Here is a 72,089-nt window from a genome sequence, read left to right on the forward strand (position 1 = left end):
CGGCTTTGTTTGATAGAAATGGCTCCCTTTCGAGCCCACCTTTGTTTCTCAAACCGAGCTCGAACTGGTCTGATAGACCCAGGCCATCGAGACCCTCGAGTCTCATAGAGATAATACTTTGAGACTTGATGTTCTTGATGGCGGTGTCTGAGTGAAGTTGGCTTAGGACGCCTGGAGATTTGCCTTGAACGTGTCGAAGATAACCCTTCTAAGACGCTGTAGATAGGTCCTAGATGATGGATTACCCGAATTTTGGCGGTGCCCTGAGACCGAGCCTCTTTGGGTGGAGCTCCGAATTTCCTGTTCCTCCCCTTGGGGGGTTCCTTCGAGTTCAGCTACTATCTCGGGCCCCCTAATGGTGTTGGAGGTTTTTATGGAGCCTAGCTTCATATTGACAGAGGTCCTCGAGGTCGAGATTGCCTCGGGATTGGAGATGGTGTTTGTTGGCTTCCTAAAGCCTAGCTTTACGTTGATGGAGGTCCTCGAGGTCGAATATTGCCTCAAGACTGGCATTCGAAGTCATTGACTTCCCGGGGCATATCTCGGGCAGGCGGACCGTTGCTGTTTCCGCATATATATGGGGTTACTTTCTCCTTTGGGAGATTCCCTCTTTAGATATTTCCTTCTGTTTCGGCGTCGAGCCCTTCGTTACCTTAGTCTAGAGTGTTTGTGTAGGTTTCTGCTTTGCCGCCTCTAGTCTTGCCATGACTACGACTGCTGCTTTGGGTTCCACTTGTCAGAAAAGGTAGAGCTCCGCTCCCAGTGCTCACGATCCGCGGGAGTTTAACTTGAAGACTACGTCTTTGATAAGGGAAGAGCACCTTGAGTTGGTGAGGAGAGACTGCGGATGGGGGGAGGAGGTAGCGCTACAGGTGCTTTCCTCGGACGAAGGTATTGTCGACCCTGCCGATGGGTTCCTGAATGTATATACGTATCCCTTCACACTGGGACCTCTCGACAGGGTCGTGCTCAATTTTTGTGCAAAGTATCGGGTTACCTTGGCGCAGGTACACCCGTCATTTTGGCGAATTGTGTTGATGATGAGGTTTTTCGCGGAGGAGGCGGGGCTTGAATTCACGCTTAGCCATCTCGTCAGGTTGTACCGACCTTTTCACCATCGAGGTCTGCTAACCTTACGGTGTCGTTCGTCCACGCCTTTTGTTGTTGATGACGATGAAGGCGGAGATCGGGAGTGGGCCAGTCGGTTCGTCTGGGTCCGGACGGCCGACGTTATCCTTGTGGAGCTCATGCTATTCCCTGAAGAATGGAACTATATGCGTGAGTGGAGCGTCTTGTGCTTTCCCAGATTCATTCATGTTGAAAGCTAATCTCGTAACCGCGTTTCCTTCCTTTTTGAAGCAATTTCATGGGCGCCAGGCGAAGTTCCTGATCTGCCTGGTTGGGTCCGGAAGCTGGCGACCCACTCAACTTGCGACGAGCGCAGGTGGCGAGCTGTATCTCGGGGCAGGTGGTAAGCAAAACTTCATGGTGCGTGTGTATATTGCTTTTCCCTTGTCCCTTGTTTATTTGAAGAGATATTCTCCCTTTTTTATGTACTAACCTTGCTGTTGTAGGTATCGGAGAGCCTGCAAAGGCGAGGCTGTGTCCCTCCAGAGAGGAGGAGGGGTTGCCGGCGTTCGGGCCAAAGTATGGTAGTGATAAGCTGGAAATGCACTTGTAGGGAGATGGCGCTTGTGACGAGGCGATACGGGGTCGGGCCATTGAGACGGGAATATCGCTCGAGCCTACCGAGGTTACTGGTTCTGGAAAGATGGCTCCTTCGAATGGTCATGTTTCGACCGGGGCCAACTCTACCGGGGCCGAGGAGGCTGGATCGACAGATATGAGCTCGGTCTTCGAGGAAGTATTCCGACTTCATTTTGAGGTGAACTTCATCGTAGGCCTCCTAAATACGCGTCTTCCTTTTCTTACCGAGTTTTTGATTTTGCAGGCCTTTGACAGGCTCAGGTCCGAGCTGCTCCATCATGGGGCTAGGCTCCGGAACGCTTTGGATGAGGGCACATCCCTTAGGCTCCTTTGCAAGGAGAAGGAAACTGAGTTGGTATATTGGCGATGTGAGGTGTATTGGAGCCTGAATTACGAGAGCTATTTGATGGAGCAGGTAACTTCCTGCCCTGGTTGAGTATGCATTTTGCTTTTTATCTTCTAAGGTTAATTATTAGTCTATCTTAGCTGCAGAAAAACATGGAGGCCTTGGAGCATCTTAGGGGTGAGGCCGAACAAATCAGAAATGACTGTACCGAGCTGAGAGCTCGGGCGCAGGTCCAAGCCTCAGAAGGGAAAGATGCATCGGCTAAACTTTCGGCCCTCGAGGTCCACCTCCATTTATCCCTTTGCAACGTTTCAGTTCAAGCAGATATGATCGCGAAGCTTGAACTCGAACTTTCGAAGGTTAGGGCTGAGATCGTTGATTCTTGGGCTGAAGCGGTTTTGAATCGTACTAGGGCCGATCAGGAGATGGCACTTCATTTGAAGGACGCTATCGATGCTCAATACGAGTTGAAGAGGGTCCTTGATCGTGGAGAGAGGATCGAAGAATATGCACGTTGTAAATCTCGGAGAAAGGTTCTCGAGGAAATCAGTGCTAGGGGTTTTGTTCTCTCGGAAGAGTTGGCGCGAGCGAGGGCGGACGAGCGCGATGCTCAGTTACTCCTGTCTGATGCCGAGGAGACCGAAGATGAGGCCGATAGGCCATAGCTCTCGGGGGCGGGGCGTAGACCTCGCCATCCCGTATGTAGTACCTTTTTTGAGTATGTTTGTAGATGGAGAATGTATTTTTCCACGTATGTACCTAAAAGAAAAAACCCTTTTGCAGCGTTTTTGTTCTTCTGTACCTTCTTTTGTTTCGTTTATGGCCAGGAGGACTGGTTTCAGAGTCAGTGAGAATTATCAGGTCCGTGGTTTGGCCCTAGGGTTCATCAGGCGGGCCCAGGGGCACTTACGCGCTCGGTCGATGCGACCTTTAGTGTAAGCAGGCATTTTGAGTACTTACGCTTTTGCTCAACAGTTTCGGGTAGAGTCTCCGAGTCGGGTTTCGACTCGAGCTCATAAATTCCTCATGCTTTTTATGCTTGCATGGGCCGGTGGCCCTTATGTTTTAACTCTCTTGGATCCAGTCTCCGAGTCGGGCTACGGCTCGAGCTCAGTCGACCCTCAAGTTTTACGTTAGTATTGGGCAGGCGACAATGGCTCTTAAGCTTCGCCCTTAGGTGTGTGTGTGTGGCCGTGAGGCTCGGTAGACTGGCGACAATGGCTCTTACGCTTTGCCCTTAGGCATATGTGCGGCCCTGAGGCTCGTTAGGCTGGCGACAATGGATCTTGCGCTTTGCCCTTAAGCATATGTGCGGCCTTGAGGCTCGTTAGGCTTGCGACAATGGCTCTTACGCTTTGCCCTTAGGCATATGTGCAGCCCTGAGGCTCGCTAGGCTTTATTTTCCTCTCGTTAAGGACTTTTGCAGTGATTTTGGCTGATCTGTCGTCGGTTCGGGAAGAACCTCGATTTCCAGTCATTAGCGGTGACATTCGAGCACCTCGTAAGGTTCGGCTCGTAGGCTGAGTAGCTCGAAGCCTTATAATTTGGAGCTGACATGGTCGAAGCTCTTTTGCCTATTGAGGGTGGCCTGTTTAACCGGTTCTTTTCGAAGTATATTCAAAGTAATGGCCTATGATTTTGTAGCGACGTTCGGGCATCCCTGAGTCGCGTTAGTTTGGCTGGTGCAGCCGTATGACCGTAGTTATTTATGTTTAGTCGGAGCCATTTTTTGATCCCGAGTATAGTAGTTTAGGCGTCTATATCGAGGGTATGCCTTTTTAGGGGTCTTACAAATTCGATATATATCCTGAACTTCGAGATTGATTTTATGCCTGTAATAAGGTCTTACAAAACCTTTCATGCCTTTTGAGGTCTTACAGCTTTTGCTGATACTTGATGCAAGTATGATTCATGCCTTGTTTGAAGGTCTTACAGTTCGTGTTGTTGCTTTGTGCAAGTGTTACAAGACTGAGTCTGCCTGCTCGGGGTCTTATGGCCTCGGGTTTATTGCTGATTGGCGATAGTCTTCGAGTCATCGAGTTCATTTTGGCTTGATAGTCGTTACTCGTGAGCTCGGTATTGCCTCATTGATGGCTTATGACTTTGGAGATTTCGACCCTAAGGTCGTGCGTATGCGGAGTTCTTCGGCGTCAGTCTCCGAGTATTCGGCACTCTTCCTTTTTGGAGATTGTTAATGATTTTCGTGCTGCCTTGCTGAGGGCTCATTAGTCTGGAGTTTTGACCCTAAGGTCATGCGGGTGCCGAATTATCGACGCCAGTCTCCGAGTATTCCCGACGTTTTCTGATGGAGAAATCGTTCTGGCGAAAAACGCTGGGTTTTCCTTGGAGCATGAATCGTGTTGGAAAAAAGCATTCTTTGATTATTTGACACTAGTACATGTGCCTCTACCATTGGGGTGCGGTTGTGCAGACACAGTTCATTCGACCGTTTGGTCCGGTACAGCATTTTCTCATCGGGATCCTACTTGGCATCTCTTGGCTTTTCTGAGCGGACGACCTTCCGAAAGGGCATTCATCGGCGCTCATGGTTGATAGCAGAAGAATCCTTGAGGACCTATTGGATTCCCCTCAGGTAGCATATAGGTGTTGCCTCGTTAAAAACCTTGCCGGCGAAACCCTCTTCGGGACAAAAAAGCTCGGTCGAAGGAAAAGAGTGCAACAGATGTCTTTAAAACCTAAGGGTCTTCGGGCTGAGCGTGCGTATTTGACCGCTTTGATCGAGTGCCTGTATAAAAGGATTAGTATGCAATATAAACTGAAAAGGGAGATGGTTATACCTTATCGCGGGATGCGTTTGGCGATGTTCCGAGGTTTGGTACGCCTCTGTTGTTCGCGGCGAGGACTCAGTACGGTCCTCCGCTGTGTTCAATCGGGCTTAGCCGAAGATGTAGTTTGATTGTCCTTAGGCTCTCTCGAGAGTGGAGATATTGGCACCGGTGCACCGTCGTGCACTGCGAACATTTCCCTTGCCGCATGTTGCTCCCTGTGGACGATTTTAATCCCGTCCTTTGTTGGGAATTTCATTATCTGGTGGAGGGTGGACGGTACCGCTCTCATGCAGTGTATCCACGGTCGCCCGAACAAGGCGTTGTACCTCATGTCTCCTTCGATGACATGGAATTTGACTTCTTGAGTCGCGCCGGCCACGCTGACCGGGAGAGTGATCTCTCCCTTTGTTGTCTCGCTTGCCATGTTAAATCCGTTGAGGACCTGAGTGGCGGGCACAATTTGGTCTAGCAGTCCGAGCTGCTCTACTACCTTCGACTTGATAATGTTGGCCGAGCTATCTGGGTCCACGAGTACACGTTTTATCTGAAATGTATATACGAGGAAAGAGATTACCAGTGCGTCGTTATGAGGTTGAGATAGGGTCTCGGAGTCCTCCTCGCTGAACGTGAGGGCATCTTCGGGTACGTATCCCCGGGTTTGCTTTTCTCTGGTGATGGAAATTTTTGTCCTTCTCATCACGGATTCTTGAGGAGTGTCGATCCCTCCTAATATCATGTGAATAACGTGTCGTGGCTCGTTTACTTCATTCTTCTTGGCTGCCTCCCTTCCTCGGAACTGATTCTTTGCTCGGTCACTCAAGAATTCTCTGAGATGACCGTTGTTGAGTAACCTGGCCACTTCTTCTCGCAGCTGGTATAATCCTCGGTCCTGTGGCCATGCATGTTATGAAATTCGCATATTAAGTTATGATTCCTTTGGGAAGGATCCGACTGTACAGGCCTAGACCATCTGGTATCCTTGATTTTGCCGATGGCGAACACGATGTTTGAAATGTCAACGTTGAAGTTGTACTCCGATAGGCTTGGTGCCCCTGTTGGCCCTATGTTTCTGTCGAATCAGGCTCTATTAATGAACCCTCGGGGGTTCTGGCCTCGGTTGACCGGTTCGGTCATTGCGAGGTGGGTTGCGTCTCGAGGCGTTTCTCCTATCTTCGGTGTATGGCTGATACCTTTCTTTGTTCGGCTTCAACTCTTTTGCTAAGACCCTGTTTAGGTATACTGAGCCCGAAGGGGCTCCCAATTGATCATCCTCGACCCTGATCTTTGACTAGTATCGGTTATGGACATCCAACCAGGTTACGGCAGGATACTCGATTAGATTTTCTTTTAGCTGTCGCGAGGCCATAGAACTCCGCTCGTTCAGGCCCTGAGTGAAGGCCTTTTGAGTTGTTTAGGACCACAAATTTCAAAAGTCTTCATTTTTTCTTAAACTTCGTGCCCAGTCAAACAAGTTCACATAAATTGGAACGGAGGGAGTAAAAGAAAAAAATTTTGTTACAAATTTCCTGTAATAACCTGCCAAACGGAGAAGCTACGAACCTTCATCGGTATCAGGGGTCTAGGTCAAGTCTTTACTGCCTCAATATTTTGTGTATCCACCCAGATGCTTTCACCCGAAACGATATGCCCAAGAAAAGCTATAGAGTTCAACCATAATTCACGTTTAGAGAATTTTGCATACAACTTCTCCTTTTGTATAACTCTGAGCACAGTACGCAAATGATCTGCATGCTCCATCTCTGAACAAGAATACACCAATATATCATCGATAAATACAATTACGAACAGATCTAAGAAGGGCCTGAACACACGGTTCATCAAATCCATGAATACTGCTGGGAATTGGTCAAATCGAACGACATAACACAAAATTCAGAGTTCTCATATCTGGTCCTGAATTCTATCTTTGGGATATCTTTCTCCTTAACCCTTACCTGATGGTATCCGGACCTCAAGTCTATCTTTAAAAAACACTTGGAACCTTCAACTGATCAAATAAATCATCAATCCTCGGGAGCGGGTACTTATTCTTGATCATCACCTTATTCAACTATCTATAATCAATTCATATCCGTATGGAACCATCTTTCCTCCTTACAAATAACACAGGCGCTCCCCACGGTGACGTAATAGGTATGATAAAGCCTTTTTCAAGTAAGTCTTTTAGTTGTTCCTTCAACTCGTTCAGCTCTGCGGGGGCCATTCTATAGGGAGGAATAGATATTGGTTGAGTAGCAGGTAGTAGGTTAATAGAAAACTTAATTTCTTGCTCTGGCGGAAGACCTGGAAGCTTATCGGGAAATTCATTAACCATAGGGATAGATTGAACGGTTGGCGACTCTACTTTCACAGTCTTTACCCGAACTAAGTGATAATCATAACCTTTTCTGATCATCCTCCTTGCCTTATGACAGGAAATAAATCTACTTCTCGGAGATGTCGTATTACCTTTCTACTCCAAAAACAGGCTTTCTTGGAAATTAGAATCGAACCACCTTTGTTCTTCAATCAACGTTAACATAACAAGAAGCCAACCAATCCATACCCATTATAACATCAATTCTACCCAACCAAGCGCCACGTACCTTATCCTTATTTATTATCAAACTTATCACGGGCCATTACAGGCACCTCTATATATATACGTAACGATATTAGGACTTAACTCGTAGAACTCATCCAAAAAAGAGGTTTATATGGATACATAAGGGCCGACAAGGCCGTAGACATGTCATACCAAAAACTATATACATGATATTGTCTGCAGAACCTTTAAAAAAGACATAACTATAATATATACAAGTCGGGACGGGGCTCCCTACGTCCTCATAAAACAACCTAACACATTCAGAATCCTAAGTTGGTAGTACTCCAAGAAGAGGTGGAACTTACCAACCAAAAGCTGACATCAGGAGGAAGTCTACAGTAGAGGGTCCTTGCCTCGTCCTATATGAGAACCTCGATCAGACACACTTCGAAGCGGAACCTTCATATCCTTATCAGTTACCTTCCTCCTCTTGGCCCAACTACTATCCTCTTCCTCTGCGTATCCCAAAATATACACAGATGAACCTTGATTGACAGATTCCCAAGACTGTGGACTATCTGGAACCTCAGAAGAGCTGGTGTCCGCAAATACCCTAACATAGTTTTGAGCCTGAGGGAAACCCGGCTGTGCCAATCCATACACTACTCCCCTCATACCCTGATCAATGGTCGAAACTCCTCTCACCCCATCTGCTGCCAGAGTGGTCGAAACAGGTCGAACGCATGACTCATATGGATCCTCGGATGGATCCTCCTCAATAGAACCCATGATCTCCGATGGGTCTGACCCCATAGTGTAACTTATATCTCTTTCTAACACTTACGTAGCCTTCTGACCTATGCTAGCGGCTTGCGCCTGTCCTCTAGTAGTAACAGGCATCAGTAAAAACATAAATAAGGTAAAGATTAGGAGTGGATACTTATGACTCAGATCTATCGCACAATATGGATTAGAAAGAAAGTAACCATCCTAAATATCCGGTAGCCTCTTGTCTATAAGTGTGGTGCACAACACACCCATAAACAAGACTCTACTACACACGGTCAATAGACAATCCTAGGACAGAACTGCTCTGATACCACTTTTGTCATGACCCAAACCGATGGGCCGCGACGAGTGCCTGAGTCCTACCTGTCAAACACCCCTAAGAATGCGTCTAAGATATAAACCTGAATAACATCTGCTGAATTACGAGAATAATATATGTTGACACCCAATTTTTCCCTATATATTTTCAATATGCAAAACAACTTCAAAAGGGCATATATATGCATATGTAAGCATATTCAAGTGTTTTATTATTTTTCCATAATTTTTAAGGCTTCAAATCAATTTATTTTTATGTTTTTATCCATAAAATCCCAATAATAATGTCCAAATTATTATTTTTGATGATTCATTTATTGGATCTTTATATTTATGCCAAAATATGGCTAAAGTAATTTTTGCATATTTTTACAATTTTATTTAGTATTTTTAAAGCTAATTGCACATAATTGCAATATTAGCCATTTTTAGGTTTAAATTTGTCTCATGTTTATAAAATGGGATCCTATATTTTTAAATTGTTAATAATACTATATAAATTATTTTAGTGCTTTCAATTTTGTTTTCACAAACTTATTTACTTTTTATAAATTAAATAGGGAAAATGGCTATTTAAAATTTAGCCCAATTGCATTTCAATTATAGCCTAAATCCTACCCCAATTAAACCCAATTCCCCCGGCCCAATCCCAATTAAACCCCGACCCAATCTCCAATTGAACCGACCCAAACCCAAACCCCTACCTACCCTCTTTAATCCAGGTTGTTGATCATTTAATCACCATTTGCCCTTTACCATAATTAAACCCCAAAAGACCCCTAAACCTAATTCATTTCCCACCTACCGCCGCCCTTGAATCCCTCTTCTCTCTCAACTCTCTCTGAAACCCACCTAAACCCTAGCCGCCGCCACCCTAATCCACCCTAATACCTACCAAATCCATGGCCTTCCGGGGTCATTTGAGATCTATACCGGCCTTCCGGGGTCATTTGTGTTTTTGGTTCTATGGTTTCATGACCAGACCTCAAAGGAGTATGGTCCATTCCTTGCTCGACTGTTGTTCATGGCCTTTCTCCGGCCATCCACGACCTTTCTCCGGCCATCCATGGCCTTTCAAGGCAGGTCCTTGACTTTCCTGGTTAGATCGGTATCTTTTGAGATCTTTCTCATTTCTTTTGGGTTTTCTGAAACCCTAATCTCTAAGACTTTTCGACTTCTTTCATATCTATCTTAGATCTGTGCTTACTATGAACTTTTAAGTGTTTTTCTCGAAGGTTCTTCAACTTTTCTTTCAAAAACGACTCTTCATTTTTCCAACGATTAGGGTTTTCCTTTAAAGTTTTCTTCTCTGATCTTAATGTTGTTTGATGATTTTGCTATTTGCTCATGGTGTTCTTCAATCTATTTCAGCATATTAAAAACCCTAGTTCTTTTAGTCTTATCCGAGTTCTAGAAATTGTTTCTTTAAATGTGTGCTTGCTTGATTAAGTTCTTCATTCTTGTTTGACTTGTTTGATTCTGAGTTTTACCGTCTTTTAAACTCGATTATTGTGAAAAACCCTAGGTCTTTTGGTCTGAGACTGTTTGTTTGAAAGTATACTGGACCCAATTAAAGGTTCCTTATTTCAGGCCCTCTTTTCTTTATATGACTTATCTGATTCTGAGTTTCACTATCTTTTTAACTCAACTTTTGTTGAAACCCTAACTTCTCAAAGGCTTCCTCACCTGCTACTGTGAGACATTTACATGCCTCTGATTTCTTTTACCTGATGCTATGTTTTCTTTACTGTTGATTCTATGTGACTTGACCTACTTGACTACTATGCCTCGAATGTTTGCTTTACTACTGAATCCTAGCTTATTTCTGCCACTACTGCATGTTTGTGATTATCTCTTTTGCCAATGTGTTTGGCCTCGCATGTTTGATGTTCCTGTTCACTCTATTTATATGCTGAAGCCTCTTCCTTGATTGGTCTTGGTCTTGTGACTGATTACAAAGCTTTTCTTTTATGAACCCTAATTTCACTCGCTTGTTTAAAATTAGTTGACTCTTTTCCTTTGCTGTGATATTCTACCTTACTGAATATTTTCCAAAAATAAGCATATTTTTTTGTACTTAGACTCGATGATTTACTTCATGCTTTTACTTCCCTTCATATGGCAATGATCAATCTGTCCTCAAACTGATTTTCTTTCCTTAATTAAAACCTGCTACTGCCCGTTAAACAGTGATTCCTTAATTAAAGGGAATCACTTGTGTTAATTGATTCTAATTTGTGATTGTTTCCATGTTTATGTTAAGACTTTACTGATTACCTTACTTACCACCTGTTTTTAAAACTATAAATACCCACCCTTCTTTTCTTTAACAGACATGAACGATCTAAGTTCAGAACACACACTTCACTAAAAACTCTCTCTTTTCTCTGTTACTATTTGTGCTACTGCTTTGTCTAGCCGGCTGAAAGCCAAGGCTAGGCTGTGGACATTTGCTTACTTTTTTTTCTGCACTTTGACTGGTATGTCCTAGTTAATTTTCAAGCATCAACAACAACATGTTTCTGTAATTGTTTCAACTTCTTTCATGCTTGTCCACTTCTGCTTATGTTTCTGCAATCAAGTTACATTACTAGCATGTTGAAATGTGTTCCCTTCCCCTTTTTCGAGTTAATGCTCTCCTATGTGTATGAATCCCAAACCCTGCATCCCCTCTTTGTGTTTGTATTCTCTGGCTGGTTTGTGAACATGCCAGCATCCTCTATTGTTGTGCATGTCTAAACCTGACCCCTCCTAGGGTCATATGCTTCATGCAATGTATTCCCAAAACCCCTGACCCCTTTGTGCAAATGCTAACTCTGTGTAGTTTAAATTTTACTACTACTGTTTTCAAATCATCCTTATCACTTACTATTTCCCAGCCCAGTTTTAAAATCTCTATGTTCTGCACTTTCACTATATTCCTAGAATCTAAGTTTTGTCCCTCTCGTGTGAGCCTTGCCTTGGGACCCTTGAGCTCCCTCTGAACTTGGACACATAAGAGTTGGCCCTTCCACTGCACTCATCTCTATCTGGTTATGCAAACCTGGGTGTAAGCACTGCCCGGGGTCCCTTGAGACCCTTAGGGAACTTTGACACACCCAGGTCTGAGAAAGGCTTTGAAACAAGTGGCATTTGAGGTGGTTTATTCCATAACTCAGAGAGGAAGTTAGAATCAGGCTTCCTATGGTTGTAACTTCTTATTTTTTTACATTTTTGATGTAATTCAGTATTTAGTCTGTAATAATTTGTAAACGAATATTGGGGTTGGTTAGTGATAAGGGGTGGGGTAATTGTGCATGTTTTAAGGGTAGATATCTTGCCTATAGGATCTGATTAATAAAGTTCTGTATGTTTACTTCCACACTTAGATATCCTGCCTATAGGATCTGATTAATAAAGTTATGCATGTTTACTTCCACACTTAGATGTCCTGCCTATAGGATCTGATTAGTAAAGTTCTGCATGTTTACTTTCACACTTAGATATCCTGCCTATAGGATCTATTTAATAAAGTCCTGCACGTGTTAATTCTACACTTAGATAACATGAATATAGGACCTATCTAATAAATTTCTGCATTATTTCACTTCCACAATTAGATATCATGCCTATAGGATATAATGGCTATAACCAGACGTCATATCTGCAAGGTTACAATCAGATTCAAAATTAGATGTCATGCCCATAAGGTTAATATCAATATTTTATAGAAATCATGTCTATAGGAATTTTGCTGTGATCAAATAATCCTGCCTACTCCACTTCATTAGATACCATGCCTATAGGACCAAATCAGCCTTTAATATTAGATACCATGTCTGTAGGGATCATAATCAGCAAAAATAGAGATTATGTCCATAAAATCTGAAACCAGTTTAGTTAAAATCAGTTTGACTCGTACTGTGTTGGATTAGTTTAAACAACTTACTCCTTTCATTAATGCGGTCTAGAAAGCATGCCTATAGGATCCAATTGCTCTTTTAAAACTATTATTGCTTTGCCATTTCGAATCAGTAATAGATATCATGCTTATAGAGTATCATCCATACACACCTAGGCAAGCCATAGGTAATAACGATAAAATTGAATCCGCCTTTGTTTAATTAGCAACTGCTACAACCAGCAGGCAGGCCTGATTCGGACTTCTTATCTGAGTTATGTAATAAATTGGTCTGCTTCAACAACTAAAACTCCCCTGTCTTAGTACTTTAAATTCTGGCCCTAAATGTGTTTCAAGTCATGCTATTTATGTGCTTTACTTGAGGAGGTATATATGAGCCTTTTAGTTGTTTACATGTTTCCCCTAATATGCAGTCCTATGTGTTTTGGATGTCGCCTTAGTCTTTTTACCTTTAAAACCCAAGAGTCAGCCTAAAATCCTCCCTCTTATAGGAATAAAAGTCCTAAATTCCTCCGGGACTGATAGGAATGGGACGGGTAATAGCATGCAATAGAGGTCGAGACCAATCAGCGCTTTAATACCTTTACGGGGCGGGAAGTGTAGATATGGATATGATGACCGATGCGCTAATACCACGTGTAGCCCCTCTTTTGAGGAGTGATTACCGGGTATTGCATTGATGTGATCCATATTATAAATAAACCTAGGACCCCCCCCCCTCCTTTATATTCGTTAGCATGCTTAGTTATAACTCTTTCAAAACTTTGTTTTATTTCATCATTTCCAAACGCTTGTGTATTTAAAATCCCCTCTTATTTGAGCCTTGTTTGTTTACTTGTTAATTGCACAAATTCACAAAGAACCATCTGGCCGGGAACTACACTAGTGGATCCTGAGGGGTGCCTAACACCTTCCCCTTGGGATAATTTCAAGCCCTTACCCTATATCTGGTTATCAAATAATATATAGTTGTAGTTGTAGGTGCCCTAACGCACCTCAAAATCGTTAGGTGGCGACTCTTCAAATTTGCAAAAAAACCCTTTCCCAAAAGGAAAGAGTTGTCCCAATCGAATGTCACAAACCCGATTTTCGTGAAGGAAAAAAGGGGGCGCGACAATATACATGAAGGAAACCTGCCCAAAAGGCATATGTACATATACATGCAACATATGTAGGGCGAGCCGACAAAGCTTCTATAGACAACTATATACCTCAAAACTGAAAGCCGGCAAGGCCACATACTATACAACTAGACATACTGTCTACAGACCTCTAATAGAAATACAACTGTACAAAGACGGGATTGAGCCACGTCATACCCGTATATATATACAAGCATATCGTACCAAAATCAAAAGTAGCTCCGGATCAAGTGGAGCACACCAACTCTCGCTTATCAAGGTTCCTAAGAAGGGGGACCGTCAGCTTGCCTACCTGCACCTGCGGGCGTGGAACGCAGGCCCCGTGAAATAGGGCGTCAGTACGAAAAATGTACTGAGTATGTAAGGCATGAAAATCAATACATAAAAGACATGGATGAAACATGGAATAAAGAAATCTATCTGTAAATCTGAATATCTTTGTAAATTCTGAAACATTTATAATGTCATACACGTGCATATAAATGTCGTGTCATGCATAGGTATAGGTGTACATAATATCATCAAGCCTCTGAGGGCATCCCATCATATCGTCTTGGCCAATGTGGGCAACATCATCAACATATACCAACTGATCAGGTGGTGGTGCGTATATAACGCCGTAACCTTTTTCCCGTATCCCATATAATATAATATACATATACACGCGTATATAACGTCATCTGGTCATGGGTCAATGTACATGTATAAATGCATGGAATGCATAAGAAATACGTTAATAAGATTTTCTCGGAATGCCATAAAACTCAATACGCTTTTCGGATAAACTTTATCAAATACGTATTTTTCTGAGACCCATGAACCGACGATAGAATAATAAGACTTACGGGAGAATAAGAATATACACATCTCTAGCATTTTTACGAATAGAGTAATTTATGAAAGTTGTGCATTTGCTCGTTTCTTTCGTATAATTGGGATCATGCCAAAAAAATAAAGAAGGGATGTTCTTAATGTTAGGGATATAGTAGATATGCCCTAGATCCAATCTCATATTTGATGATTTGGACATATTTTTGTGAACATTATTTGATATTAAAATGCATGGCATCTGATATTCTTTTATCATAGTTATTAGTAATTGTTTGATTAACTTGATAAGGTCCTTGATTAAATTTTGAGACTTGACATTGTGATGGATATCATGATAGTGAGAGTGAAGTCTCTTATAATTTAATCTAAATTTGTTCTTGATCATAGAATTATTAATTTGGACATTAGTAATCCGGTTAGATCAATATTTATGTGATCGTCTTTATTGGATAAAGATTAGTTGATCTCATTAACTAAATCACATAGATAGATGATGCATATAGCGATATAATTATTGAACCGACTCATTGGATAATTCCTACTGGTTAGAATTACCATAAAGTGTCAATAGGATATTCTCTTGAAGAATGTGATGTAAGAGTTTCCTTTGACCTGAGATCTTCATAGTAATTGACAAGTTATTTATTGTGCTTTGATACTAGACGCCTATGGCCGTAGGGCGATAGTTGAAAGGATATTGGGTACGATTAAATGCTTGTAGAATTAGTGATTGATCGAGATGGAATCTATCAACTCTTGGTAATGAGATTAAGCTCCATGTTGTCATGGATTATAAACGACCAAATTAAGACCTTGGCCAGGGCAATTGAATGAAAGAAGAAAAGAGTTTCTTAGGCCATTCAATGGTCGATTATACTTGACATGAGCACATAGTTAGTCGCCTATTAGGATTTGACAGTTGAACCATATCCTAGGATGACCCAGAGCTATAAGGACAGAAGGAATTACTACATTATTCTTCTACGGTTCTTGAGAGTAAATTGTATACTTCATGCTATCCGGACGTTAAGGAGTGTTGCTAGACGCCACCCTTAATTAGTATATTGATGTAATCAATTTGCTACCGGCTTAGTATTGAACCTATGGGGTCGCACACTAACGAGTGTTCTGATCTTTCTTAAAGGACTAATTACTTTACTATTTGATAATTAAATTATAGAATTTAATTAGTCAAATAATCTAGTTATTAGTCCAAATGAAATATTATTATATTCTTTGCCAAAGGATATAATTAATATTGTAAACAAATTGAAGTTTTCTATTTGGAATAGAAAATTGAATTATATCTCTCGATTGAAATATATATAAACGATATATATTCGATACTCATAATTAATATTTATTTATATATAAGATATATATAAATTATTTAAGACTTAACTGTGAAATCCAATCTAGAATTGGATTGTTAAATGACACGGCTAGCTGCCTGCTTACAGGATTTTGCAACTTTCAGTTAGAAAATTATTATTATAAAAGGTTTATAATAGGAATCCAATTTGGAATTGGACAGGCAAAATCTATAAGGTATTCTCGGCAGTCACGTTACCCAAGTGAATGGGAATTTCGATTTTTCCATAGAAAATTCCACAAAATTAGTTTTGGAATTAAACTTTTACCTTAAGTAAATCATTACCTCAACCAAATATGTAAAGGGTTTATAGGTGATGCTATATAAAGGTGATGGAGAAAATTTGCCGCATTAGGTCTTGAGAAGAAAATCCACTTTGTGAAAGTGAGAGTGCAATACAAAGTCAAGAGAGAAAATACAATTACAAGAAAAGTGTTTCTTGTTCTTCTACCTTTGAGTTGAGATTTTTGAGAAAAATTTCAACACAATATTCTTCGTTCAATTTGTTTGCGGGTTTCATTGATCAAAGAGTTGATAGCAAGGACCGGTCTCGGTGTGGATACGCATAGAGTCTTCGCACTATCGAAAAAATTATGAAATGAGACTCTTTTCACCAGGTACGTCTTAGATCCGATCTTGACATGTAAATAAATTTTAAACACGAAAAGATCTGCCTAGGATAGTTACTATCATCCACTGCGTGTTAAGAACACCTATACGCAATCCTTCACTTAACATACCTGGAGTAGGGAAAAATCCGTATAATATTCTTTGCAGGAGAATTTGGATGCAAGAATCTCGTTGTTAATATCTTGTAGGAGCTTGAATTGTCAATGTTTCTAACGTTCTGATTGTGACTTGTTTTCAAGATATGAGAAAGGAAGCTTTGTTGAAGGCTTTGAAATTGCTAACGTTTTTGGTTTGCAAAATGCTGATGTCTTTTGAATTGTAAAAGTTCCTAATGTTCTGATGGTAAGAATTGTATAATAATCATAAGAAATGATGTGTCCCTTTCTTTGCTAACTTAGTTGCCACCTATCAAAATGACTAAGGAGTCATTTGCCTTAGGTTGTGGCCAGTTGCCAGGTTTTTGGAGGGGTGGGATGGGAATTATTAATCTTTATCCACTTATTAGGTAATTAGGTAATATTCTGTTACTCGGTAATTAACTAATTACCCGCATAATTAAGAATTATCTCAAATTACCTGAAAATACTATTCATTTTTAATACACTTTATACATCATACTATTACGGTCATATGGTACCTTGTATGGTACTAGTCCATAACTATCGGGTTATCGCTCGACCCGTATTTTATCCTAAATCGGTCACCTTCAACGAAACTCGTTTTCTTTAATTCGTGTACCCTTTATCCTTCATGACACTTACTTATCGCTTGTTATAAATAGCATAAATACGTTAACCTCAAGATAATCCCATCCTCGAGTTTACGTCAATTAACTGAAGATAAAACTTTAACGTACGAAAACGCGAGATGTAACAGGTATTGCCTGAGGAGAGTGCATTTCAGAAGGTGCATTGTATTTTGACTTCGGATGCTTCATTGGTATTGTGGTACTCGCTTGGTTGATCGACTGCTGATATTCAGATTTTGCTATGTGGCACGAAAGATAATTATGGAAGTATACCTCGTGGGATCGTCACGTGTGAGAGATGTGTTAAACATTCGGGCGGTGGAGTTGGGATCCTTTGTGTTAGATTGGTGTATTTTGGTTCTAAGGTGTGTGATGGGTTCTTAGCATTGCATTGTGGTGCTAATTGTTGAGCTTGCGGGACAATTCTCTCATTGGAGTCATTTTCTATGTTTGAGTACATTTGAATTATTGCGTATTGGTGCACGGATTGCACGGTTTATGGCTCTGGGTAGTAATGGTGTGGCATATCAGTAGAGTAGCTTGTATTTGAAAAGAAGAGGTCACCGGACCTAGAATGGGTGCTATTGGATTTGATTGCGGTATATTTGAAGGGATAATGTTGCTGATCGGCTTAGAAATTGGCTATAGTTCTTGTCGAAGGAGAGGGAGCTCCATGACTTGTTGATATGATGAATGGTTATGAGTTTCTGCGAGTTTCTTTCATCATCTGCAGTACACAAAGGCTTTTGGAATAAGGTTTTGTTTGACATGAGGTTTGTTACCGGTATTGGGTTATTTTGAGCAGCTACTATGATCGGAAATTTTGCAATGAGTATGCGAGTCGTGTGGTATGTCGAGTGATTACATCTTGGGTTGTGGTTATGGCTTGATACAGCTTGTTCAGACTTATACAGTGTGTAAATGCGAAGTTCAAGTATTGTAGTAAATTTCGGATGTTGAAAATTGGATTCTGTGATTTATGGATTAAGGTTGAAGTAATGATCTTCAGTTATATTGTGTTGTCGGGCCTATATGGAATAGGGTGACGTGGGATCACCCCCGGGTATGTTCATGGTAAGGTTACACAGCGGTTTGACGGCTTAGGAACAACTCCTGGCATGTTCGAGGACGAACGTATGTTTAAGTGGGGGAGAATGTAACGACCCGATCGGTCGTTTTGAGAATTTGCACTTCTCTCGGTAGTTTGGGGGAACGAGTAGCTCTGTATCATGTATTAGGACTTGTGTGAAAGTTTTTAGGTCATTCCAAGTTGATTTGATATGTTTCGGCGCGAGTTTTTGAAAGTCAAAAGTTCGAAAGTTCATTGAGTTTGATTTGAGGTGTGTTTCATCGTTTCGAAGTTGTTATGCATCATTTGAGGCCTTGAGTATGTCTGTGTTATGTTATGGAACTTGTTGGTATGTTCGTACGGGGTCCCGAGGGGCTCGGGTGAGTTTCGAATAGGTTTGGATTGTGTTGTGCTCGTTTTTCTTATGTTTCGAAGTCGTTTCTTCAAGCATAAATGGTACCGCATTGAACAAATGAACTCTGATTTTTGTTTTGACTAAAGAATTAGATCCGTATCGTAATTAAGGAGCCATAGCAAAATGAATAGTCCAATTTGGACATCGTATAAGGATTTTATGATTATTTTACTAAGAATTGGGTTGCCAGATTTTTTAGATTAATTACAATATAAAAATCTTCACTATTTCCAAATATTGAAACCAACATATCTCCTTCATTATAAGGTCAAATGGAGTGATTCAAAAGCCTAACTTGAATGAAATTTTATGAGGAATCAATTGGAGGTATCAAAAGCGAGTTTTGGGATCATTTAGCACACATAACGAGGTAGAACAGCTGGGCAAAAATACTTAATATCGAAGGTTTGTTCATTTGGTCATATTTTGAGTTGGAGAACTTGGATTTGGACAATTATTGGAGGCAATTTTTACCATATGGATTGGGGTAAGTGTTTTATACTCGATTTTGGTTATATTTTATGAATCCATCTTCGTTTTTGGCATTTGATTGATGATTTCAAAGTGAAATTTGGGGATTTTGCCTAAAATTTCATAAAGTAAATTTTTGGGTTTTGAACATCGATATGGAGTCGGATTTGAGTGAAACTAGTATGGTTGGACTCGTAATTGAATGGGTTGTCGGGTTTTGTGAGTTTTGTTGGGTTCCAAGGCGCGGGCCCAGGTTTGACTTTTTGGTCACTTTTGGGATTTTGATTAAAGATTCGACCTTTATCGATTGGGTTTGTTTCCTTTGGTATTATTTGATGTATTTGAGTTGCTTTTGGCTAGTTTTGAGCCGTTTGGAGGTTGGTACGCCGAGATGGCATTTTTGGAGCATTGCTTAGCTTGCTTGGTATTGGAATCGGCTTGTTCGAGGTAAGTAACACTTCTAAACTTGGTGTTGAGGGTATGAAACCCCGAATTACCTGCTATGTGATTGGTGTTGAGGTGACGCACATGCTAGGTGACGGGCGTGTGGGCGTGCACCGTGTGAATTGTGACTCCGTTATTTCTGTGGTACTGTGTAGTTACCTGATCTTACCTGTAACCATGAAATTTCTACGTACTTGAACGATTGAGCTGTGATCCATGTTAGAAACCATGTCTAGGCTACATGTTTATCCTGTTGGGACCCACTGAGGTCATTTCTGCTGTTGAGTTATCTGCTTTCATTGCATTACATATTCAGTCATACGCATTCATATGCATATCATATCTCAGTCTCTGTTACCCTTTATTGACACATCATATCATCATTTTGGGCTAGTTTCATGGCATTGTGAGCCCGAGAGACTAGAGAGATTGATGACTGAGTGAGGTCGAGGTCCTGAGTGTGAGTGATATTATGGGATCGGGTTGCACGCCGCAGCATGTTATATTGATTATATTATGGGATCGGGCTACACGACGCAGCAGGTTATATTGATTTGTGCCATGATTGGCTTGAAAGGATTTTTGGAAAAAATTACTGTTTTCAAACTCACTCATATTTTGGACGATTTCGGCAAAAGGATTTGGGTTTTTCACTGATATACTTGAAAAGCGAAACTATTTTTCGGAAAACTATGAATAAGCTGAGCATTTCATCTTTGAATTACTTCTTTAATTACTTGCTTTACGTTGTTATGAACTATTGTTGGCTATTGGTGTTGGACCCGACCTTTGTTCCAGCTCGTCACTACTTTCAACCTTAAGGTTAGGTTTGTTACTAATTAAGTACATGGGGTCGATTGTACTCATACTACACTTCTGCACCTTGCGTGCAGATGTTGGCTGTTGACGTTGCTGAGATCGACGGGAGCTAGATTTGAAGATGTACCTGCGCTCCGGTCGTAGCCGCCTCTTGTTCATGGTAGACTTAGAATATAAAAATTTGTTTAAGTACTTTTCGAACAGATGATATATTTATTTCATACCAGCTTTGTAAATTGTAATCTTAGAAACTCATGATTTGTACTACCAGTCCTTGGGGAATGTATCAGATTTAGATATCTCTTTACTTAATTGCATTATTAAATTGTTATTGGAACTGGTTAGTTGTTGATTGGCTTACCTAGCGGGTTGGGTTAGGTGCCATCACGACTAGTTGGATTTTGGGTCGTGACACCCGAACCTAGGTTGGATAGTAGTTTTGCCCTAGATCGGACCCTTGGTTCGAACTCAATTGTGAATAAAGAACAAAACAGTTAAGTAAGAACTTTTGCAATAGCTAGAAAGCAAAAAAATAAATTTTTATTGCCTTGGTTCGCGTGTTATAATGTGTGTATCAAAAGAAAAAAAACTTTCCCTTTATATATTAGGAGAGTTTCATCCCTAGTGCAAGTCTAAAAAAGGTAAAGATCTTCCTTTCCCGTTAATAACTGATCTGTAATCGACATCGAGCGAGATCCGCGTCGTGATATCCGGTGAGGTACGAATATCACAGCCCTTTATCCTTCGTGTGTAACATTTTTCGAGGTTTTAGAACTCATTCTGGGTCCGGGTAGTGTTGCTTTATCATGCCCGGTGAGAACACATCGTTCTTCTTTCATGGGTCTCGATACGAAAGGTTTCCGGCCTCGATTTCAGTCTCGTGCGTCCATGCCCTTCTTCCGTTCTTCACCGAGAAATCAGGGCATGCTCTATCCCCAATTTTACCCATATATAGATAGTCCCCTCATTTTCTGGAGAGTAGGTTTGCCGAAACGATGGGAAATGATAGATGAACCCCGATTTCTTCCACAATATGTTATAACTGAGATGACGAGTAAATCAAAACGTCCCATCATTCGTGTCGTTCTGACTTCGTACACGTGTCAGTTATAGGCTGGCTGTCTTCAAATGTGAAACATCGCGCATTGATTGCTTTTTCCCCTATAAAAGCCTCAACCCCATTCACTTCTTCCACTTTCCGATTCTAGACTATACCTTCGAACATTCTAACACCTTTTAACTTCTCCGGATCTTCATACATTTTTCATTGAGCCTTCATATCTTCATCTTCATCTTCATACATTTCCAGACCTTCATACCTTAATACAATCTTCAAATCTTCATATTTTTCTTCAGACCTCTATTTTCCAGATTATAATGGCAAAATCTTCCAAGTCAATGCCTCAGCAAGCTGCCCCTTCATCTTCTGGTGGATTGTGATCCTTTTACGCCATTTTGTGAACAACACCAAAGCTCTTCGGTTCACCCTCGACCATCTACTCTGCCTGTACAGTCCCTAAATCTTCCGAGGGGGACTAATCAAGCTCATTCACAGAGCAAGCAAGGCTCCCTTCTCGAGCATCGATGAGGACCGAGACTAAGGCTGGCAGGGGAGGTTCGTTTGGGTGAAAATCGAACACGCCCCGAACCTGGGAACGAGACTGGCACCCAGTGCCTCACCTATCCTTGCGTACCAACTTGCGACTAAGGAACTCTGAACATGTGATGTCATACTTTGGCCATGGGCCACATTGCAAGACAACTGCGAATGCTGACTAAATATCAATATAAAGCTGGGCCGACAAGGCCGTCATAATTATTGCAGCTGACAAACCAACCAAATATACATACAAGGCTTACAAGCCCAACATATTGCACTAACTGACAAGATATGTCTATAAGCCTCTACTGATGGATATACTGTGATCGGAACAGCTTCTCGACCTACCCATAACATGTATACATATATATACAAGATATACATAAGGTTCTAGACCCGACAACTCCGAAAGGCATGGAGCTTACCAATAAAGCTGAACTCGAGCAACACTTAATGAGGAGGCCTACCCTTCTTTCTGTCTGAACCTGCACGCATGAAATGTAGCGCCCCCAGAAAAGGGACGTCAATACGAAATAATGTACCGAGTATGTAAGGCAATATACTGAAAGTTAAAACTGAACTGATAATATAGTAACTGCAAGTAGCTGGAAGTTAAAGATAATCTGAAGATATGCTTACCTGCTGATACTGACTCAACTCTCTCAATATAGTAAGTAAAATAGATGTCCGGCCCTATAAAGCTCGGTATATATATATATATATATATAAATAATTGCTCTGCCGTAGTACGCTCGCTCATAGGCGCTCGGCCATACTAGGCTCTGTATCTCGACCAACTGGGCTCGCTCATAGGCGCTCGACCACATTAGGATCGGTATATAACTTACCATCTGATCAGAGGTTGCCTAATTGGGGCCTGCCCATTGATTATAGCTTGATGGTAATGAAAATACTATAATACTATATATATAGACTCTCTGCTCTCTTGACCGGAAGAAGGAAATACTCAATTGAATACTATACTTACAAGGCTAGGAAAAATATACGTAAATTCCGGGATATGAATTTTTCTTTATGTTTTGTTATCAAACTCGTGTAATTACGAGATTATGCAAAATGAAGGAAGAGCTTAGACTTAACATACCTGGAGTAGGAAAAATTCTGTACGATATTCTTGGAAAAGGTTGCACCGTACTCCATTAGAATCGCAAAATTTTTACGTTGCTAAGACTTTAATAATTTTTGTTGGATTTTTTTAGGAATTGATTGCAAGGAAAATGGCCAATGTTTACTTCTGATTGTGAGGTCTTTGGTATTGAAAATATTAGGAATGAGGTTTAGGATTGATTGTAGTATGGTTTTGGTTTTGAAAGATCTTTGGAATTGAAGTGATTTGGGTAACACTTCACATTATTGAAGTGTTTTGGTCACACATCCTTTTGCCATCTATCAAGAGTGACTAAGAGTCATCTCTTTATGAAGTGGCATGCTGCCACGTGGGGATGGGGGTGGGAAATTTAATCTTTATCCACTTATTAATTAATTAGGTAATGTCCCGTAACCCGATAATTAACCAATTACTCGCATAATTAAAAATTATCTCAATTTACTTAAAATACTACTCATTTCTCACATATCTTATACACCTTACTATCATGGTCATGTGGTACCTTGTATGCCACTAATCTATAAATATCAGGTATTATTGCTCCGCCCGTATTTTATCCCAACATGCCAAACTTGGACGAAAATTAATTTTCCTTGACTTGCTTCCCCTCTCACCTTCACGAATTTACTCATCACTTGTTTGAAATAACATAATCCTTATAATCTCCAAATAATCTTTACCTTGGACTGATGTCAATTACCTTACGACAAATTCAACGTACAATACTACAGGGTGCAACATCGTCGTAATTTAATACTACGAAGGGTAACATCATCGTAATGTAATACTGCAGGACGAAATATCAACGTAATGTTGCGGGGCGTAACACCAAAGACCTGATTCCCCCGAGTTTCTACCGTTTCCCGAGGAGTAGAACGCATCCCGTAAGTATTGTCTTTATTGGGTATTTCTTTCTTTTTATTCTTTCTCTCGTTGCCTATATTTGCGATCGTGCAGCTATTGCCGAGTTCCTGATGTAATCCCCCGGTTCAAGGAGTGGATCGAAGGGATCTGCAAGCAGATGTCGTACTCCGAGTGCGCATGCATGGCGGAAACTTTCCAAGGGCAAATGGGCTCATGGTGAGGTACTTCCCTGAATAGTTATCACCACGCTCTTAACATACACATTGCTAACCTTTTCTCTTTTCTTACAGGTCGGCCTAAGACCACCAAACTTAAGCCGCTGGATGAGGATGAGGAACCGTTCTTACTTGCCAAACCCTCCGTTTTGGGGCAGCCCAGGGCTACCGTGAAGAAGAAGAAGAAGAGAGTGGCCACAAGGGTCCAGAATCCCAAGAATAGCACTAAGTCCAGGGTACCGGACCCTGATTCTCTCTACCGGCTCAGGGACGAGCTCGAAGATGACGACCTCTTCGTTGCTCATGGGTCGAACCTTAATGAGGGGGAGCAGGTGACGACCGAGAAAGAGGCCCACGAGGTCGATCCCCCTCTAACTTGGGAACCAGAGGGGGAGATGGAGGCTGCAGCCTCCCAAGAAGCCACTCATGTTCCGAAGGAGGCGACTGGTGTAATTGACATCGTGGAGACACCCTCCTATACCGAGTCCATTCTCGAAGAGGCCCAAGTGGGCAAAAAGAAGTCAAGTGAGGGAGCACAGGGTCCAGATGATGCCCTCAACACGTTTTTCGATGGCATGAACATGGCCGCTCTAGAGCATTTATCCGGGCTTTGTCACCTGGAGGTACTGAAAAAGGACGTGCCCTCGGGAGCTGGGGGTCCCGAAGGCTCCGAGGGTTCCGAGGGCTTTGAAGGATCCGACAGTTCTGGCGACGAGTCGGGCCCTGGTGAAGACCAGGTGTAGATGCCTTAGTATTTTTTCAGTTTTTTTTCTTATGTATTTTTTTTTGTTTAATTTAAGGCCGCTCTATTGGGCCCTTGTAAATATATTTTGGAATATGATATGAAAATTTTCCCTTTCTGAAAATATCGTGTCTTTACTTTTCCAGTATCTTCTTGCAATTCCTATTTGCGTATTGTTTTTGATGCCTTAGCATAGAATCATATGTAGTTTTGGGGCATTCGTTTTTCGGAGGTTCGAACGAAGCCCGACTTCGATGCAACTTTGTTTGCTTGTGACTTCGAGCCCTCGGTGAGACCGGAGGTTTTCAAGACGCTTAACTATTTCCAGACGATATTTCTGCCGAGGGTAACCTTTTAATAGGTTTCTAATTTTCGTAAGGGCCTTACTTTCTGGTTAAGGACTTCGGACGTCTCCGAGCCATTTATAGGTTGGCTGTAGCCTTTTATATTAGGGCACCCTAATACGTTTGGTGCCTCCGGGATTCGGTAGCCGGTGTCGATTGAATTTTCACCGGGTGACAGTCCCCGAGTAGGGGTAGCCCGTGGGCTCGATAGTCCCCGAGTAGGGGTAGCCCGTGCGCTCGATAGTCTCCGAGTAGGGGTAGCCCGTGAGCTCGATAGTCCCCAAGTAGGGGTAGCCCGTGGGCTTTAGGATCCAAGATCGAAGAAGCAAAGGCGCATAGTAACAAAGTGTAAGGTAAGTGGAAATTTCTTTCATTTCTTAGTATGCAAGGTACATGATTGAAGGTGCATAAAAACTTGTGCCATGGCTAGAGTAGACTATGTGGGCACGGTTCATACGACCGTTTCGCCCTTACAATGAATCCTAACCACTAAGCCTTAACTTTTAGCACATAAAATTTTCTTTTTCCCTTCCTAAGGTAGTGGCCCCCAGTATTCGAGATCTGACTCGTGAGGGCTCGGATACTGTTGACCTGAAGCAAACGATCATTGATTCCAGTCCGAAACCAATCTTCAAATCTAAGGTAGCACGTTTTACTGTTGCCTCGTTAAAAGCCTTGCCGAAAAACCCACTTCAAGGGTAAAATCGGTTCAAGGGAAAAAGAGTGCAACATTTACTTTCGGACCTAATAGCCACATCCGTCCTTGGCCGATTACTTGCATAGATTAGTCCAATTTATAACATGATTAAAAAGTGATTGAGTTTGTACCTTAGCAGTAGTATTGCTTTAAGTGTCCTAATAGCCACATCCGTCCTTGGCCGATTACTGCATAGATTAGTCCAATTTATAACATGATTAAAAAGTGATTGAGTTTGTACCTATTGCTTTAAGTGTGTCACATTCCACTTGTTCTGTAGTTATATGGTGGGGGGCTCGAACTCGACACCTCCGGTTAGGATGAAGGACTACTCACCAATCCACCACACCCTTGTTGTTGGCTCTTTAATTACTACTAATATGTAACCCAATCACCACCGTGATATCCAATTAGGTACAAATATCAGGGCCCTTTATGCCTCGTGCGGCCATGTCTTCTTCCGTTTTCTTCATGAAATCGGGGCTCTATCCCCATTTTACCCGTGTACAAACCCCTCCCTCCTCCCCCTCCCCCGGTCTTCCCTATGAAATTTACTATAGACTGGGAAAAAATAATCAACGACGACGAAGACCCTCCGGCGGAGCTTGTGGTTACATCCGCCATGGACGGAGAGGAGCACAAAGAAGTACTTTCCAACTTATCAAATACCGAATTGACCGAAAAAATTAGGAGGCTTAAAAGGTCTCTGTCCGGCACCATTGGTGCTAGGTTACGCGATGGAGGTGAAAAGCTTAGGGCAAATATCAAACTGCACGAGGGTGAATTAGAACGACGGCAGCAGGTCGGTTCCCAAAAGGTTTGACTTTGACTTTTATTCTGTTCCTCTTTGGTTAATTTCACAGTTCCATCTCTATCATTGTGTGCTTGTAGGTATTTTCGTGCTTGTGCATTCACTACATTTCGTAAAATTTTAATCATGAGAGTAATTTACTAGAATGCTATTTTTTGTTTTACACTCAGCTGCACAAGAGAAAATAGTGATTGAATTGCTGTACTTAATGTCTCGGTACCAGGGGCGGATTTAGGGGGGCGGAAGGGGATTCACCCGAACCCCCTTCGCCGAAAAATTACACTGTATATATAAGGCAAAATCTGTTTTTTAGCTCTATATATTAAGTTTTGAACCCCCTTAACACAGCCCAAAAGTGTAGCTTAGTGGTCAAGGGGTCCAAAATCTTACTAAGGTCATAGGTTCAATTCCCACTAGTTATAATTTTTTTTTTGAACCTCCTTCTTGGAGATCCTGCCAGTGTTATCAAAGGCGCGCTTAAAGCGTGCTTAAGCCCTGAAGCGAAGCTCAAAACATATTGAGCGCTTTGCCTCGTTTAGTGGGCGCTTCAACATTGTCATCAAAGCTCTAAGGCATACTTTTCCTTGTCAATGAACATAATCCTGAAGAGGCCATATTAAATCATTGATATTTCACTTTATTGTAATTTTTCTTCAATTTCTTAGTCCATATATTTGGTATTCATGCTTATAGATATTAGTTTTGGACTACACATACATATTTGTAATTTTTCTCCATTTGCGCCTTTCTTCGTTAAGCCCATGCTTTATTTGCGCTTTGCGCTTAAAGCTCCAACATACATTAGAGCTTTTTTGCGCTTTTCACCTTTAATAACACTGGATCCTGCCTCCGCCACTGCTCGGTACAGTTTGGAAAAGTATGAACGAGGAGCAGTGTGATTGTGAGCTATGTAGACCATTTCGTGCAAACTGTGGGATTTGTTTTTGATTAAAACAGTCTCTACGAGCTAGTGTTGGAAAGTTCAGTATTTTTATTCAACATTTTGGTAAGGAACGCAGTGATGCAGATCACTCAGTGTTTTACTCATATTTCACCAGGTTAATGTGCTTATGCGGTGGTGTATGCAGACAACATAGTTATTAGACTCATTACCAAAGATGACTGAGAAAATCATCCGGTTAAAGAAACATCTTGACGGACATTTCAAGCTGTAAAATAGAGAGAGGATTGAGCAATTTCATTGTATATTATGTCAAGTTGTAACAAGTATATATACAAGTACATAGCGTCCTAACTGTAGAAAGAATAAAAAAGGAGATCCTATAGATTTGTTGTTAATTCCTATAACTTTGCTATGTTCCTTACATAAGAGTATGTATACGTTCATTAAGTAACAGAATATGTCTACGTTCATTATGAAACACTCCCCCTCAAGGTGGAGCATAAATATTGATCATGCCCAACTTGTTATGAAGGTAATCAACTCGAATTCCATTCAATGCCTTTGTGAACTAATCAGCTGGTTTGTCTCCTATCTTCACGTAGGTAGTGGAGATCAAGTTCTCTAGAATCTTCTCACGAATGAAATTGCAGTCAACCTCAATATGCTTAGTTCTTTCATGATACACCGAATTTGACGCAATATGGAGGACAACTTGATTGTCATACCTGAGTTTCAGTCAAAAGATGATGTATCCACATAATTTCACGCGTAGACTGTGACAAGCTCTGATCGAGATACAACACTTTGCTTCTTACTCCTCCAAGATACCAGGTTCCCTCCAACAAAGACACAATAGCATGTAGTTGATCTTCTACCAATTTTGGATCTAGCCAAGTCAGCATCTGCAAAACACTCAATACGAGTGTGGCCGTGATTGCTATATAATATGCCTAGTCTAGGAGCTCATTTCAAGTAACATAAAATCTGTTCCAAAGCTACCCAATGTTTGACCGTTAGTGCAGACATGAACGGACTAATAACACTTACCACAAAAGTAATATCTGGACGAGTCACACTGAGGTAGTTTAATTTCCCAACTAACTTCCTGTATCTCTGGATCATCAAAAGGATCGCCATCATCTTTCATAAGATGCACATCAGGAACCATTGGAGTACTGCTGGATTTAGCTGCCAACTTTCTAGTTTCTGCAATCAAGTCAAGAATATACTTTCTCTGAGACAAAAGAATTCCCTTCTTGCTTCTATTTACTTCTACTTACAAAAAGTATTTCAATATGCCCAAGTCCTTTGTAGGAAACCTAGTATGCAGGAAAGACTTGAGGGAAGAGATCCCCGCATAGTCACTTCCTGTGATAACAATGTCATCAACATACACAACGAGGAGAATAATGCCAGCTGTTGATTGCCGATAGAAGACTGAATGATCACACTTGCTCATATTCAGCCCAAACTCCTGAACTACTTCACTGAACTTGCCAAACCAAGCTCGAGGACTCTGCTTCAAGCCATATAAGGACTTCTTCAAATGACAGACTTTCCCATACTCTCCCCGAGCAACAAAACTGGATGTTTGCTCCATATACACTTCCTTTTGAAGGTTACCATAGAGGAACGCATTCTTGATATCTAACTGATGTAAAGACCAATTTTCGGAAGCAACTAGAGAAATTCATCCCGAGGCCCTCGGGACCTCAACCAAAAATACCAACAAGTCATATACCACTATTCAAACTTATTCAAACCTTCGCATCAAAACACCAAATCACCCTCGGATTCAAGCCTAAGAACCTCTAAACTTCCGAATTCCGCAAACGATGGCGAAACCTATCAAACCTCGTCCGAATGACCTGAAATTTTGCACACACGTCACAAATGACACTACGGACCTACTCCAATTTCCAGAATTTCATTCCGACCCCGATATCAGAATTTCCACTGCCGACCGAGAAATGCCAATTTCGCCAATTCAAGCCTAAATCTAACACGGACCTCCAAATTACATTCCGAAAACGCTTCTAAGTCCAAAATCACCTAAAAGGAGCTAACCGAACCGTCAGAATTCACATCCGAGATCATCTACTCGTAAGTCAACATCCAGTTGACTTTTCCAATTTAACTTCAAAATAGGAGACTAAGTGTTTCATTTCTCTCCAAAATCACTCTGAATCCGAACCAACCAACCCGATACCACACAACACAAGCTGAACAACACATAAAGAAGCAGAAATGGGGAAAACAGGGCTATAACTCATGAAACAACCGGCCGGGTCGTTGCACTTCCTCTCAGCAACTTCATTTTGGGATGGTGTATCAACACATCAAGACTGATGTAGTATACTGTGCTGTGTCATGTAGGACTGAAATAACTCTGACATGTATTCTTTAGCGTTATCACTCCTTAGAATACGCACCTAAGTGTTGAATTGAGCTTCAAAAAGCATCAAAATTTTCGGTGCTTTACTATGTGCCCTTCATCTTTTTGTTTCATTTTTATCATTTTTTCTACTTAATTCTAATGGGATGTATAGGAGCTTTGCTCTATCTAAATTTCCATGCTTCCATATAGTGCTGAAGCTCCCACATGAATAAAGAGCACACATCCCGCCTAAGCCTAGTGTGTCCACCCCCCATCTTGAAGATATTTTAGTTTTCTCTAGGTATTCTGCAAGTTTCTTCATACAATCAGAATTTGTTGTGGATTTGTGTGCATGTGCATGGACAACTATGCGGAAATCAAAATTGTCTTATTTGTCATTTTAAGTTGCTTTACTCAAGTTATTACTCAAAAAGGACAGCCTGAAAGTTGGATGCGACTTGATACTTGATAGGTGCACCTGATGACTTCAAGCCACAGGCTTCACCATCTGTATCCTCTCCGCAGTCCACGTTTGCTGCTTGTTTCTTGAACAAGTTGGAAGCAAAAGTACAATATCAATCTTATATTCATTTTTCTTCTGCTTGGAGTTACCATTAATTTATTTTTATTTTGTTTATTGATTAGCAGGCAGATTCTAAGACAGTCAATGCTTTCAAAAAAGAAATATACGCTCTGAATCCCTGTGACCACAAAAGGACATTAAACAGGCAGTTTTCACAAAGAAAATGCAAGCGAGAGTTGTTGTCACAGGAAGAACCTTATAAGTTTCCTGTAGACAAAGGTGAAACCGTTTTAAATATTGATCTAAAGGGAAGGGACTCTTCTACTCCTTGTTATTCTGAAGAAAAAATTGCCAGCTGTTTCTCGAAGAAGTATGTGTCCTTTTTTTTTTTGGTTTCTTCTATTTCACTTAAATTTCTTAGATGATTTTTCTGTTATATTACTTTATTGTTGCTTTTATTATCTTGGTTATTACTGGAAGCTGTCACTATTAATTAGGGTAATTGAATAAGGTTTCATTGTGAAATATAGGTCCTCTAAACTTTAGTATAGAGCAATGGAAGTTTCAAAGCTGCTGCTGTTTTTACTTTGTAAGTTATGTACTGCTGTGAAATATGTAGAGGAGTCGTGTCAAAGTATTCTGTTTTAAGAAGGTGGACAATGTTTTCGGATGGCCCAAACTAGAAATCTGAACTTTCAGTTTGAGATATGAAGTATTAAATATGACTTCATTTATTTTCAGCAGTTGTACTTGCGGAGTCGTTGCAGAGTGACATGCACAATAGCATATGGGTGTAGAAATGGTTTGATATATCTCGCAGAACAATGTTCATTTCTATGATTATGTGATTGCATAGTAGCTACCAGATCTGATCTCTGTAGTTCTTATTCTGCTACCATCCTTGTCCATTTTAGTTACACTCTGTCTGCAGCAAGTTTAAAATGAATTGTAATTTCTAATTTGAGAGTCATAGGTCCTTTACAACACAAACCATTAGGTTCCTTAAAATTTATAGCTAAACAACTGGTGAGAGGTAGCAGAAACCCATTGGAATAGTTGAGGTGCGCAAGCTGGCACAGACTCCATCGTCATGGAAAAAGAAGTTATTGCCAAGCAATTAGAAAAAGGAGGAAAAATTTGCTGTAGCCTAATCTCTGATCTTGCTATCACTTTTGTATACTGATATTTCTTAGTCTGTTTCATTCAGCAATCTTTCTGGATAATACTCCTTATCTTTGATCTCCCTACCCTTTTCTACACTGATATTGCTTATTCAGTTTCATTCAACAATATTTGTGGACAGTACTTCTTTCTTCTTAACTGCATAAAATTCTCTCGAGTTTGATCTGTAAAACATGCTCATTTAAATGTTATTATCAGAGAACTAGAGCTACACGATTAAATGCCCAAATTTAGAAATGATATTTTGGTGCACGAATATGATAAGGTGGATTAAAAGTACCCCCGACTCTTGTGAGGAGATTCTTACAAGTGGATTGGTGAAGAATTTATTCTGAGGTGATTGGGGGTTATTGTTTTCAGATGATCGTGAAAGAGATTTAACAAATTCTTTTTATCTTACTAACCTAATTCTTGTTTGATTATGGTAACATGGTGACGTTGGAGATGGAGTTTGTGTTCCACTTAATAAAATGTAATTCTATGCCTTACTAGGGAACGATAGGATATCACATAGGAATGCTGATCCTGCATCATCATGTGATTGCTTATCCGTTCATTAGACCAGATGGGTTATTCACCTACGCATCAGACGCCAATTAGGGTTCATTATCTGAATCCCCCAAAAAATGAACCAAGGTGTGGTTAAGAGGTAGGAGGGATTGTACTCCCCCTTATACAATACCTTATCGAGCCAAAATTGTGCTGAGAGAATGTGCACTTTTTCATGTGCGTTTGAATGACTCACTTCTTTGTCATTCTTCCCTTTGTTCCCTATTTTTTCTTTTTTTTTTCTACTTGAATTCCAAAGTTACTAGGGAGATCATTGGTCATGATATTACTCCTTCTATCCCATTTTATGTGACAGTGTTTGTCTTTGGAGTTTGAGAAAGAAAGAAAGACTTTCAAAATTTATGGTCTAAAACAAGTCAGACATTTGTGTGGCTAAAAATCATCTCACTAAGGGTAAAACACGGAGTTTATAATTGAATTTTTTTAAAGATAGAAATGTGCTATTTTTTTTGGTACAGTCTAAAATGGAAAGTGTGTCCATAGAATGAGACAGAGGGAGTAATTGATATTCTAAAGAAGCACATGCGATCTTCAAGTTATCATTGAGACATTATTTGTAGTACTTGTTTGCTTAAAAAACCATGCATGAGCCATGTATTTTTTACTTTTTATGATTATTCGTTTGGTTTCCTGCCTCCCCTTGGCTGCTATTTGTACCTATTACTGTGTTATAAATAATAAAACAAACTAGTGATTTGACCTTTTTCTTTTTCAGGACTAAAGCCTCTCAAGCCCAATCTTCACATACTAAAAGGCATGCATATGTAAGGTTTCCCCCATATCTTTGTTATCCCATTCCAGCTTACTTCCGTCTAGGCATGGTACTACTTCTTCGTCACTATATTGGGAGCTGCTATTGGTTTCTGACAACATCTTTAAGTCCTTTGGTGGATTAGCAATATCTACATACTAAAGACTGCTCAAATGGTTGTTCCAGTGCATATATTCTGATTTTTTCTGTTCTAGAGCAATTCTTGGCTGAGCTGTAAGAGTTCCTGTGGCATTGGGGGCTTAAATTCATTGGCGCATGGGTTGACTGATTGTTGGCGTACGTTTGTCTGGCACAATAGCGTTTTATCCATGATCGAACCAACAACAACCAAAACTACCTCTTTCTTTCTCTCATTTTCTTTCCTCCCTCACGAGGTGGGGTTGGCTAATTGCAGTAGGTACACATTGATTGATGAGCTTATTATTACTTAAACCGCTTAGTCCCTCCGTATTCTTCTTGTTTCAGTAGTCCTTAGAAGTTTGCTAGGGTATATGATCCAAAAGTAGGAAAAATAAGAAAAAAGAAAGTTTGCTAAGACATTGCAGAGGGACATGATGAATTGCTGAAGCCTCTCGTGCTTTATTTGTTCTTTTTTCCCCAAATACAGTTCATTCTCTTGGAAGTCGTGAGCTTATATTTTTTTTCCTAATCTGGTCTTTCTTGTCTTATGGTTCTTTATTTCCCTAGGGGGAGGCTGTTGTTCTAGTGGATGAGGAGGAACCTGATGCAAATAAAGCGGAAGAGCGAGTGGACGAAGTTGTTGAATGGTAATATATTAGTATGTTTATTCTCACAATAACATATCAGCTCCTGATTTGAGTTTTAGCGAGCCAGCAATTGTTGATATTTCTTATTTTCCTCTTTTTCCAGCAGAAATGCAACCAAGATCTACTATCCTTCACGGTATGGCGTGAATCACAACCTTACTAATCCACTATGCGTTACTTGGGTGTACCATTTCTCTTTTATATGCTTAGTGTTTCTTTACTGTTTTTACCATTCAAATAGGGTTGATCCTGAATCAGTTGAAATTTGTTGTTCGGACATGGAATCTCTTGCACCTGAAGCATATTTATCATCGACTATAATGAATTTCTACATCCGGTAAGTTACAAAAAGATTTTGTCTAGTAGTTACTTCGTTGATCAATGAATAGATAGATTAGACATCTACTGGGAATAGGTTGCTTCAGATATGCCCTAAGAAAAAGGAAAAAAGAAAGAAATTATGGAATAATCGATGTAAGTGCCAAAGAAAATAACCACCTTTTGAACATAGAGCTTTTTTCTAACTTGCTGTTTCTCATTACAGCAATTTCTAGTATAATGTCTATTATAGAGCTTAGCTATGTTGGTGTGTGTCTGCATATGCATATACAAACACAGTCATGTAATATTGATTTTTCATTTCTCTGAAATCTTATGTTTGAATTTGATGGGTATCACAGTAATATTGTTTTGCCTTTTCCAACATCAGCAATCATTTAATACTATTGCTAGTTAGCCGCCTGAATTTTTTTATGGTATACTAATAATTACCTACTAATTAATAACTAATTTAAATTGCTTACGAACTTAATTTTAGGGAGCTGTTTTATATAGCTTTTCACTTTCTGTCTTCATAGAAAAAAATTGACTTCTGGAATGCATGAATTTGGTGAACACTTGCATTATTGTTAGTTGTGTTTCCAATCTGTCATAGCATTTTAATATCATAGATGTAGCTGCTTATTAAAAAAAGATACTAGTATACTTACCCGCGCGATGCGCGGATTGTTTCAAACAAAAAAGAGCAGAGAGAGATATTAGAAACAGATGTATAATGCAGACTAAATTTATTGACTGCATTAAAAAGAAATTAAACCAAAAGACAAATAGGTGAATTCTATCGGGATGTCTCTATAAATTTGTTGCTAGGGACCACCAATCTCCAAGAGGTGTTACAACATACTTGAGAAATGATACATCAATTCTTGGTTTTAAAAGGTAGTCCACATGAAAATGCATAAATTTTTGACTCAAGTACAAACATAAAGGACATTACATTTGGTTCAAATCTTATTCCAGCTCCAGTCACAAACGAAGGTTAATCTGGGTGCACCAACTTGCACAAAATTCTATTTTAAGTAGCTCCAACAGAAACCACAGTGATTTTAATCTTGATCACCTCCCATCCTTCAAAGTAGGCCCACACGCAGCAAATAGAACCTGTGCAATAGCAAATATGATGGTTAAAAAATGACATGGAAAAATCATCCCTCGAGATATACTCAAGTCCAGAATAGGACACTACAATTTTCTTAAGAAATCAAGTAATAATCAACAAAAATATTGTACCTCTAATCAATGGTTTAACACAAAAATAAAAATACCAATACTAAAGAGATAAGTTTGATTAGATTTTTATTTAATTTTGGCTATTTACATTTTTTCCAAAACGAATACATTTACTTTTTATGATAACTCACATTTTACCTAAAGTCTATATTGTCAATCAATAAGAGCATAGTCTAAATATTAAATGATCAGTGCTACGTAAACGTTTCAATAACCAAAGTCTTCTGAATATCTCATCCAATTTGAGGAATATCTTGCTCTTTTTTCTCGTCGAGAGAAAGGAACTCACAGGCGTCGATCACTAAATCATTATTGAATCCGACAATATTTTATCATGCCAAACACCTCGTCCAAGCACACGCATTGGCTGCTCTCTATCAAAGCATCTGCAATCCTTCCGATATTTGCAGCAATGACACTCATCATATCGACTAAAGTATTGTCATTGCACCTCCTCTTCGTGGGTTGCTTTGAACGCGACGATGAAGAAGGCGTTGCTCTGAGATAAATCTTATATACTGCCATCACATGTATTGTCCACGCTGGTTTAATCCATTTGAAGAATTGGTGCCAAAGATGACATGCAACTTATCAATATTCTCAATGTGTTTTCCCTTCATGAATTTGACATCAATATTAGGCTGAGAAACACCTAAAAAGTACAAAGTTTAGGTTGCTAATATAATGACAATAATAAATCGTAGACAAACTTCCATTAGTGAGCATATTTTCAGGCACGAATTTATACTCGTAAAAAAAGTAGTTATTTTTTGATTTGTTGAAGCAAAATAACACTCCAAATACAATCTGATTCTCTAAACTAAAGTCATCACATTGAGCTCCTACAGATAAAAACAACATCAACTGACATTTGAATCCTTTACAATAACATAGCTAATAGATCTCTAGTTATTGTAACATATTCAAGGTCTATAATATTATAAGGCAAGCCGGAAAGGGAGAAGAGAGAGGAATGACAATAAGGTAAAGATGCAACGACTGATGGTTTGATGAAATGTTTGATTGTTTGAAAAAATGTTTTGTACACAAACCTTATAGTACTTAAAGGACCATCAACTTGAATTGGCACTCAAACTGTATCTCCATGACTCATACTCAGGCATGGTAAAAAATAACAGTATCTTCTCACTTTAATGAGTAGCCTGCAAAATAACAATGCAGACTAATGTATTTACTACTTCTGTACATGATTGAGGTACTTTGGCTATTTAAGAAAAGGTAAAAAATTCACCATCACAATTGGTGTGATGAACTTTACCAAGAAAGAAAGGAACTTTTCGCAGGGATGGTCAAAAAGTATGGATGAAATTAATTAAAAGACCTATTGCTCTAAATGAAGATGTAATATGCGTAGATAAATTGAATGACATCAGTAACCAAAACCTAATGTGAACCAGCAAATGGCCTTGAAAATAGACTATGTATACAACAACAAAAAAAAAGAGTGTGAAGTAAATTAAGCAAAGAACAATGTAAGGAAGGTGTTGCAACACTGTAAGTAATAAGTATAGGTGAAACAAAGTAAACTTGATTGTACTTCTGACAAATACTTCAGCATACACAGGGCAAAGGCAGCCCAACATATAAACCTTATTGCCCGTAAGCTTACTCTTTGAACTCAAGAGATATACATGTATATACTATATAGAAGAAAAAAATATATTTAAAAATCTACATATATATTTAAAAATCTACATATATATATATATTTATTAACTGGTTGAACATCTTCAGAAAAATAAACTAACCTTGCAATGTTCCCATTAATTGTCCAACATGCAACTTAAAACACCTTATACTGATAATAGAAAAGTCGCATATAAAATGCCAATTACATATCAAGAATAGAAGATAAAATAATTAAGAAAAAGTAATTTAATAGAAGCGTAGCGTTAAATATTAGACATGCATAAAGAATTGGCATTTTTTTCAAGGATTCAGGACATCAGAAACTTATCATTTTGGGAATGTCAACCAATAATTCTAATGGACTATATAAGCTTGTGAGATTGAAGTCTTCACGAAAACAAACCTGAATTTCCATTAACCATTTTATGGGTCATAAGAGCACAAGTGTTTTGATAGATGCCAGTGGCACAAACCTAAAGCACAAGTTGAACCCGCCATACCACCATTATTCGCATGAAAGAGAAACATAAAGCCAAATTCTTTGACCCTTCCTGACATATATCAACTATTTTTCTAAATAATTTTGGACAATTTACTTTTAGCTCATCCTCTTTAGCAGGAGAGGAAAACTTTTGCAAAATGACTAATGTCAGGCTTGCTCATATCATACGGTGAAAGAATTAGATATATGAACTTAATGACCAGAAACCTTAAAAAAATGTCTCTATGTATTCATTAATCTCTGGTTTATAGCTCTGAGGAGCCAAGCTACAAAAGTTCATCCGTTGCTTCTCTCATTAGGTCAATAACTCGGTTGTATCAAGGTTAATCCTTTATCATAATTCCATGACACTATCCAAGATAGCTTTCTCCATTGTCTCTCTAAATTTGTCCTGTAAAGGTCATAGGTTATCATAGCAGTAAAATCAAATAAAATTTCTTATGTCCCTTATAGTTTTAGGAGCATAACTAAATTCTGCTATATTTTAGTAAATCAAGATGTAAGAAAGTTTATCCGCCTTATTACTATGAATAGCTAATGTTGACTTTAATGACTGCTGATGCAATCTCGCAGCTTCATCGACTACAATTTTTAGCATAAACACTCACATGACCTCCTGTTTGTTAGCCGGAAATTGAAAGAAATAAGCACATCATACTACAAATCATGTATTTAATCATCATAGCATCATCAACACAGGTATGCAAATAGAAGAAGTATAGATACAATAACCTACATAGTTCCGGACAATGATATATAGATAAAGAGACATATTAGAATAATCACCCCTAGATGAGAAGTCTTAGCACACAACAAATAATAAAAGTCTAACCATGCTAACTTTTTGTCTTCACTCACATGAGAGAATTGTATTACGAAACAATCCTTCATATTATATAGAGAAAGATCTACTTATTATGGAAAGACAACAAAGGAAAAGGAACCACCAGAACTAACCTTAGACCTTCCTCCAGTAAGATTAAATCCAGCATGTGAGCACATGCAACAACAATTTTGTATTGAATCTTACACACAATGCAAACCATATGAAAGGTAGAATTTTTGCTACATGTGAACTTTTCGGAGTGAACATGTTATGATAATAAGATAGAATTGAGACATTTATCTAATGTTTTGGCAATGCAGTATCACCAACAACTTAAGCAGAAGAAATAAATAAACTTACGAAATTTCTTTCAGATATATCAAATTCCTAGTGTATACATGCGAAATTACCCCACCCTCTATAAGGTATAAGTTATCCCGGTGTTAATTTTAATCCTGGGATAACTTATACCTGGTTTGCTAACCAAACAAAGTATTAAGATGGTATTAAATTTTTATACCAACACTATACTTCTTATACCTCATACCAAACGACCCCTAAGGGTACTACACAAGTAGTTTTACATGGAAAGTTTCATTGAATTAAAAATTGTCGAAAATTTATGAACTATAACAACAGAGAAGAGGAAGTATAAAAAAATCAATTATGAACACGTTACCTCGATTTACTGTTGACTATGATCTTGAGATTATTTTTTTGATCGGTAAACTATGAACTGGAGATCTTCTTGAAGTACAATATATTGCCTTCGAATGCTATACATTCAAAATGTAGTAAATCTAAGACACAACATATCATTATTAAAGTTCTGTACCAAAACGAAAGATGCAATAAATGGAGAGGACTTCTAGATGGCGATGATTACAATTTACAATTAATGTCCAGTCCAAACGGCGTTAAAGGAAATCCAAAGGTTTAACGACGACTACAACATATATATAGGAAATCCAAAGGTTTGACGACGACTACAACATATATATATATATAAAACGTGTGTGTGCGTGTGTGATGAACAAAGCAAAAACTTAAGAAAATTCAATTACCGGGATCTACAGAAAAGAAAATTTGATTTAACGATCCAGAATTTCCCACAACTTTCAAATTTCATTGCCTCGAGTTGCTTGAAATTTTCGGATTTCATGAACTGGTGTAGCCATGCATCTTTGCAATTCAAAATAAGAGAAACCACATACTATTGTTGAATCAACTTGCGGAATACTATTGTTAGCAGAGACCAGGGAATAGAAAGGGAAAGAAGATATCACATAAAACATTATTTGCATAGATAAAAGGCAGTTATGGAATTAGGTTAGTGATGAAGCCCACGTTTGGGATCGTGGGGGTTTTTTTTCTTCTTTTTCCCCGTTTTATGTTTTATTGTAAAAATTTGCAAATCTAATTATTTAGGTATATATTATTAACTTAAAAAGGGGCCTAATCCCAACGTGAAGATAAAAAAAAGGGTCTAATCCCAACGTGAGAGGAATTAACTAATCTTTTTATTACCCAAATTTATTTAATAAATAAATTCGAAAATTCCAAACAAACGTGGGAGGAACTGTGATTTTTTTGTTTGTTTTAACTTGCAGATTTTTAAAATTTAAAATAATTTAAACTCCAACAAAGTTGGAGAATTGTCCTAAATTTAGACACTTGTCAATTTAATATTATCCCACTTGTCATCGTAAGCTTTCTTTGCCTCTCCTTTTATATATAAATAGATATTTGGTGTAGTAATAGCTTGGCACCGGTAAGAGTTGCCCACGTGTGACAAGGAGGTCATGAGTGCAAGCCGTAGAAACAACCTCTTGCAAAATATTACGTATGCTGTGTACAATAGACCCAATGTGGTCCAATCCTTCCTAGGACCTCGAGCATAGAGGGAGCTTAGTGCACTGGAATGCCCTTTTAGCACCCATGCTTGAATCTTGTTTCCTTAATCAAGAGATAATAAAAAAGACTGAAGGCTACCGTTGCTGGTGTACTATTCTTAATTCCTGGCGCAGAGAAATGATTCCTATTAGGTGACTAATATAAATTACATTTGTTTGTAACTGAATTTTCTTTTAATATATCTTTTAAATACTTTCTACTAATGACGTCTTCTATTCTTAACCGTTCCCTTCATATGAATCTATCTTCAATTGGTTGGAGTCACAAATGATCACACAAAAGATAAAAATCATATTAACTAGCATATTAATCATCATGATAGCTTGATATTGTGTTACTGTGTGAACTTCTCTATCAATGAAACATAACCTTGACTTCATGAACTGTGTAACTTTGTCTTAGTAACTAGTAAGTATTGGTGGTCAATTTTTTGGTGTTTCCAGTGAAGGAGTAAGATGAAGCTTGATGCTGACTTTCTCAATCTGTTATACCCTAATTGCATTTTCATGTTTCTAGGTACCTCCAGAAGAAAAAAGCTCATGCAGATGTAGATGAGTATCACTTTTTCAATACATATTTCTACAAGAAGCTCAAAGAGGCTGTACTGAGCAAGGTATTATGTTCCCTCTCAGTTAACATTGTTTCTTGCATGTTTAACTACATTTTGTGCTGTAAGACTTGTAATTTTGTTCTAATTTCCATATTAATAACTATGTTACATCGGCTTGGCTATTAAGTTTAGATTGAATCCTGGTGTGTGGGAGTATCTACTATGGATAAGTTTAGTTTCCTTTCTAATTTTTAGTGTATACTTGAAAAGTTTGCACGAAGTAGCCATGGTATACATGTTTGACATGGATACGTCAAGTCAAATGAAAGTCTTATGTGCTATATTTTAATATTGAACTTGATGGAGTTATCCTAAATGAAGTACTGAACCTTGTTCGCAGCTTCTTTAATTTGGGACAAATATGGAGTTGATATTTGGATTATTTTTAATACACTTGATTGAAGAGAGCATTCGCCTTGTCTTTATTTATTTTTTCTGAAAAGATTAGATATTTAAGGTAAAATGACCAGTAAAAGGCGCTTAGACATTGATTTATTGTTGTTTAACTGTTATGTTTCTCTTATTATTTCTTGTCACGATACTATCATATTGAAGTGTGTAACCATCTCATCTAAAAGGTAAGCTATTAGAGAGCACACCTTTATTTTTCATGGCCAAGCACGTGAAAATTTATATTGCTAATGGGTGGCTGTAAGACTTGATCCTAGGATCTCTGTTTGCTGTAATACCATATTGATGTGTGCGACAATCTCATTAAAAGCTTAAGTTGTTAGATAGAGCAAATTTTGTTTAATCAATCTTCAACACATCTGTATGAACACTCTGAAGACAAAATGTACAGTTGCAGTGAAATGTATGATGCTGGACAACTTATTTGTTTTTAAACTTTCTAGTTGTATATATACTGAATACTAAGGAACTACTTGATACTATTTTCATTTCCTATACTAATTCTTTCAGTGTATCACATCATTCGAATATCGGTAGATCTGAATCTAGTACCTAATTCTCTACAGCAGAATGAAAAGGAAGCTTCATTTTTCAAACTAAGAAGGTGGTGGAAAGGGGTGAATATATTTGAGAAAGCCTATATATTTCTTCCCATACATGAAGAGTAAGTTCGTGGTTTCCTTTACCATGGCATTGGTCTACAAAACTTCAACTTAACTATGCGACTATTGGAGCTTTTGTTACTTGGTTTATTTGTGTTAGGATCTTGTAATTGTTGTGCTTAGCATTTAGAATTAATTAGAGTGATTCATTCTCCCTGTAGTCATGTAATTAAATTGATTGCCTTTCCTAACATGTACTAAACTATTTATCCCCATTTAGTTGAGGCAATAGCATACAGTGAGTTCTCTCTCAATTTCTCTTCTGTCTCACATGGTATCGGAGCACTTAGTGAGAAAATAGTCATTGTAGAAGAGAAAATCCCATTGCCGTCCAATTTTTCGGCAACTACAGCACTTTTTGGAGGTCTCTTTACTTTCCAAGGGTACTGGGCACCAGTAGGATTGGAACACTCGTGCTACCCTATCCAAGAATTGCCGCTGCTGTAGGGTTGTTCACACGCCCTCACGTACCACCACTAGAATTAGATATCCGATATCACGCGCCTCTTGCACCGGTGCATACAGTGTTCTCTTGCCACTTTTCCAGTCACGGTCTTCACACAGTAGGGTTGTCTCTTGATTCCGATCTCAGCCATCCATTTTTCACTAGTTTTGTTGATTGCAATTTTTTCTGGCAAAGTTTCCCGCTACTCTATCACTGTTCAACTTACTTTTCACTAAATTGTGGGTATCCTGCAGGTCGTCCTACCATTCTAGACCCTGAAATCAGTTTTAAGAGCTTTTCGGGCTAGCTGACTACTTTCCCTGCCACTCTTTGTACTGCCTGTATCAGTTTCTTTAGCTTTGGATTTGGGTATGATTTTGATCAAAATATTCATCCTCTTTCTTAGTACATTTCTCCATTTACTTGGCTTTTATTGGAAAATGTCACTTGGACTGGTTGTCTTTTTGCTAACAAACCATGGGATCTAGCAATTCGAATCAACCAGCGAACCTTTGATAGGTAGTGAAAACTACTTATCCTGTCGTTCTTCTGTTCAATTATGGTGCAAGGGAGTCCCGGATCACACTATTAAACAGGCTAAGAGTATTGATGAAAAAGTTCCTATAGAACGGGAAAAGATTCATGTTCAATTGTATAGCTTGTTATGGAAGTACATTAACTCATAGTTGATGCGTTTGTTTCGTCCATTCCAGACCTTTCTTCAGTTTGGGACAAGGCTCGTGCTTTATGCACAGATGGCCTCTCTCACTTGTATTGTGTGATTTCTGGGTTCACTAGCCTTGAAAAGCAGGATTTGGATATGAACAATGAAAATAAGCCGGACTTGGATATGCCTACCTATCTTGGACTAGTTGTCACGACCCAAACTGGAGGGCCATGACTGGTACCTGGGACATACTTGCCGAGCACCAACGTACATTTTATCTATCCTTCCTTATTATCTATAAGGGCCGACGAGATCAACATAAATGGTAGGCATAAATCATGAACAATCAGCTATGATAGATAATGGCATGAACATACATAACATTGGCCGACAAGGGTGTCACGAGGCTATATATAAGGTACGAGCCGACAAGCTGCCATGAAAGACTATACAACAAAAATCAGCCGATAAGGCTATCCAAACTATACATGAGTGAGCACCTGTCTATGAGCCTCTAAAGGAACATAAGTGCTGCAACATTGCCGGAATAGGGCCCCGACATACCTAGAATGTCTATAACAAAAATTCATACCAAGACCACGGCAAGTCCGGAGAAGGGATCTTGTCAATAACCGCTGAACTAGGCAACCTAATGTATATCCAAATTATACATGAGTCGACACCTGTCTATGAGCCTCTAAAGGAACATAAGTGCTGCAACATTGCCGGAACAGAGCCCCGACATACCTAGAATGCCTATAACAAAAATGCATACCAAGACCACGAAGAGGACTCGGTAAAAATGTATCCTACAATCAAAAGGCTCGGTAGAATCGTGCCCGGCCACGTGGAGCTCGGTAAAACCCAACTGATCAGTCGTTGCACAATAGGTGCTGTACCCGGCCGACTATAACGCGGCTCGGTAGAGTAAAATAGATACATATATATAATGCATGCTGCACTCATGCGATCACGTTCTAAACCTTTCGGAGTGACGTAAAGTGGGTAACCTCCGTATATGTTATTAGAGTAACATCAATATCAATCTTTCCATAACAAGGGAAACAATGTAAAGTACTGCTAGCTTCTAAGAGTGGAGTATCTTTGGAAGCTCATTCGTTACATTATGTACAATCGGAGTCGTGCAAAAGAAAGAAAGAGGTAGCCTCACATACCTTGTATATACTGCCCAGCCTCAAGCTATGCAAATCTCACGGCTCCTTAGTCTACAATAAGAGAAATGATACTATCGTTATCGTTTAAGCGTCGTAACTAGTATATATCAATCACAACCTTTTTTACGATGAAACGGACAACACCTCCCCTATTTATATGACTTCCCACAAGTTACAACAATCACCAAACATCCCAAACAACATCAACCATAGCAATAACAACAATATAATCCAATATGAGCTTCTCTGATTATCTTAACAATCATATTGAGCGGCAAGCTCGTTTTTACTAATAACAAAATATAAATTGAATCCAACTCTTATTCCATAAATTAGTTTACAACCTTCAGAATACTTATATGTACTATATGATTCCTAGTTCAAAACATCCGTAAAATGCCTTTCAAAACAGCCCCATACGCCTAACACCTTATCTTTTATCGCCAATCACTTGTTTTTCATGTTTTCTTTTTCAATCAACTTAATTGACACCTAGAAAAGCTTAGCAGCAGCAGCCACAACATTATCAAATTATTTCTCATAATTTCCAGTCACCACAAAACATATATTTAGCCACAAAATAGTCCAACCAAAAAGATAACCATATCCCATGTTCTTTCAAGTGCTATCTTATGGTTTCTCACTCGGAAAAAACAACCAACACAAGAGTAACCTAAGGCACAATCAAGAAGATGTTATACATACCTTGGAAAGCAGCTACAACTCGAAACCCCTATCTCAACTTAGCTCACAATAGCCCACAATCACACCACAACATCAAAGAAGCATTCTCTTGTAGTCTTTAACACTTTTGATGATGATTTGAGTTGATTTTCCTTGAGTTTGGTTCTTGGATCCGGGAGGTATGTTAGATAGGGTTTTGGAGAGTTTTTTGGATGAATTTTGGGTGAGAAATGACCCGAAATGAGGCTGAAACATCTTTTAAAAGAAGTAAGGTCGGTGGCCGTCTCAAGTGGGTCCCAACCGGAGCTGCTTACGCAGTCTCGCGAAACGCGAACCTACTCCGAAGTCGTAACGACGAACGGTTTAATGCATTGGAAACTAGACTCGTAGATCTTCTTTTTAGTGGGTAGATCACCCCGTAATTCCAATTAAATTGGGAGAAAAGCTTAGTAACATTTACCTAAAGTTTAAGTAATATTATGAACTTTTGACGACTTTTGTTTCATAACTCGTTTGACTTCAAGACTTCCAGGTGGATTGATAGTAGCTGTGCGGGTCGTCGCGGTGGAGACTCAAGGTAAACCTGCTACAGCGTTCGCAGGTTTCGGAGTCACCTTCATTTGTATTTATTTCCATTTGCTCCTTTGTTTCGGGGCAGTGATGTATTATTTTGTGTAATTACTCTTAGATAGGCTCGTGACTTGTACCACCGGTTTTGGGAATTTTGATTTATTCAGAGTTGGTTAATTTAAAGTTAGTAAGCATCAACGTTACTTCAGTTTATGTTAGGCTTACCTAGTTTAGAGACTAGGTGCCATCACGACTCCTTCGGAGGGATTTTTGGGTCGTGACAAGTTAATACGAATATTATATGATTCAAATACCTTAAAACACGATCTCCTTAGCATATTAAGCACCTCTAGTTTTACCCGAAAATACGGGTTGTAACATCCTTGATTCGTTTAACTTCTAATACTTGTTAACCACTATTATACACCCTTGTATTATTTAAGACCAATATGATTAACTTCTTATCATCTCAAAGATAATCTCTTCTCAAATTTACGTCCACTAACTTACGCATGATCTAACATATTCGAATATGGATTGTAACACCCTCCCCCTTAGGAACATTCGTCCTCGAATGTAAGGGTTTATGTGGAGTCTAACTCATCGTGGATTCCTGCGGAAATTTCCGGCCAAGTTTCCCCTATCATATGGGCACTAGCCAAACTTGCAAGCAGTTAAAACAAACCTACGGCCTCATAAGGCTATACAAAGCATTATAGATATGTACATTAACTACATATCACCATTTTGTATTAAGGAAGAGTATTCTCAAGCTATTGTTTACCTTATAAAGCCGTTTTAGCTTCCATTGAGTCGTGCGTTCCCCCGACATCCTTGTTATCTTCAATCTGGAATAGGTAAAGGTATTTAGACTTCATCTCCTCTTCTGCTTTCCATGTCATTTCTTCCGTATTCTTGTTCCTCCACAATACTTTGACGGAAGCTACATCCTTTGTTCTCAGCTTGCGGACTTGTCGATCTATTATAGCCACTGGCATATGATAGATCCTCCGTAACTTGTACATCTTTGATAGGGACGACCCGAGAAGGATCTCCAATACATTTCCTCAACATAGATACATAGAATACCGGGTAGACAAATTCCGATTCGGATGGCAATTCTATCTCATAAGCAACCTGTCCAATTCGTCGAAGAATCTTGTACGACCCGATATACCGCAGACTCAGCTTACCCTTCTTCCTAAAACGCATAACACCCTTCATCGGTGAGATCCTTAGGAAAACCCAATCACTAACCTCAAACTCCAGATCACGACGTCGGACATCAGAATAAGCTTTTGCTTGCTTTGCGCCGTCCTCAGCCGTTCTTGTATCACTTTCACCTTCTCAATGGCTTGGTGAATCAAATCTGGCCCATATAATTATGTTTTGCCGACTTCGAACCATCCAACCGGTGATCTACATCTCCTCCCGTACAACGCCTTGTACGGGGCCATTTTAATACTGGAATGGTAGCTATTATTGTAGGCGAATTCTATGAGTGGCGGATGGTCATCCCAATTGCCCTTGAAATCTAGAACACATGCTCGTAGCATATCTTCGAGTGTCTGAATGGTACGTTTAACCTGTCCGTCTGTCTGTGGATGGAATGCAGTGCTGAGATTCATTTGTGTGCCTATACCCTTCTAAAATGACCTCCAAAAGTTAGCCGTAAATTGAGCTCCTCGTTCTGATATAGTTGATACTGTCACACGATGAAACCTAATAATCTCCTTGATATACAGCCTCGCATAATCTTCAGCCGTGTAAGTTGTCTTAACTGGTAGAAAATGGGTAGATTTTGTAAGTTGATCAACTATCATCCAGATGGAGTCAAACTTATGAAAAGAGCGAGGTAATTCGATAATGAAGTCCATATTGATAACCTCCCATTTCCAGGTCATAATCTCTATATTTTGAATCAACCCACCGGGTTTCTGATGCTCGATCTTTACTTGTTGACAATTAGGACACTAGACAACAAATTTTGCAATAACCTTCTTCATGTTGTCCCACCAATACAACTCCTTAACGTCATGATATATCTTTGTCGAGCCGGGATTGATGGAATATCGGGACTGATGAATCTCAATCGTAATCTTCTCTCGCAGCCCTGCCACATTAGGCACACATAATCGGCCCTGATATCTTAATGCCCCATCTTCTCCGATCTCGAAAGCCGTTATCTTATGCTGCTGAATTCCCTCTCTCAGTCGTACTAAGGTAGGGTCTTCATATTGTCGTGCTTTTACCTCGGCTACGATTCTGCCGTATTCTGTACAGTAACACCTCCGTTATCAGAGTCTAACAATCTGATTCTCATTTTGGCCAGCTGACTCTTGGACCGTGGGTCATGGACTCAGGCGCCTCTGATCATATCTCTAGTAATAGGTCACTTTTGTCAAATACTCCCTCCGTTTCAATTTAGATGAGGTAGTTTGACTCGGCGCGGAGTTTAAGAAAAAAGAAGACTTTTGAAACTTGTGGTCTTAAAAACTTAAGGGTAAAAGCTTTGTGGGGCTATGACATTTATGTGGTTATTAAAATGAAGAGTTTAAAGTTGAATTATTTCCAAATTTAGAAATGTATCCTTTATTTTGGAACGGACTAAAAAGAAAAGTACCTCATCTAATTCGAAACGGAGGGAGTATTATTTATTCACAGTATCTTCCTAATGTTACTTTAGCCAATGGGGTCCAGGCAAAAGCAAAAAGAGTTGGCCAAGCTAATCCCTTATCCTCTGTCACTTTAGATTCTATTCTTTATTTCCTTGGCCGTCCTTTTAATCTTGCACCTGTTAGTCGGTTGACTCGTGCCCTCCATTGTGGTATATGCAGGGACCGCAGTACGGGACAGACGATTGGCACAAGGCGTGAATTACAAGGCCGTTACTACCTTGACTCACTCAGTCCCTTCACTGCATGTCCAGTTACAGATCCTCCAAACCTAATTCACAGACATTTAGGACATCCAAGTTTATCCAAGCTTCAAAAGATGGTGCCTAGTTTGTCCAATTTATCTATTTTAGATTGTGAGTCGTGTCAACTTGGGAAACATACTAGAGCTACCTTTCCGCATAGTGTTGAGAGTCGCGTAGAGTATTTTTTCGTTAGTTCATTCTGATGTATGGGGTCCTAGTAGACTCCGTTCAACCTTAGGATATCGTTATTTTCTTAGTTTCATGGATGATTTATTCAAGATGTAAAGTTATAAAGTGCTCAAATAAAGTTCCTTCTCAAAAAAATAAAGTGCTCAAATAAAGTTAAAAACTACTTAAAACAAAGCCAAAAGCAATAAGCTAGGCAACCCCAACTTATTACTTTTTGGCTTAAAAGCTATATCTGCTGAAAAGCCACTTTTGTTAAGCCAATCCAAACGGACTCTTACATGCTCATGTGGAATCTCTTCAGGTGCTATGATGAGTGCTTTAGCTCTTCTGTTTTCCGCTTGGTTATTATGGGGCCAATGCGCCACTTAGATATTCAGAACATGAGTGATGATCCGCATAAGATAAGCAAAATTTTTTGTTGGCTCAAGAAGCAACCGAGAGAGAAAGAGTAGTAAAATAAATACAAGTAGCAGTCTCAGGTCAAAATCTCATCGTGAGACCTAAATATGCCATTCGCTTCGTCAAGAAAGATCGAGCAACGTAGAAGCCTGACTTCAAGCTTAGGTGAGGCTTATTGCAAACAAGGTTCTAGCTCAAATTTTATTGAGTCTAAGAATCTGATGTTAATTGATTTTCGAAATAAGATTTATGTAGTGGAAGCAAATAGATTTTAAACCCGATGCACCATATTCTGTGCCATACAAAAGGACGTCCCTTCCATTCTGGAAAGCTTATATCTATAATAATTTGTGAAGGCTCATTTGTCGACTACTTAATTAGTGAAAGGTAATTATGTAACTGGTTAAGCACATATTTTTTATTAGTATTTACAGCATCACTGCAGCAAGAAGGTGCTGCAAAACTGTTGTATTTACAGCATCACTGCAGCAAGAAGGTGCTGTATAGTTGCTTTACAAAAAATTCATTTGTAGGAAATCTTGAAAAGGCAAAAGTCCTCTATTCCGTTTGTCTCTCCCTGTTTACACAAATGAAAGAGTGCTTTTAGGCACTAATTTTCACAGATGAGGTCCTTCCTTTTTTCCTTTCAAACTCCTTCTGTGGCACTCCAGCTGAATGGTCTATATTAGGCAAAGGGACCCCCTCTCTCTCTCGAAAAAAAAAGAGAAAATTGTTTCTGAGTTTTCGATGATGTCATTCATTTTGCTGTCGCATTGTGGTTAGATTCAGACCAGAGACCATTGTGGCAAGTTTAGAGCATATAACCTGAGCACTTTAGTTTAAAGGAGTGTTGGAATTTCTCTAGGTTCAACAAGCTAACTACTGTATTATTGGAAGGTAGCTAGGAAACTACTCTTTTGATAAGGTATTATAATTTATCGATGATGGATAGATATCTCCATAAAAGTGGTAAATTCCTGAGATCTATTTACCTTTTCTATCTTTTGTCAACTAACTTGAGTTATTAGTTATTTCTCAAAAAAAAATAAAAAAAAAATAAAAGAAAAATTGGAGGTCTTTGTATTCATAGTTGGCAGAGGGATTCATTGACTTTGCTCCAAATTATATTTTTGTCTGTTTTGGCTCATTTTAGATAACTCTCTGTCCTCTTAGACTATTTTCATTGAACTGCTATTGATGTTCCTTTGTTGGTTCTTCTCTTTTGTAGTCTTCATTGGAGCTTGGTTATAATTTGCATACCGGATAAAGAAGACCAACTGGGGCCAATTTTACTTCACTTGGATTCATTAGGGCTCCACTGTAGCAAGTCCCTTTTTGGTACCATAAGAAAGTAAGCTGAACTGCGTTCGTGGCTCTAAAATAATGCGACATCCATGCTACATGATTTACTTCTTGTAAATTGTAGTCTATTATAGTTAATGACTGCAGCTATGACTTGTTTCTGATTTTCCTTAACGATTTCTTAGTCATGATTATATTGCATATGCTCTATGTTGCTGGGACTCGGGTGCAGGTATCCTATACAGGTGCCGGTCTAGAGGTCGGATTCTTCATCACATAAATTTTAGGATTTGGGGGTATGGATCAAAGTGTGGATACGGGTGCCGGGATACGACCAATAAATGTATATTACGAGATATAAAGATTATTTCAATTAGTTAAAGTTATTGAACTAAAAGGCAGAATACATAAGCAGCCCCTTAAACTTGGCCATAATTTTCACTTAGACACTTCAACTGGTTCCTGTACCTATTGAACACCTAAACTCAAATCAAATTGTTCCTATTAGGCACAACTTGCTGACATGACACATAATGTGAGTTACACTGCCATGAAGCGCGTGAAAGATATTATTTTTTGAATTTCTCTTTCTTCTTCTTCCTCTCTCACCTCCACCACCATATGCACCATTGCTCTTTATTTCTCCCTCCCAGCATCACCTTCACAGATTAACGTGACTGAAAATATCAACTATTATAGAGAGAAAAACAACCTTTGGCTAGTAAAAACAGAGAGATTTGAACAGCATCTCACACGGATCTGAGAAAGGAACAAGCATAGATAAAACAAAAGAGGAAATGGGTCGTCGGAAAAGGGTATTCCGGCCGAAGCTCCTTTCTCAGTCAAATTTTCTACTGATTCTCGCTTCTCCAGTGGTGGTTCATTCCCTATCTTTAGATGCAAAGAAAGAAAGAAGATAAAGATCTCTACATGTATAATTAAAATTGATGAATTGGTTAGCATATTAAAAATATTATAACTGAAACACTAGGTAAAATCACAATGATCGACTGAGATTCTTTTGTTGTTGGAGACATTAAATTCTGCTAAAAAGATGGAAAATTATGACAATTACATGAAGAGGCTACGTATTGTTTCATATCCAGACCACTCAACATATGGTACATTTTTAAGATTAATGAGGTCCACTGTTTGAGGTAGAAATGCTAGCATTAAGAAAAAGAAAAAGAAAGCTTCAGTAGTCTATGGAAGAANGGGGGGGGGGGGATCTGTGTTGAAAAAAAATTACTTCAAGAAGTTATAATTTCTAGAGGATTCACTTGAGAAAAGATCAAGGATTAGCAGGTAGATTCGATATGAGATTCATACGGAACTTTTCCAGAAAACGGGTTGTTTCGAAGGTCAAGAATCTCCGATTTCCAGCAGTCGGAACAGGGACTGGTCAAAGGAAAAATATGAATACGAAAAAAGTTTTATTTTTGCGGCTTGTTATAGTTGCCGCATGTCTTTATTTTATTTGTTAATGCCACTTCAGCAGCGTTTGAAGTACACACACTTTGTTATTTTGCTGGAGTGTGTTTAAGGGGTTCAATAGGCGCATTGTATCTGGAGTTTAAGTGCCCAATAGGTACAAACCTCAGTTGAGGTATTCAAGTGAAAATTATTGCCAAGTTAAAGGAGCTGTCTATGTATTTGGCCGAACTAAAACTAATAAAATTTTGTTCTTTATAAACACCTATATTTTATTCATAAGATATCTCGCGCAATAGAAAAGCATTATCATACTTTATATATATATATATATATATATATATATATATATATATATATATATATATATATATATATATATATATATATATATATATATGACATAAACCCAAAAATTAAACCAAATACCCGATCAATCTATACTTCTTGGTCATAGAATGTAGTCAAAGTACCCAAGATAAGTTGACCAAATCCAGTATGGATCCCACACCCATGTCGTGTAGACATGCGGCAGTGATTTTGAAGATTTCTCGCAACATAGCATATGCCGGTACCATTTTGACAAATAACTTCTGAATGTTGGCATTGTATAAGCTAACTTGGCCTATTCGAAGCTTCTTGTTCTATATTCGTCTTGTTTATGATATGCTTCAATATAGTAATAGATAATTAATTACAGCGTGAACTGTAACTGCCTGAGAACTAAAGGGGCATAAAATTTCATTAGCAATCTATTCCCTCTTTGTCGGCTTGTAGCTCAAGTCTTTGTTTCCTTTTCTTTCACCTATATTCTTCAGCCTTGACAGGCTGTTATCTGGACCTTTTAGTTTAGTTGTTTACTGTTATCATACTTATGCTGATCAGAAATGGGTACTTTATCAGGATGATCAAATTGCATGGGAAGTTAGTGACAGTTGTGGGGTTATGTGGAAAAGATATCTATACCAGATGGTAATACTTGAATGGCTATGTTCGTGGTATTCACTTCTTATTGGTGTGAGAAATTGGCAGCGATAAAAATCTGGTTCTTTCAGGGTCTCATACCTTGGATATCAATGTATTTGTATTGCTTGGATATTTCGATTGAGGATCTTTGGTCATTTTATTGTGTTAAAGCTTCACAATCTCAATATTACGATATTGGAGATTTACTCTGTTATTACCATTTTGCTGTTCAAACTTTCAGTAAGATAGCATTTTGAACTGAAAGCTTCTTACACCTGGAGTTTCATTTTAACTCAAAGGAGATGTGGATTTTGTCCTGCAGATTTTTGGAACAAGAATGGAAATTCTTGAGACAAGGAGAAGTGCCAGCTCTTCCTTTTTCAGACAAAATATGGGAAAATCTTCCACGAAGAATAGATGAAAACGTCATTACGGTATTCTTTCATTTGAATCTTATGCTCTTACATCTCTTTCTCGAAGCAGTCTCTGGAATTCTTTTCATACTAGAAGCTATCCTGTCCATTAAATATCTTGTGATATAGGGGGCTTGGCATCATACAGGATATGAGCTTTTGTTATTGGAATTCGTTTCTCATGACCTGGGGCACAGTTGGACGGTTGGACATTCTTTTTAAAGAATCTATATGGCTAATAAATCTGACACGTGTTCTTGTGTTACATCAGAGTTTCAGCAATGAGATATACAGATATCTTAGCTTTTCTGTTGTAGAATTACCATGTTTTAGTTCCTCTAGTTAGTGAATAATTCTTTTCAGCTGTCGGTGTATATACCATTTTGCAGATTTTGTGTGAAAAGAAGTGGTTTCTCTGGTGCAATGAAAAATACTAGCGGCTGCGTTTGTTTGATGATCTTCTTTTTTATGGGTTTTGGTTATCTCAAAATTCTATTTTTTTTTTTACTATACTCGCTTTAGTGTCTTCCTCCTTTTCTTTTTTGTGTTTTTCCTTGGCACCCAAAAATGATATCCTAAAAAATCTTAGTCAACCAGGGGGTGGGGATCTAAAACATTTGCTGAATTCTGGAATCCACTTGAGAATTTTGTGAAATCTGTAGAAGCAAATTTGTGTACATATTTCGTGACTATGTCTACAAGTTCATGAAAACTTCTTTCCTTGCACTTTTCTGGTAACAGGTACCACAACAAAGAAATGAGTATGACTGCGGTCTCTTTGTTCTTTTCTTTATGGAGCGTTTCATGGAAGAAGTTCATGGAAGGCTTAAAAAGAAGGATTTCGTGATGGTAATAAGTTTTGTTTACTGATAGCTTTCTCCAACTTTAGTTCTTGAATATTCGCAGCAGTCCTTAAACTGAAATATTCCTATTGTCAGTTTGGACGAAGGTGGTTCAAACCTGAAGAAGCATCTCGTTTGAGGATGAAAATCCACAACATACTCGAGGAAGAATTCAAGAATGCAAGTGAGGATTGATATTTTTGGGATCCCTACTCTTCACAAGTAGTTGCTTCTGTTTAAAGCATTTCAGTAACAGATTTTTGGCATAGACAAGGAACTGTTAATTACCAAAGGTCATGAAATGCTGCCTTGTTAGCTGCAAAAGGTTGATACTGTCGTCAGTCACATAATTAGGGGTTCTGGAATTGCGGTCTGTATTCTCTGTACATCGAGGTTTCTCACCAAAATCTGGGAAGGAGAAGTATAGCCTTCCCTGTGGGGGGAAGGTACATTGTGTAGAAATCATATTGAGCATCCACCATAAACAAGCAGAGAATTTAGAACTGATATTGACCTTCAGCTGGGAAGGAGAGTCAAATGGTTCATGCCTGGTATTGATCTTTTGTGGTGTTGGTATAGGCAAGGACTGGACAAAGCAAGAAATAGCTGGTGGTGGTATGAAGAGAAAGGAACTCAAGATGTTTTAAAGAGAAGTAAAACCACTCGAGGATTAAGTTAGATTAGCTGAAGCGAGTGACCCCTAAAACCAGAAGCTGCAACAAAGTACATCTAATTAATGTAAGCTCTCTGGATCAGTTTTGTTTTACTTGTACCAACTCAAAACAGTCTCACATGGTTCATGTAATTTTGCATTGAATGAAACAGAAGAAAAAGAACGTCAAAGCTTCAGCCGAATGAGTCAACAGATTCTGTTGGATCATGCAGCAACTTTTACTGCTTTGTTTTCCTCGCTTGATATATATTGAATGAGCCAATTCATTTGGGATATCCAGTCTTTTCCCTATTAAACAATCAGTTATGTGGTTCTGTGTTTTCACATCAGAAATTATTTGCAGATGAAAAGACCCATACAAAGCATATATAAAAGTTGATTTATCTGGATTATGCAAGAAAATCACTTTTTGTTTTATTTACTGCCAGGGATAGCTATAAACCAATAGTTTATTATCTCATAGATCTTTCATTTCTAGTCAATATTTATGAATCTTGAGAGTTAGCAGTATTCATCTTCCTATCTAAGGGAACGGTACTGGATCAAATGATAAAAGACTCGTAAAGGGGGTGAGTGTTTTCCTCTGATGTAATAAATGAAAAGACGCACATAAGACTTGAGCAGCAGCCCCGATATATAAAATAATCAAGCCACTATACATACACAGCATGCTGGATTAAAACATTAATTGCTAGATTCCTATTAACATTTGAGCTCTTGGGTACGAATTAAGAAGCTGAAAAGAATTATTTGTACATAAAAATTTAAAAAAATGGTCCTAAACATATACAAGACAAAACCAATCTATGGTACATTATAATCCTTTTCATCTTATCAAGCAAAAATAACCCTGAATTTCATTTTGTGCAGCTAATTTAGATGTGTCAATTGCTTCCCAACATTTTTTCATTATATCAGCACGGGCACTTGGGCAAGAGTTTGGTATTTCAGGTCTTCGACACTAAAAATATTGAAGAATTAAGTTAGTGATTGCTATTTTAGCTTCAACTGGGATATTGGAAAGTAAAAAAGAAATGTACCTTGTAGACATCTGGAGAAGTTTTAGAAAGGCGAATTTGTTCAGGATATATATGGCATTGAACAGCTGTAGATTTCCCATAAGCAAATTCCAAAACTGTACACATCACATTTATGATCATATGGCAGACAAGTAAGAACGTACATATCAAGAAACAATGAGATTTCACTTAAAACATAGTTGGTAATACAGAATATATTCACTCATCTTTTTTCTCTTTCTTATTAAAACAAAAACATCGAACTATAGAAGCACTTTAAGTACGCCGTAGATATATGGAGTGAGGGGTATACAATCTTCGACTCACTCGTTATATGGTACTATCTAGTAGTAGTATTTTTCTTTTTAGCAATCTTAATTTAACTTCAAATATTTGACATTTTAGAAAAACGAAAGAAATTTATTAAATGTTTTTTTTAAAAAAAAAATTCAACCTTAATTAGTGTGTCAATTAGTAGCATGTTAATTACGTGAGACGTCTTATAAATGGTAGTTTGGAAAAACACTTATACATTCAATTATTAATTGCTACTATATCAAGTATCTTTCTTTAAGGACAATGAAAAACCCTTATAAAGACAAACAATAATAGTACTGTTATAAATAGAATTGTCTTTATGGTGAATGTCTATATTTAGAGAGATTCTAGGGTTCATTGCTTGGTGGCTAAGACTCCCTCTCCCTATAAATAGAGGGTTCTATTCCATTGTAATTCATCCCAAAATCAATAAGAATTCTCTCTCCCTACTTTTCTCTGCAATACTCTTGTTCTTCATTTATTGTTTTATAACACGTTATCAGCACGAGACTCTAACCAATTGAGTAGAAGCTTTGGGATTGAGCATAATGATTGTCAATTATTCCATAAACTTCCTTCATGATTAAATTTTGGATTTAAGGTAAGTATTTTCCTTTATTTTTCTCGTTTAAATTCTTTACATTCTATAATTTGATTTTAAATACAAGCAAAGACGATAAATTTTGATTATAACTCTAATGGAGTTAGTAAGAAATCATAACCACTCGAAGTGGTAAAATTTCTATGTCTTGCCATGATCAAATTCATGTATGATTATGAGCACAAGAAGTGGAAACCCGTCCCATTGAATTTGCTTCATTCTCATTCCCTTAAGAGAATGTGATAGCAATATGTGACAAGTCTGAAAGAAGACAAAATTATTACCGTGAAGGTATCAATGGATGTGGACGTGGCAATAGACGAAATTATAATCGTCATCATTGTGATAATGAGAATAATAAGAATTCTCAAAATAATCCTTCACTCTGTGAAAGTAATATTTGTCATCAATTTGACATGAGATTTTATAAAGCACATATAGATGATTATGTTCCATTCATGATGTGAATGTAACAACATCTTATTTATGAATACATATTCATTCTTCAAAGAATATGAACGTGCTAGTGGTAATGAATATACCACACTCACCTCTAAAAGGAGGTTTGAGAGGAAATAAGAAAATAATGTCATGAATGGTCATTGGTCACGTACTTAGTGTACGCCAAAATATTTTGGCATTGTGATTATTAAAAGACAATGGTAATGCAAGAAACAGATCTTGCATATAATTTTGACCATAACCATAATGGTATAACTTTCTCTTTAAAAGAGATATTCACCATATGGATGTTGATGAATATGTGGTAGTACAAAATTAATTGAGAACTCTGCAAGAGCCAATTATACTATTTTGGAGAAAATTGATTATGAATAAGACGTTGTGTTGTAGCAAATCTCAAAGAAACTTAATTGAGTTTCTAAAGTATTTGCGAAAGCGGTTGGTTATATTGAGACTATAAATAAAGGAAAGATTTAATATCTTCTAATTCTACAACTTGTAGCAGGGTAATATGTATGTGAAAAGCTACCCGCTTTATTCTCCAGTTTGTACTACACAAACAAAAGAATGCCACAATAAAGAGAAGTTTGTTGATATTAAAACCCATATTAAAATAAACTTGGAGTTTATTGATAATTGCACACGTCATGGTGTAAATCTGAAGTTTATCAATATTGATAATTTATTCAGTTGGCATAATTGGTTTACCCATATCAATTTAAGTATTATGTGCAAAAATAAAAGAGAATTCACATGGGTAAATATTAAAGAACGAGAAAGTTCTTTACGAATTCTCTTATGTTGCATGTTCTCATTAATTAATATACCAACTAAAATTGGGATTGAATCACATGAATGCTGGAAATATCAAAGGTGAATATGGGCCCATTCACCTGCCATGTATATCCCATAAGATGCATCTATGAGATGGTTACATGTGCGATTATTATTAACCCGCAACTTGGTGTTTGCGAGGTAGCTTGCTCAATAATTTAATTTCGAGCATAATTTTCAGATTTTTATTCAAGACAGTTCATCTTGATAAGTTGGTTTACATCACAGTTGATTTAGCAAAATAATTTATTGAGTGCCTCCGCTTAATAGCTAAATTTTTACTTATGAGAACAAAGTTATCTATATCAGTTTGATATACGTTATATACGAAAGTATATTACATTTTCCCCTCACAGCTGGTTCAGGGTCAGGAACCAAATATTTTCATCTTATTATTATTGATGTGCGATGCATATTTTGATTAACACCATAATGCACAAAGATGGGTTCCCAAAATTGAGGAAGCAAGTTAGTTTTTCTAACATGAGGGGGAGAGATGATAAACATTTGAGAATTTACGTGGAATGAATTATTAATTCTCTATAAGCATGATAATGTGATAGCGAGGATTTTCAAGGTGCAACATATTCATTGAATTTAATATGGATGATTCATCAAATATCCGGTGACGTCAACGTTCAAGAAGCTAGTGCACAATTGTGATGCGAAGGCTCAAGGATGTGAATTGATGCTCTTATCAGGGGGAGTTAATACACGTTGTACTCTTTTTCCCTTACAAGGTTTTGTCCCAATGAGTTTTCCTTGCAAGGTTTTTAATGAGGCAACCAAAAGGCGTACTGTTAGATATGTGTACTCTTTTTCCTTCTCTAGAATTTTTTTCCCACTGGGTTTTATTTTAGTTAAGGTTTTAACGAGGCACATTATCTGTTGAATAGACATTCAAGGTGGAGTGTTATAAATAGAATTGTATTTATGGTGAATGTCTATATTTAGAGAGATTCTAGGGTTCATTGCTTGGTGGCTAAGTCTCCCTCTCCCTATAAATAGAGGGTTCTATTCCATTGTAATTCATCCCAAAATCAATAAGAATTCTCTCTCCCTACTTTTCTCTGCAATACTCTTGTTATTCATTTATTATTTTATAACAAGTACGTAGTTATAGTTTGTTTATTATCTTTTGACTAATAGTACGTAGTTATAGTTTGTTTATTATCTTTTGTCTAACTTGATTAATATGCACAAAGGAAAATATAGAGAATTAAACATGCATATAATGACATACCTCAGGAGCCATGTATCCCATGGTGCCATTTTGGCCTGTCATTTCAATAGGACAAGAAGCCTCCACTCCCAAGTTTATTATTTTTACTCTTCCTTCCTAGTCAACAAGTAAATTCTCAGTCTTCACATCTCTATGAACAATTTTCTGTGAGTGAAGTTAACTCAACCTACATAGGGATAAAGAGAAAAAAGAAAACTGTCACCATTTCAGAATAATTGGTCAGTACACCAGTTTAAAAAAGTGTTTTAGAACATGAGATTTTTGGGAAGTAATTTCATAAAGCTAAATAGATATGAAGATGAAAGTTGTCACGACCCAAAACTAACCCTGTCGTGATGGCGCCTATCGTGGTACTAGGAAAGCCGACACATTACCAACACAAATCGATATTTTCATTTCAAAGATAGTTCCAAAGCTATATAATATAAAACCTTCATAAAGGAGTTCAAATCAAAACAAAGTGCGGAAAGAAAGTCCGACATCGGGGTGTCACTAGTGATGAACATCTACTACAACTGCCTGACGATATCAAGACTAACATAGTCTGGAAATAACTGAATACAACTAAGGGAAGATAAAGAGGGAGGAAAGCAGGGCTGCGATCGCGAGGCAGCTACCTTCCTAACTCCGATGGATCTGCAACAGAATAATCAACACCCACTACCGTGTCCAGAAATGCCTGGATCGGCACACAAGGTTCAGGGAGTAACGTGAGTATGCCAACTCAGTAAGTAACAATAGTAAATAAAGACTGAGAAGTAGTGACGAGCAATAATGCAAGTAAATTTCATATCACAAAAACTCAATGAAATACTGCATGCTTTTAAAATCATTGTTTGAATCAAATCAGCTTGTTTAAATCCAGTTCCAGTAAAATCATTTAAAAACATCTTTCACCAGTTTTTGAACAAAGGTTAATTGCAAAAGTGAGCAAAATGATAAAATCATAAACAGCCCCTCGGGCAGACATCACTCGTGTACAGCCCCTCGGGCAAGCATTACTCATATACAGCCCCTCGGGCAAGCATCACTCATATACATCCCCTCGGGCAAACCTCACCATCACTCAGCCCTCCCAATCACTCGGCACTCGCACTCAGTAGGTACCTCCGCTTACTGGGGGTGTGCAGACTCCCGAGGTGCTCCTTCAGCCCAAGGGCTATAACAAGACAATCATGGCATAAATCAATCAGGTCCTTGGCCTCAATCAGTCATGAATCAGTAAAACATGCTGCGGCGTGCAACCCGATCCCATAAATATCCTCACAAATCAGGCCCTCGGCCTCACTCAGTCATAACCTCTCCAGCATCTCGGGCTCTCAGAAAACAAAGTATTCAGCCCAAACAACATTTATATGATGCATTAAAAAGGAGCAATAGAGACAGAGTTATGCAGTAAACAAGTATAAACATGACTGAGTATGGATTTCCAATCGAAAACAATGAGAGGAAAGCAATAAAAGACTTCTAAGGGTCCAAACAACGCTGGCATAAGTCCTAAACATGGCATCCAACCTGATTTACAGAAATTCTTTTTTAAAATAAGTAACAAACATGTAGCTTCAACAAAATATTCAATTTTACAGTTGATACGGGACGGACCAAGTCACAATCCCCAACGGTGCACGCCCACACGCCCGTCACCTAGCATGTGCGTCACCTCAAAATAGTCACATGACACAAAATCCGGGGTTTCATACCCTCAGGACTAGATTTACAATTGTTACTTACCTCAAACCGATCAAATATCAACTCCGCGATGCTCTTGCCCCTCGAATCGGCCTCCAAACGTCCCAAATCTAGCCAAAAGCAATACAATGCAATCAATATAGGGCAAGGAACCAATTCTACAAGAAAAACTACTTAATTGGACACAAATCCCGAAATTCACTCAAACCCGGCCCCCCGGACCACGTCTCAAAATCTGACAAAAATTACAAAACTAGAAAGCCCATTCATCCACGAGTCTACCCATACCAATTTCATCAAAATCCGACCTCATTTGGTCCCTCAAATCCCCAAGTTACTCTCTCAAGAACTCTTCCATTCCCCCCCCCCCCCTAATTTTTCACCCCAATTCCCAATTTAGATGATATAAATCAAGATACAATTGTGGAATTTAACCACAATCAAGTGAGGTACACTTACCCCAATCAACTCCCTGAAAATGCCTTAAAAAATCGCCCAAATCCGTGGCCTCTAGCTCAAAATATGAAAAATGGGCTCAAACCCTCGATTTTGAATATAACACTGTCTGACCAGATTTTCCTCTTCGCGAACGCGGTAGTGCCCTCGCGTTCACGAAGCGCAGCTACCTTAGCCGGGAAATCCTTCTACGCGAACGCGATACCCCAATCGCGAACGCGTACCTTAACCAGCTCAACACATTACGAACACCACGTCGTCCTCGCGAACGCGTAGACTAACGGTCTGGGGTCCCCAGCTAACCCCACTTCTCTTCGCGAACGCAACCCCTCATACGCGTCCGCGATGCATACTCAGACCATACCTTCGCGTTCGCGGCCTCCCCTTCGCAAACGCGATGAAGGAATTCTCTGCAACAAAAATACCACAAAACTGCCAACTTCTAAAGCCAAACAATGATTCGTTAACCACCCAAAACTCACCCGAGGCCCTCGGGACCTCAACTAAACATACCAACACATCCCATAACATCATTCAAACTTAGTCGAACCTTTGAATCACTCAAAACAACATCAAAGCACCAAATTACCCTCGGATTCAAGCCTAAGAACTTCTCAACTTCAAAATTTCGCAAACGACGCTGAAACCTACCAAACCTCGTTCGAATGACCTCAAATTTTGCACACAAGTCATATTTGACATTACGGACCTGCTCCAACTTTCGGAATAGGAATCCGACCCCGATAACGAAAAGTTCACTCCCAGTCAAACTTTCCAAAATTCCAACTTTCGCCATTTCAAGCCAAATTCCACTACGGACCCCCAAATCACAATCCGGTTGCGCTCCTAAGTCCAAAATCACCCAATGGAGCTTACGTAACCATCATAAATCCAATCCGAGGTCAAATACTAAAAAGTCAAAACTTGGTCAAACATTTCAAATTTAAAGCTTCTAGCTGAGGCCATTCTCCCGAATCAATTCTGGATAATCCTGAAAACTAAAACCGACGATTCACATAAGTCATAATACATCATACGGAGCTACTCATGCTCTCAAACAACCCAGCGAAGTGCAATTGCTTAAAATGGCCGATCGGGTCGTTACATCCTCCCCCACTTAAACATACGTTTGTCCTCGAACGTGCCTAGAGTTGTTCCAAAAGCCATCAAATTGCTGTATAATCTCACTATGCACATACCCGGAGGTGATCCCATGTCACCCTGTCCCATATAGGTCTGATAACACCACATGACTAAAATTTCTTTATCCAACCTAGCCCATAAGTCTTAGAATCCAATTTCCCTCATCCCAAATTTCTATAAGATCAAAATCTCGCATCCACACACTGTATAAGTCCGAACAAGCTGAAATCATAACCCAAGATGTAATCACATGATATACCACATAATTCAAACACTCATAGCGACAATTTCTAATCACAGTAGTTGCTCAAAACAACCCAATACCGGTAATAAACCTTTTATCAAATAAAGCCTCGTTCTAACACCTTCATATACTGCCAAATGATGAAAGAAACACGCAGAAACTCATAACCATTCGTCAGATCAACAAGTCATGGAGCTCCCTCTTCTCCGACAGGAACTATAGCAGATTTCTAAGCCGACTTTTGAGATTATCCTTCTAACCATGCTGTAGTTAGTTTTGATAGTATTCATTCTAAGTCCAATGACCTCATCTCATCTAATACGACCACTCTGGTGACATGACACATCAATACAACCCAAAGCCATAACCTGTGCAATTTGTGCACCCAATAGCAACATCCCAAATGTACTCAAATCATGGAAAAAAATGACTCAAACGAGAGGACTATCCTGCAAGCTTAACAAGTACTGCCACAACGAAATACTGAAAATCCATCACACCCCGTAGGACCATCACACAAATCTAACACAAAGGTTCATACCTCAACATAATTTCGCTGCAATACGTGCCCCATCCAAACACTAATCCATGGTATATACCTCAAGCCACCTTGCACAAAATCAATAACCACGCGCAATTCGACATCAAGTACTCAAAGTGCATTGCCATAACCACGGAGAAGCAAATGACATAACGCCACACAAAACCCAAAAGAGCATAATCAATACGCCATCCACCAAAGAAATACCCAATACTCTTCCCGCTCAAATTCCGCTATAAGACCCCAATGGGACCGCACCATATGTGCATATAACCAACAAATCATAACTCCTCGTAACACATAAGAGTAACTAATAGACCACTCCAGAACACGAATAAGCTCAACAAAAATCGAATGGCACATCCCTTAAAATCGCCGTTAGGAGTCAACAATTCCGATCCGGTGTAGAACACACATCCATATTGGTCCTACCAATGAACCCCAAATGAACTATGGTCACCCACAACAGATAAATAACCCTACGAAAGTCCACAGTGACTGAATCACAACACACACTACCCTATGACTAACCTCAGCTATATTTTCACAGTCCACAACCACGAAACAATCTACTCATGAGAACTCCCAGTCTCCAAATCCATAGAACACAGATCGCTATATTTGATCCCAACTCCACCGACCGAATATCTGACACATCTCTCATACACGATCATCCCACGAGGAATTCTTCTCTAATTCTTCCGTGCCACATCACAAAATCTGAGTATCAGTAGTCGATCATTTGGACGAGTACCACAATACAGATGGAGTATCCATAAATCAAAACACATTGCCCCCTTCTGAAATGTATACTCTTATCAATCCACACCAAAGAGTAATATCATTCACCTAGTCATCTGAAACTGCCCATGCTGCCTAAGGATACCCTGTGACCCTGCTCATGTAAATCTCCATCTCACACAACACACCGCATGTACCATTCCATCGTATGAAAAGTATGAAAATCTCATAATCTACTCCGAGTCACAGTAAACTACATGCTTAACCAACCAAGAACTTTCCATTTGATCCTATCTAGGAGAAAATCACTATACATCACATGTTCCTCACGCCAGTAGAAAATATACATATCTAACCGTGGTAGAAACCATCAAGAACTCTCCGAATCCTATTTGCACAAAACCAAACTGTCAGCACTGAATCATTCTAACTCAACCAAGCTACGCAAGTCACCAAAAACCCAAGAGCATTGCCACGAAACACCTGTAGAAACTCATTACCTCATAAGCACCCAAAGAACTAATCATATCCCTTATCATGCCGATCCAACCTACTACCAAGCTGTCTTCTTTATCCGAGTTCCTTCTGAATTACCTTCAAATTAATACTTCTCCTCGCCATAATACCACAATCCTCAACCCAGACTCACCACACGAGACCCAAGCATAAAACCACACCGCCCTAAGGCTCATAAGCCGCTGAATACTCTCTTAAATATCCCCAAAAGTACCACATCCAAAATACTTACCCTGAAGAAACTTCCTGCGAATCTAAAGCTATTACCTTCACCTTCCTGATACTGATATGTAGAATCCATAATGATATAGAAATGCCACAAGTCTTGACACCTCCAATGTAAACCTCAGTTTCTAGCCAATTACATATCCTAAAGATCCCCAATTGTTACATATAAATCTTGAATCCATTAGAACCATTCTCGAGAGTTATCCACTCTACTCAAGTCTCAATTAATTGATCAAATGAACCGAACGACCTGTGTTCCATTAGTACATCAACACATAAGGAAGTAACCCATTCTTCTAAGCCGCCGAGCGATTTCCTACTCCATACACGTTACATCCCTTATAAACAACAACTAAATCATCCAATGTTTCTCATATACCCATAAAGCATAACACAACCCTTATCCAAAATTTCCTTTACTTAAGTCATCCTTGATCTCAACCTCTGCAAGTCATAACTGATTCACCTGTATACCTCAAAGTGAAAGTAATACGACACTTAGCCGTGCAATCAACTTATAGATAGCAACTCCCCCACTTGGCTCAATGCCATAGATCAAAACACACAAAAACTCACATTGCCCATACTCTATTACTTCCATAATACCATAGTGAGATTCAACTAAATCCTTTATAACTCATGCAACACAAACCATCTAGTATTTCAAATTGTCTGTAAATCTCGCATTCACCCTCATAACAGTGAAGCCCACTCTCATAAGAGATCCAAACTCAAATTGCAACACGTATATTTCACTGATAAAAGAGGACTCCCTACAAAACAACATAGGGATCAAACACCCTCTAGACACCCCGCAGGAAATAACCCTCCTGCTTCGCCTCAAAGTAATATCTCTTTATACCCTTCCACCGTCATAAACATTACGCAATCACTTAATGTTCCAACAACATGAAATCTACTTCACTCCCCAACTAAACAACATGAAAAGATCCTTCAACACACCCATAACTTGGGGCTATACTTCAAATCAAGATGGAAATAAAGCACCAAATAGTTCTTTCTACACCTCACGTAGACCCTTCTCGTCACATTCAAATCATATGAACACATCTCACAGTCACATCATACTCATCACGTAGCCATCCGGCCATCAATTCCACTAATAGGGACACTATCGGAGATAAATCCAAAAGCACGTGTTCACACAATCAACACCTCATCGCTCGAGCTACAGTCAAAAACCGGCCTCAAGTCCTACAGACTGGCCCACCACCAACACACAGAAATCACATCTCGCACCTCATCCGGAGAATCAAAAGCCATCGATGCACAGCTGATACCGAGCGCTCATGTGCGCACACGGATGCGCAGAAGGAATTCAAGGAGTTACGCTTCAAGCTGAATCTATGCCGCACGATAACGACTCAAGAATGTGGAATTTCCTAAAGGTTCCACAGCCTCTTGAAGATAAGTACAAACGTCTTCGTAGCGACCTGCAAGACTCTACTAAACCCGCTCATGACTCGTGAGACCTATGTAACCTAGGCTCTGATACCAACTTTTCACGACCCAAAACTAATCCTGTCGTGATGGCGCCTATTGTGGTACTAGGCAATCCGACACATTACCAAAACAAATTGATATTTTCATTTCAAAGATAGTTCCAAAGCTATTTAATATAAAACCTTGATAAAGGAGTTCAAATCAAAACAAAGTGCGGAAAGAAAGTTCGACATCGGGGTGTCACTAGTCATGAGCATCTACTACAACCGTCTAACCATATCAAGACTAACATAGTTTGGAAATAACTGAATACAACTAAGGAATGATAAAGAGGGAGGAAAGTAGGGCTGCGATCGCCAGGCAGCTACCTTGCTAACTCTGATAGATCTGCAATAGAATAATCAACACATGCTACCGTGTCTAGAAATGCCTAGATCTGCACACAAGGTGCAGGGAGTAACATGAGTACGCCAACTCAGTAAGTAACAACATTAAATAAAGACTGAGAAGTAGTGACGAGAAATAATGCAAGTAAAATTCATATAACAAAAACTCAGTGAAATACGACATGCTTTTAAAACCATAGTTTGAATCAAATCAGCTTGTTTAAATCCAGTTCCAGTAAAATAATTTAAAAACATCTTTCAACATTTAATTGCAAAAGTGAGAAAAATGATGAAATCATAAACAGCCCCTCGGGCAAATTTCACTCATATACAGCCCCTCGGGCAAGCATCACTCATATACATCCCCTCGGGCAAACCTCACCATCACTCAGGCCTCCCAGTCACTCGGCACTCGCACTCAGTAGGTACCTCCGCTTACTGGAGGTGTGCAGACTCCGGAGGTGCTCTTTCAGCCCAAGGGCTATAACAAGACAATCATGGCATAAATCAATCAGGTCCTCGACCTCACTTTGTCAAGAATCAGTAAAACATGCTGCGGCGTGCAGCCCGATCCCATAAATATCCTCACAAATCAGGCCCTCGGCCTCACTCAGTCATAACCTCTTCAGCCTCTCGGGCTCTCAGAAAACAAGGTATTCAGCCCAAACAACATTTATATGATGCATTGAAAAGGAGCAATAGAGACTGAGTTATGCAGTAAATAAGTATAAACATGACTGAGTATAGTTTTTCAATCGAAAACAATGAGAGGATAACAATAAAAGACCTCTAAGGGTCCAACAATGCTGACATAAGGCCTAAACATGGCATCCAGCCTCATTTACAGAAATTCTTTTTTAAAACAAGTAAGAAGCATGTAGCTTCAACAAAATATTCAACTTTAAAGTTGATACGCTTCCCCAACGGTGCACTCCTACACGCCCGTCACCTAGCATGTGCTTTACCTTACAATAGTCACATGACACAAACTCCGGGGTTTCATACCCTCAGGAGTAGATTTACAATCGTTAGTTATCTCAAACCGATCAAATCCCAATTACGCGATGGTCTTGCCCCTGGAACCGGCCTCAAACGTCCCGAATCTAGCCAAAAGCAATACAATGCAATCAATATAGGGCAAGGAACCAATTCCACAAGAAAAACTACTTAATTGGACACAAATCCCGAAATTCACTCAAACCCGGCCCCCGGGGCCCACGTCTCGTAATTCGACAAAAATCACAAAACTAAAATGCCTATTCATTCACGAGTCTACCCATACCAATTTCATCAACATTCGACCTTATTTGGTCCCTCAAATCCCCAAATTACTCTGTCAAGAACTCTTCCATTTCCTCCCCAATGTTTCACCCCAATTCCCAATTTAGATGATAGAAATCAAGATACAATCATAGAATTTAACCAAAATCAAGTGAGGAACACTTACCCCAATCAACTCTCTGAAAATGCCTTCAAAAATCGCCCAAATCCGTGGTCTCTAGCTCAAAATATGAAAAATGGGCTCAGACCCTCGATTTTAAATATAACAGTGTCTGACCGGATTTTCCTCTTCGCGAACGCGGTAGTGCCCTCGCGTTCGCGAAGCACAACTGCCTCAGCCCGGTAAATCTTCCACACGAACGCGATACCCCACTTGCGAACGTGTACCTTAACCAGCTCAACACATCACGAACGCGACGCCCTCCTCGCGAACGCGTGGACCAACCGCCTGGTGTCCCCAGCTGCCTCCACTTCTCTTTGCGAACGCGACCCCTCATACGCGTCCGCGATGCATACTCAGACCAAACCTTCGCGTTCGCGGCCTCCCTTTCGCGAACGTGAAGAACAAAAATCCCTCAGCTCTCTATAACCCTTCCCGAACACGATAGCCTTCTTGCGAACGCAATGAAGGAATTCTCTGCAACAAAAATACCAGAAATCAGCCAACTTCTAAAGCCAAACAATGATCCGTTAACCACCCGAAACTCACCCGAGGCCCTCGGGGCCTCGACCAAACACACCAACACATCCCATAACACCATTCAAACTTAGTCAAACCTTCGAATCACTCAAAACAACATCAAAAAACCAAATTACCCTCGGATTCGAGCCTAAGAACTTCTAAACTTTCAAATTCCGCAAGCGACGCCGAAACCTACCAAACCTCGTCCGAATGACCTCAAATTTTGCACAAAAATCAAATTTGACATTACGGACCTGCTCGAACTTCCGGAATCATAATCCGACCTCGATATCGAAAAGTCCACTCCCGGTCAAACTTTCCAAAATTCCAACTTTCGCCATTTCAAGCCAAATTCCACTACGGACCCCCAAATCACAATCCGGACGCGCTCCGAATTCCAAAATTACCTAACGGAGCTAATGGAACTATCAAAAATCCAATCCGAGGTCAAATACTAAAAAGTCAAAACTTGGTCAAACCTTTCAAATTTAAAGCTTCTAGTTGAGGCCATTCTCCCAAATCAATTCCGAATAATCCTGAAAACCAAAACCGATGATTCAAGTAAGTTATAATACATCATACGGAGCTACTCTTGCTCTCAAACAACCTAGCGAAGAGCAAATGCTCAAAATGACCGGTCATGTCATTATAAAAGTATATATGTATTACCCTTTTGCAACATCTAATGCTAGTTGAATGCAGAGGTAACTTCTTGATGTGTTTTTTTAATGAGAGTGCCTCCTGGAACAAATTCGCAATATCCCTCCTTCGTTGGCCATTTGCTATTTGAGTTTAATTTCGGTCACGCTCTTCTTCGAAGCTCCGATTAACTGAAGAAAAAGGGTTTGACATTTGTTAGGTGAAAATCAAAGAGAAAATCAATCATATACGTGTTGAAGACGCAATTAAGTAAATACAGTCGAGCGTTCTTTCTAACAGTTTAAGCTTTTTAGTAAGACAGTCACGCATTTCAACATGTTGAAACACATGAACGAGTTCTGACATAATTAAGTAAATATAAACATGTTGTTTCTGACATTTAAGTTTTTAAATGAGATGGTTATACACTTCAATAAGTTAAAACACATGAATCCGCTTTAAATTCGCCCCCAAATATACTAAATGAAAAAAATTACTCGGAATAAATAAAGATGAAGAAATATAGGAGGAAAAGAAGTTTGAATTACGTACCTTAGCACTATATGGGTGATTTTCTTGCTGAACATTAAGAGGACCCTAATGAAGAGAAAGCTTTATTACACTTTTTTTTGTCGACTGCTCTTTCAATTTGGCTATGTAATGTCACATATTCTTTCTGAATTAAGGTGGAAAACATTATAAAAGAGAGAGAATGTTACAGGAAAACTAGTAGGGTTTTGGTATACTCTGTAGACGAGCATTAGAGTTGTGAAGAATTAAATGGAATATTTTAGGGTTTGGTACATTCACTTTAGGCTATAGAGCAAAGACTAAAGTGTCATAAAAACTAAATCTATTGTTTTTATAGATCCTTATAGGCAGGTTAAATGATGGTCTCTTTCACAGCTTAAGCTACTAAATATGTTCTTGGACTGGAATAAATTCCATAATCCTTTTCCCCCTTTTCAATTAAGCTAAGAAATTTCTAGCTTACGTGTAAACAAATTGACGCCCACCGTGAGAAATAGACAACTGCGTAATTGATTTAATCCAATCGTCTGTTACTAATAAATTTTGTTTTGTCTTAAGAAAAGATTAACGGAGACCAACGATGTCAACATAACGTTCACAACGTGGGAGCACACAATGAACGGAAAGAGGTGTCTCAGCGTGATGATTCCATCAGCGAAACAACGATGGGGATGAGGAAACCCCGGTTCGCGAAGGACAGTATCCTCGACACATGCAGGGCCCAACTTCTGATGATATAGAGGATGACGATGAGCATGTTGTGGAAATGGTAAAACTCTTGAGAGAACAACAATAAGCGATCATGGACCACTTCTCAAGGAAGGATAGTGTAATGACAAATTGAAACAGGCGTTATCAGGTGCTTCCAACAATACCAACAGAGGGGCCCCAGTTCATCCCAATGCCCCCGTAATTCAGACGGCACAAAGAACCGACAACAATCCCAATGGATGAGGTTGGTTTTGACGGAGCTGGAGGTACCGGTAGCGGATCTGGGAATAAAAACTTAAGTGACCTTTTCAAAATCGAGCTCATGAAATTCATGAGAGAGATGAATGAGCGAATGGATCAGAACGCGAAAAAATTTCATGCTTGGATGGATTATATTCCGAGCGCACCGCCGGTGTTGAAGGGACCGGATTCAAAAAAGTACATGCAGTGCCGTTTAAACCGAGTGCGGCACCAGAGTTGATCCCAAAGAGGTTCAAAGTTCCAGATATACCGAAATATGATAGGACTTCCGATCCGCAGGAGCACATCACGACCTACACAACGACAGTGAAAGGAAATGATTTTGCCCAACATGAGATCGAGTCGGTCCCGTTGAAAAAGTTTTGTGAAACCCTTACAAAGGGGCCTTAACATGGTATTCCCTCTTACCTGAGCATTTCAATTGATTCTTTCGAAATGATTGCAGATTCGTTCATTAAGGCTTATGCTGGAGCAAGAAAGGTTTAGGCCTGTAAGGCAGACATATTTAGAACTTCACAGGGCGAATCAGAGCTATTACGAGAATTTGTGATCCGATTCCAGAAAGAAAGAATGACATTACTGGCGGTTCCAGATGAGTGGGCAGTGGAGGCATTCACGAAGGGTCTAAACCCACTGAGTTTCGATGCCTCCCGAAAACTGAAGGAGAACTTTCTCGAGTTTCAGGCAACCACATGGGCGAATGTCCACAACCGCTATGAGTCAAAAATAAGGATAAAAGACAATCATCTTGGCTCATCGATATCAACCAAAGAACGGGGTCGAGATAAAAATCAAGACAAGTTTAAAATGACTTCGATGTAGATCGTTGGTCCTCTAGGGGTTGTTTCTTACCATATGAGAGGATCGATGAGCATAGCAGCAAAGGGTTTCAGTCATTGGATATGTTTGCTTCTGACAAAAGAATCGATCGTAGCCAAAATAACAGGTCGTTGTTGGAAAAGAGATGCCGAGATCCTGCATATCCCAAGCTATCAGATTACAACTTCAACATCAGCTTGGTAGAATTGGTATCGGCGATAAGGAGCATCAAAGAAGCACGATTTCTGAAGCTAACCCGATCGGATCCCAACGAAAGGAATCCTTGTTTGTGGTGTGAATTCCATGGGACTCACGGCCATAGAACTAGGGACTACCGACATTTGTGCGAGAAGGTGGCGACATTGCTAAATAATGGGCATCTTAGAGAGTTTATAAGCGACCGCACCAAAAAAAATTATGGTGGGAGCTGGGACAAAGCGGAGTCATCAAAGATAGCAGAAGGTTCATCTCGGATGACTATCAACATGATCTTCAGAGGATACGAAGTCAATGGGGTAACTTTTTCAGCAGCTAAGAAAACAAAGATATCGGTGACTCATAACAAGAGAGTCCGAGAAGTTTTGGAGGACGCCATCACCTTCTTGGAGGAGGATGCTGATTCTT

At 39.2% G+C, this 72,089-nt stretch overlaps 1 protein-coding gene across 6 annotated transcripts; it reads left to right on the forward strand.

The window, feature by feature from the left end:
- Positions 1–26,353: 26,353 nt before the first annotated feature.
- LOC109206433 (ubiquitin-like-specific protease 1D) lies at positions 26,354–54,931 on the forward strand. 6 transcript variants are annotated; one of them, XM_019369253.1, is made up of 12 exons: positions 26,355–26,747; positions 30,668–30,915; positions 33,013–33,061; positions 33,757–33,836; positions 33,940–33,972; positions 34,078–34,173; positions 40,814–40,910; positions 41,885–41,982; positions 50,258–50,380; positions 53,051–53,162; positions 53,883–53,990; positions 54,080–54,931. In XM_019369253.1, the coding sequence occupies exons 1-12, from the start codon at positions 26,475–26,477 to the stop codon at positions 54,176–54,178; spliced, it is 1,416 nt and encodes a 471-aa protein (XP_019224798.1). In that variant the 5' UTR covers positions 26,355–26,474; the 3' UTR covers positions 54,179–54,931. The 6 variants fall into 6 exon arrangements, with proteins under 6 accessions (XP_019224804.1, XP_019224798.1, XP_019224800.1 ...); XM_019369255.1 differs by having other exon boundaries at positions 41,888–41,982; XM_019369254.1 differs by having other exon boundaries at positions 30,671–30,915.
- The last annotated feature ends 17,158 nt before the right edge of the window (positions 54,932–72,089 follow it).

The sequence above is a fragment of the Nicotiana attenuata genome, unplaced genomic scaffold, assembly GCF_001879085.1.
Source record: "Nicotiana attenuata strain UT unplaced genomic scaffold, NIATTr2, whole genome shotgun sequence".
NCBI classification, from domain to species: domain Eukaryota; kingdom Viridiplantae; phylum Streptophyta; class Magnoliopsida; order Solanales; family Solanaceae; genus Nicotiana; species Nicotiana attenuata.

Excerpts from the sequence above, each read along its gene's own strand:
- LOC109206433 (XM_019369253.1), top strand. The coding sequence starts at position 26,475 with ATGAAATTTACTATAGACTGGGAAAAAATAATCAACGACGACGAAGAC. Across the intron at positions 50,381-53,050 it reads CTTTTTGGTACCATAAGAAA|ATTTTTGGAACAAGAATGGA; the intron begins GTAAGCTGAACT and ends TTTGTCCTGCAG. Across the intron at positions 53,163-53,882 it reads TAGATGAAAACGTCATTACG|GTACCACAACAAAGAAATGA; the intron begins GTATTCTTTCAT and ends TTCTGGTAACAG.